Source organism: Triticum aestivum, chromosome 3A, assembly GCF_018294505.1.
Source record: "Triticum aestivum cultivar Chinese Spring chromosome 3A, IWGSC CS RefSeq v2.1, whole genome shotgun sequence".
Taxonomy (NCBI): domain Eukaryota; kingdom Viridiplantae; phylum Streptophyta; class Magnoliopsida; order Poales; family Poaceae; genus Triticum; species Triticum aestivum.
The window spans coordinates 11943679-12014803 of record NC_057800.1 but is presented as its reverse complement, the minus strand read 5'-3'; the positions used below and the strand labels follow the sequence as shown (position 1 = coordinate 12014803).

Below are 71125 nucleotides of genomic sequence, written 5' to 3'. Positions count from 1 at the left end.
AATCCCACATCATTATTGACATGAAACATGCCTGGATACTCATGTCGCCGGGCAGTTGATCATCAACCACACCAAGCCGGCCTGCATCCTCCCCAGAAATCAGAAATCAGCCTGTCTCCCATATGCAACTACCGTACGTACGTAGCTCCGTCCAACAGGTATAACGGCTTTGACTTTGATCGGATCTGCTGCCCAAAAAATAAAATAAAATATAGGTAGTAGCTTTTTCTGATCACATGCATGACAGATTCCGTTAAGAATCTTTTACAACTTCTCCTAACGATATATGTATACCTTGTCACATGCCATCTCCCCTCCCTGTCCCCAATCTCCACCACCACTTGCACAACAAAACTAACATTAAATCTTACTACTACAAGACTGTGATTTTTTAGGCCGCAAATTCCAGGTCATGTCACCATTTTTTTTTTGGCATTGGTCTTAAGCAATCTATACATGGGCATATGGTGGGTGTGATGATTTCTTTTTCCCATTCAGAAAAGGTACTCGATCTATATATCTGCAACATGCAACCTTGCTGCATGCCACAGACACACACACACAGCTAGGCACACCTCGTCGTATCCCGATAATTAACCTGGCCCCGTTGACCTGTCTGTCTGGTGATTATTTCTTGGTCCTCCATGGAGGAACACTCACACATGCAAGAGGAAGAAACCCATACCATGCCACCACCTCCTCCTTCCCTCTTTGCTGTCAATCTCACTCATTCATCAGACCACTCATGAACCATCATGTCCACACCATCTCAAGTTGATCCCAAGTTGAAAAACTCTCACCGCACAACACGCATGAATCATGATGATCTCTTGCCTTGCCGTCCATGTCACTAGGATCAGACTGCTCATGAATCATCATGATCGTCTCAAGGGAATCATGGATGGATCACAAGACGATCAAGAGGATAAACTAAAACAGATCACTCCGAGAAGGATGCAGGAAGCATCGCATTGAAGTGGACAGGGATAGAACAGGGGTGCAGGGGGAGCCCTCCTGTTCACTGATTGCGGGCTTGAAAACCCAGCAGCCTGACCTGTCACGTACCCACTGCCCATCTACGAAACCATTTCATCAAGTGGCAACGGCATGCATCCAAAACCCCTCCATGCCCACCAAGAACATGGAGTCAAAACCGCGCTCATGGTCGATCGTACAGTGCGTCGCCGGCACGCCGACAGCGGGAAAAAGAGAGATCGATTGAAGGGGATGTGGCATGAGCATGACTGATGAACATTCAGAATGCAAAACTGAACCAGTTAACTAGGGTGGTCTGGATCTGAACTTGTGACGTCGCTGCTGTTGCATCTCAGTGCTAATTAGCTGTTGGCATTTTTATAATCTCCTGTAGGCCACAGCACATCTCAGTCAGTACTCTCTATTGAAAATGGTCCTAGAGAATCAAAGTAGAGTATCAGCTGGTGAAGGAATAAAAGGCAAACAGTATGTATATATGTACCATGTCTGTGTGGATGCTGAGTGATGAACGGGTGTACTAATTAACTAGACTGAATTAGAATGTCTGTACATAACTACATATGGCAATGACTGAATTAGAATGTATGTACACATCATGTACTAATTAGCAAATAGTAGTATCTATTTATACGTCTGTGAGGATTCTGATTCAGAATGTAGACCGGATTTACAAGGATGTTCGTGCCATAAATGTGCACCCTGCCTGCCTACATGGACAGGTGTACCATTTAACTGTTGGTATTTATTTATGGTCTCCTGTAGATCACAGCGCATTTCTGTTAAAACGTCCCAGAGAATCAACACATCACGTATCCGGTCAAGGAATAAAAGGCAAATAGTATATGTGCATGTCTGTGTGGATGCTGGGCGATAGAACATGGCACCAATGCATTGCATCCCCTAAACATTTCTGCTGCTGAGAATCAAATTAAGGCGATGCATCATGGGCTGCCCGCCGCAATTAGTTGAGGTGTTGATCGATCGCTGCTGGTAATCCGGCGTGCACGTGACGGGTAATGAATGGGGTAAAGCGATTGCATCGCAATTATGCGAGGCATTAGGCCATGGATCAATTCAGTTACCAGGACCATGTATGTCTGTCCTGTGTCCGTCTACTGCTCAAGGACAGGACAACCACACCGGGATAGGCAGGAGAGGCCACCGGAGGATGATGCGCCAGTGGCAGCAACAATGGCGGCCACTATATATACCCCTGCACCCTCCAATTCCTCTCAACACAACCACAAGCAGTTAGTAATCTGTATTATTTCTCTGTACGTAGATCGCTGACAAATTGTAGAGAGGGAGAGATGGGGAGGGATCTGCAGGCCGGTTTGGGTGCAGGCGCGGCGGCGGCGCACCGGGAGAAGGTGAAGCTGTTCATGGGGGTGCTGGCGCTGCAGTTCCTGCTCGCCGGCTTCCACATCGTCAGCCGGGCGGCGCTCAACATGGGCATCAGCAAGCTCGTCTTCATCGTCTACCGCAACGTCATCTCCCTCGCCCTCCTCGCCCCCTTCGCCTACTTCCTCGAGAAGTACGTCCGCGCCTCCACCATTCTTCTTCTCCGCTTCTTCTTCCAGCAATGGTGGTGGACGGTTTTCTGAATCCTGGTAGTGTCTCTGTTTTTCTTCTTCTTCTTCTTCAGGAAGGACAGGCCGCCGCTCACCTTCTCGCTGCTGGCCGAGTTCTTCGTGCTGGCGCTCATCGGGATCACGGCGAACCAGGGGTTCTACCTGCTGGGGCTGTACCACCTGTCGCCGACGTACGCGTCGGCGATCCAGAACATGGTGCCCGCCATCACCTTCGTGCTGGCCGCGGTCCTCCGGCTGGAGCAGGTGGACCTGGGCCGGCGGCACGGGGTGGCCAAGGTGGTGGGCACGGTGGTGAGCATCGGGGGCGCCACGGTGATCACGCTCTACAAGGGCCTGCCGCTCTTCAGCCACAACCTGCACGTGCAGGCCGTCCTCTCCTGGACCTCCGGCAGCCCCATCTTCAACTGGACGCTCGGCTGCGTCTTCATCCTCGGCCACTGCCTCTCCTGGTCGGGATGGATGGTGCTCCAGGTGCCGGTCCTCAAGCGGTACCCGGCGCGCCTCTCGGTGATCTCCCTCACCTGCGTCTTCGGGCTACTCCAGTTCCTCGTCATCGCCGCCTTCACGGAGGAGGACCTGAGCCGGTGGAAGGTGCGGTCCGGCGGGGAGCTCTTCACCATCCTCTACGCGGGGCTGGTGGCCTCCGGCGTGGCGTTCGCGCTGCAGATCTGGTGCATCGACCGCGGGGGCCCGCTCTTCACCGCCGTCTTCCAGCCCGTGCAGACCGTCGCGGTCGCCGTCATGGCCGCCATCATCCTCGGCGACCAGCTCTACACCGGAGGGTAAGCACGGAGATACAATCCACATACACGAGCATTTTGACAGCACCATTGCACTTGTCTGACTGACATGATCCATGGCTGCTTGTGCGCAGGATCATCGGCGCGGTGCTGATCGTCATCGGGCTCTACTTCGTGCTGTGGGGCAAGAGCGAGGAGAAGAAGACGAGGAGCCAGGACCCGGAGATGGCGAGGCACCTGCTCGGGGAAGACGGCGGCGCGGCTGACAAAGATCAGCAAGTGCTGGCGTGACAGCTGCTGCTTGATATTCCTTGGAGATGTGTGTACTGATGTGGGTGTTTGTACCTACGTTTTTAACTAGTGTTTCAAGCGTGCGTTACGACCAAGAAGAAGAAGACTCGTACTAGTTGACGATGTGAACTGCCAAACACACTCAGTCATATTTGGTACCTACTGTGTATAGCCCCTGTCTTCGAGTTGTGTGTGTGTGTCTATAAATACACTATGCTCCCTAATTTTGAAGCTCTCCCATTCTATTGGGGTGTTCAATTTAGAATTTAGAATTTGGTTTATGGTTTTTGTGGGGTCAACTATTTTGATGAAGTTATTTTGAATTTGGTTCATAGTTTTTATTCGGTTTTGTGTGTGGGTGGGGAGGGGGGAGTGATATCTGACCGTTGGCACTATTTTTAATTGTTTGGATTGCTTACCACATGTGTCATGTGCTGTCTCACTGTTGGCACTTAGTCTTCCTATGAAGTATCCATTGGATGATGGATGATGACCTCTTGGGTTGTAACCCTGATGGGCTTGGGCCTTTGACTAGGACATATGTATCAGGCCCTACTCCGTAGCTATTCCCCCGTAAAGTTTTATACTGGTGAATGCAGAAGAAAGACGTTGATGTTTCCTTCAAGGACTTGCGTGTTATTGCCATAAAGAAGTTCTTGCAAGGATTGGTTTCATCTAATACGTGACTTTGGCGTTTCCGGAAAAGGGACGCGGGCTGAGAATTTTGACTTTTGAGGACCTTGTTTGATCATGTAGTCACAGTCCTAACTCCTAAGTCGTGTCAAAAGTTTCCCTATTAATGGGACGGAAATGCATAGGGGAGTGCGAGTGCGGCTCGTTTTGTCTCGTGATTTGCGCAGTAAGTCAATCCCGAACTAGAGCACAGTAAAAATAAAAAACCTCAAAAAAGTTATCAGTTTCAACAACGAAACTTACAATTTTTTCCTTTAAAACTGTCAAGTTTCAACCAGTTTCAGATATATAATTTCAAACATATTTTTTCTGTAGATCATAGGCACAAAATAATTGATTTTATCAGTCACTCGTACTAAGTTTCAACATTGAAACTTCACATATTTTTTTAAAGTTGTCAAAATATATACAAAATGGATCTTGTTTGAAAGAGCTGATCATGAGAAACATGAATATGAAAACAAAACTTAATTTAGAATTTTCATTTAGAAGATATAAAACTTTGAAAATCGGAAGCCAAAATAAAAAGCAGGCACCAGAGACATGCATGCCCCCGCACTTAGGTGCCACACATCCTCTCCCGGGAGGCAGTTTAACATCAATCAAGCCTTGTGTGACAAAATGCTCTTACCTACGATATGTTCATGCATAGATTCACTGCCAAAGACTAATGTTGTGGTGAGATGACCTGGAATTTCTAGGCCTAAAGAAAGGGTGGTCTTGGGATTCACACTCTAGAAAGATATAGTATTAGCTTGTTGTTTATGTTGTGGTGGAGATTGTTTAGAGAGGGGATGGCAGGTGACAATGTATCGTTAGGGAAGAATATAAGTCACAGAATGGAATATGTCGTGTGAGCAGAAAGGCTGATTATTCCGCTTACTCAGCAGATCTGATCAAAGTCAAAGCCATTAGAGATGTATGGTAGTTGCATATGGGAGACAGACTGATTTCTTGGAGGATGCTTGGTGTCGTTTAACTGCCCTGCGACATGAGTATCTGGGCATGTTGGATGTCAATAATGAAGTGGGATGCACTTGTTAAGAAAATGGCTGATAATGCGAGTTGGCACTGCAATTTCAGAAGATGGTTGGGGACTCTTGGGGTTAGGATTGGCAACGGCTGCTGGTCTCTTTGAGAAGTAAGCTGGTGAGAGTGGCAGATCATACCATGTATCAGACCACCGACCAATTATTATTTATCCTTTCGATCGTATTGTGACGATTCTCTTGGGATCAACATGTGAGGGTGTGATGATTATTCATGAGTAGACTGATGACACTGCATAAAAAAATACTCCCCCTATATCAAAATATAATACACTTTTGACTAAAAAACCATCCTATATTTTGCCTAAAATTATCTTATATTTTGATATGGAGGGAGTATGAAGTAGTCTGATGACATGGACGGCAAAGTGGATCATGAATCATGTGCGGTTACGAATTTACTCTTCCATGTTTGAAAGAGTCACATGATTAATGAAATGACCCCGTTTGGAAGGATCTGCGAGGTCAAACCGTGGCAGATTATAAGGAACGCGCGGTAGCACACAAGTTTAGATTGAACTCCCCTCAGGAAAAGTGAGTTCAGTTTAGCTCATATAGAGCATTCGATTTCATCGGGATCGGAATGAATGGTGGTATTACATGCATGGACCGTACTAGGACAAATGCCACTACGTTAACAATGTAGTGCACCAAACCTATGAAACGTGGAAAAAAAACTGGCGTTATCCTTCCAAGGCGATCTAATCTGATCTTGTGTCGCTGCTCTTCCTTATCATACCGTTCAATGCCCTCATGCTCCTCGCACGCCAGCGACCCTCCGGGCCGCGGCCCCTCTTTCTACGATAGATTGTGGCCACCTGGGACCAGATCCATGGACAGACTGCCCCTCTTCTGGTGGGTCCCTTTTCGATGGGGCGACACCGCCCATCTTGGATGTGTCGGGGTCCACTCCCAGCTAGGTGGCTCTTCTCGAAAGCCTTGACCGGTGGCTGCAGTGTTTCCTTCAGCGGTGGTGTTAGATGGTTGGGGCCGGGGCCTTGGGAGCTGTTGCCAAGCGAGTTGCAACCTCAATGTTCGATGGCCGCCAGCCAGATCTGACTCACGTGTGTGTCTGGATGTCGTCGTCGGGGGGAATGCTTCTCTTGGCTTTGTCCAGTGGCAGCTCCCACGCTTGGATCTGGAGGCTCGAGCTGGAAGTGGCGACTCTCTTCTTGGGTTGGGTTGGCAACCTTGGTACCACGGGTGGCACAAATAGGCTCCAAGCGAAAACTCCACATTTCGGTGTTAGTGATGGTGATGCCTGCATGTGTGGTTTCCCTCTTAGTGAATTCGTTTTGGGCCCTCTCTCTATGTCAGGGCTCCGAGTGAAACCCTTGTCCATCTTAGGTTCAGCGGTGGCGGTGTCTTGCATCGTCACCCTTTTGTGGGTGGCGTCATGGGGCCCCGGTACCTTCTGGTTGAAGCTCATCCGTGGCTTCGGGCGTGCTTTCATACCAATGTGTACGTAGCTTCCTCGACTCTGCGTGGGGTGGTCTCGGTTGCCTCTTATCTATTACATGTGTCCCCATTGCCTGGGTCATCGTGGTCTCATGGCACGGTTGGCACTCCACATTCCGGAGCGAGAGGGCAGGTGGCCCTCCCTAAAGATAGCTTGGTGTAGTGGGTGCAATGTAGTCCGGTGGTTTTTTCAAGGCGGCACGCTTCAATTGCTGCTCAGTAACTTGGGATACTCATGTTAAGTGGAGGGTCTCCTGCATTCTGTCTCGACTGTGAGTTTGTGGCCACTGCTAGTCTTCCGGATGTTGTTCATCACGAACTTTGTATGATTGTATGGGCGCATGGGCATTGGGCAGGGGAAATAGGGAACCAGGCACACGTACGTGTGGGACGCCACAGGACAGATCTGCATGCTGTCCCGTCGATGGACCTATCTAGCTACTGTAGGGCGACAGCGCCCATGCATCCATGATCCATCTAGTGCGACTTCTCTCCTCCTTGTCCCTTTGCGTTTTGCATCCTGATTAGCAAGCTAGCTAAGGTCTGTGCTGCATGCATGCGTGCTTGCTCGCAGTGGCCGTTCATGTATGGCTGTTATACCGACAGAAATCATCAAATGAGAAGGGTCCATGGCTCCATGCATGCAGGCAGTGCACCCACACACGCGCTGTCGTCTTGGCCGTACGTGCGTCTACCAGTCTGGTGCACATGGCGAGTGATCCAACATCTCACGTACCAACCAGTACTACTACCATACTCCCCAGACCAAACTTCTCTAGGTTAGAGCTCTTGTTGCACTTCACAGGGCCTGGTCCATTCCACATAATTAAGGCGGGATTAGTTGTACCTAGTTCGTTAAACAGGGGATCCATCAGTCCATAGTCCATGGAGCATATCGTGCTGTATGTATCCCGGGCCGTTCCACCTAGGAAAGATGTACTCTCTCCATCCCAGTGTAAAAAACGCTCTTATATTATGAGACGGAGCGTGTATCTATTTTAGAATATCCTTGTGATAGTCTTGCGATTCATGCATGATTCTCTTGGATCAGCTCCAGATGGATGTATGGTGTGATCATGACAATACGTGAGCGGTACGGTCTGCCTGTCGACATGGACGATCATGCATGATTCATGTCCGTGTGGTATGATTTTTTCCCAACTTGATGGGCCTGGATCTTTGACTCAGCCATATGGGCCTGCCCCGTAGGTATTCCCCCGTCTAGTTTTAATCACGGCACTTTGCCAGGTGAATGAGGAAGAAAGACGGCGTTGTTGTCAAGGACTTGCATGCAATTTATTATTCCTGTAAATAAGTTCTTGTAAGGGCTGGTTTCATCTAAGGGTGTGGCTTCGGCCTTTCCGAAAAAAGGATGTGTGTGTGAGTGTTTTGACTTTTGAGGACCCTGTTTGATCATGTACTTAGTAGTGTCAGTAGTTTCCCTCTCAACGGGACAGAAATGCGCAGGGGCACGCAAGTGCAGCTTGTTGTGTCTCGTGATTCCTGCAGTAATTCAATCCTGCACCAGGGCACAGTAAAAAAGAGAATCCCTCAAAAAGTTTCAAGTTTCAACAATGAAACTTACGAATTTTGCATCTAAAACTGCCAAGTTTCAACAAGTTTCAGATATATAATTTAAAGCATTTTTTCCTGTCGGTCATAGACACAAAATAATTGACTTTACCGGTCGCTCGTACTAAGTTTCAACATTAAAACTTAACTTTTTAAAAGTTGTCAGAAAATATATATAATGCATCTTATTTGAAAAACAGAACTTAGTTTAGAATATGAAAACATAACTTAAATTAGAATTTCCATTTAAAAGATGTTAAACTTAGAAAATCGGAAGCCAAAATAAAGAGCAGGCACCAGGGACGTGCATGTCCCCGCAACTAGCGTGCCACAAATCCTCTCCCGTCAACGGGAGGCTGTTTAACATCAATCAAGCCTTGTGTGACAAAATGCTCTTACCTACCATATGTCCATGTATAGATTCACTGCCAAAGACTAATGTTGTCCTGAGATGACCTGGAATTTGTAGGCCTAAAAAGAGGGTGGTCTTGGGATTCACACTCTGGAAAAATATAGTATTAGCTTGTTGTTTAAGTTGTGGTGGAGATTGTTTAGACAGGAGATGGCAGGTGACAATGTATCGTTAGGAAAGAATATAAGTTCCAGAACGGAATCTGTCATGTGAGCAGAAAGGCTACTTATTATTTTGCTTCCCTCGCATATCTGATCAAAGTCAAGGCCGTTATAGATGTGTGGCAGTTGCATATGGCAGACAGGCTGATCTCTAGGAGGATGCTTAGTGTGGTTCAACTGCCCTGCGACATGAGTATCCAGGCATGTTTGATGTCAATAATGATGTGGGATGCACCATACGTTAAGAAAAGGGCTGATAATACGAGTTGGCGCTACAACTTCAGGAGATGGTTGGGGACTTGGGGTCAGGATTTGCAGCAGCCGCTAGTCTCTTTGAGAAGTAACCTGGATAACACCATGTACTCCCTTCATCCAAAATTAAGTGTCTCAACTTTATACTTATTTTAGTATAAAGTTATACTAGAATTGAGACCCTTATTTTGGGACAGAGGAAGTATAACCATCTACCAGATCACTGACCAGCCTTTTATATTTATCTATCCTTTTGATCGTATTATGTTGATTCTCTTGGGATTAACCTGTGAGGGTGTGATGATGATTATTCATGAGTGTCCTGATGACACCGGCTGCATAAAAAATATCGAGTAGCCTCATGACATGGACGGCAAAGTGGGTCATGATTCATGAATCATGTGCGGTATACGAATTTCGTCATCCGTGTTTGAAAGAGTCACAACAAGATTAGTGAAATAACCACGTTAGGAAGCAGAATATAAGGACCGTGGCAATGGCGGCTCCAGGAATTTGCAACCGGGTATTCATGTGCATTCATTTTGCCAAAACTATTGTTGTTTTTCGAAAGTTGTCATTGTTTTGCCAAAATCAACACTGTTTTGTAAAAATCATGGATATTCACATGAAGACCCAAAAATACCCCTAGCGCCTCACCGTGGCAGATAATACGGAACGGTAGCACACAAGTTCAGTTGAAGCTCCCCGCAGGAAAAGACAGCTCGGTTTAGCAATCTTCACCGGGATGGGGATGAATGGTCTTACGCGCATGGACTGGTACGTAGGTAGGACGTAGGCCTGTTTAAGCCCATTTATGATTCTTTTTAATAATGTTTAAGCCCATTTATGATTTTCTAATAAAGTTTTTTCAGAAAACTGAACTATCAAGCTAGTTAAAGCTAACTAAACCATACTTGCGGGCACCATATATTTGCCTTTTACTCTCACCAGTCCTTTTTACTTCGCATATAAAATTTATGTCAACTCAAAGTTTATAAAGTTTAACCAAATTTATACTAAAAATATCAACATCTACAATATTGAATATATATGTTGTGAAACTACATTTCATGATGAATCTAACAACATTGATTTGATATCATAAACATTGACATTTTTTAATATAATTTAGTCAAAGTAGAGATATTTTGACTTCGCATAAGACTTATACAGGAGTACATCCCTACTGGTAGCACGATGTCATCACGTTAGCAATGCAGTGCATGGGCATGGGCAGGGCAAACAGGGAAGCAGGGACACGTACATGTGGACGCCAGACGACAAATCTGCTGTCCATGCCCAGGGCCGGTCCTGACAATTCGGGGGCCCAGGGCGAAAGTAAAACCCGGGACCCCTTTAATATAAACATAAAAAATGTATGTATTGTCCTTGGCACTTGAACATCCTAATTACCTAATAGTGTATGTATAAATATCTCCTAGAGCTAGCCCATTAATTATTATTAGGTAAATATACAAGCATAGCTCGGAATCTCCCTTTAATTCGAACTCCAAAGCACGTCATATACGAATTTCTAGGCTACAAATCATGATCCATTTTACAAAATAAAGAAAACAAGCAAATCAGGATATTCAACATGAAGTTATCTACGTCTTTCATGTTGTAATAAGAAACTTGTCATATCTGAATATAGACTAGTTCTTACGAAATAGAAATTTGCTAAAAGTCGCAAAAACAATATCTGCTCAACTTTGAAAATACTTGTACAGCAACACCATTCTGATGATACCTCAGCAACCATTAATCCAAACTGAGCAAATTGGGTTCGATTGGAATGCAATCCACAACAACTACAAAGTTGATTTTTCCGTCATCTTGAAAGCTAGTAAGCACAATAGTGCAGTTTTCACCACATTAATCCTATCCAATGATTGGATTATGAAAAACAATTCTCGGCATCACCACATAAAGCTAGTAAGCTGTATATGCAAAAGGCCTGATGCCGTGCTACAACCCAGTCCCAGTCGCTTTTTTTTTGGGACAATCCCTGGGCTACTTGCATACCTGAGAGGGGCCCCTCGATCTTGGTGGGCCCCCTAGGGCCGGCCCTGTCGACGGCCCTAGCTATCTACTGTAGGACGACAGCGCAACTTCTCTCATCCTGATTAGCAAGCTAGCTCTTTCTCAAAAAAAAAAAGATTAGCAAGCTAGCTAAGGTGGTTCGACTAATCAAGTTTTGTGCTGCATGCGTGCGTGCCCACACAGTGATTGATTAGCGGTCATGCATGGCTGTTGTTATACGGTCCATGGCCGTGCAGGCTGTGCACCCACAAAGCAGGTCATCTTGGCCGTACGTGCGTCCATCGAATCTGGTGCATGCAACATTGCACATGGCGTGTGGACCTGCGGCATGAGACACTTAACCGAGTGATCCAACATCCCACGTACCAGTGCTACTACCATATACTCCCCAGACCAAACTACTCTAGGTTAGAGCTCTTGTTGCACTTCATAGAGCCGGGTCCATTCTATGAGGCGTGATTAGTTGTACCTAGTTAATTAAACAGGGATCCATCAGTCCATGGTCCATGGAGCACACCCTCCTGCATGTATTCCTCTTTCATCTTTGTCGACTTTGAGGATGGGGCGTCTGATTCGTTGGCTGGGCAGCTGCCAGCCCACCCGGGTTCGAGTCTTGCCTCTAACACGCGGTGCTCGCGGAATTTCTTCTATAAATAAAAACCAGCGAGGGTTAGCCCTTGGGTTTGTCTCATATTTTTTATCTTTGTCGACTTAGACTGCGATGCTACCTGGCCTGCATCTTTACTCAGAAAGATTTCGTCGTCCCGATGCACGTCGATGAAGAGACCAGGGCTCAGGCGGTGGGGATCCTCGGCTGCGACACCGGGGCGTTCCCTCAGACGTACCTCAGCCTCCCCCTGTCTTGGGAGAAGCTTCGCTACGCAAATTTCCTGCCCATGATCGCCAAGGTGGACAAATACCTCGCTGGGTGGACTGCCCGCCTCCTGTCTCCGGCTGGGCGCCTAGTTCTTATCACTGCGGTCCTGGACGCTCTCCCCACCTACGCCATGGCGGCCATGTTCCTGCCGCCCCCCGTGCTCAGTGCGCTGGACGGCCTTCGCCGCTCCTTTCTTTGGAATGTCGCCGAGCGTGCCTCCGGCGCGCAATGCCTTGTGGCGTGGGAGCGCGTGTGCAGGGCGAAGCCGAAGGAGGACTGGGGGTGCGAGACCTAGCAACCCAGAACACAAGCCTTATGCTGAAAATGGTGCACCGGCTTCACACGATGCCCGGGTCGCGCTGGGCGGCCTGGATATGGCAGGGGGCCGGCGGTCACTCGCTCCTGTCTCGGGGCGAACTCGCTCTAGGAGAACACAAAAACACGGTGGCGAGGCTGCTCCCGCTCTATCACTCCATCTCCTCGATGGAGGTCGGAGACGGGCGGGCATGCTCGTTCTGGTGGGACTGCTGGCTCCCCTGCGGCGCGGTGGGCACCGCCTTCCCCGCTCTCCTCTCCCACACGACAGATGAGGAGGTCACTGCCTGGCAGGCGAGGCGGCGCGGGATCGCCAGTTTCCTGGTCCCTCGACTAACGAGAGTCGGTCGTCAGGAGCTCCAAGCGGTGCAGGCTCTGGTGGATGCCTCGCCAAGCCGGGCTGGGCCGGATGTGCGGCGGCTGAACCGCGCGCGCACACCCAAAGGGGCTCTGTCGTCTGCTGCTGTGTACGGGTTCCTGCGCTTTGGGGGCGTGCGTGCCGGCTACGCCGACCTGATCTGGGACGCGCGCGTTCCTCCCAGAGTGAAGTTCTTCAGCTGGCTTCTGGTTCAGAAGCGCATTCACACGTGTGACATGCTTCTCAGGAAACACATCATCGCTGTGGATGAAGTCGGCTGCCCGCTGTGCCTGGCCGCTCTTGAGTGCGCCGACCACATGCTCTTTGGCTGCCCGTTTGCGGAAGCTTTCTGGCACAGGGTGGGCGCGGGGGCGGCCGGAGCCACGGCGTGTGACCTGGGTGCACTCGCGGTGCGCGCGGCCCCAGTGGTGAGCTTGCAGTTGGAGTTCGTCATGCTTTGCTGCTGGCAACTCTGGAAGCATCGCAATTCGGTCGTCTTCCAACATCAACAACCATCGATGGATCGGGTGCTCGCCTGCTGCAGAGACGACGCAGTGTTGTGACGTTGCAAACTGCCTGCTGACCGTAGAATTCACATCGACTCATGGCTTCAGGCCTTCCTTCCCTCGACCCGTTGATTGGTAGGGTGTTGTGATCTCTGGCCTCTATGGAGTTGCCCCCAAACCTCTCGCTGTAATGAACTGGGGGCTTTGCCCGTTTCGATGATCAATATATTCAGGTGGGGGAAACTCCCCCCCCCCCCCCTGAAAATTCAAAAAAAAAAGAATATAAGATCATTTCTTACACTATCATTGTATCAATAAATGGTCTTCCACTTTGGACGACAGCGGGTATTTTAGATTATCCTTATAATCTTCTTGTGATCCATGCATGATTCTCTTGGATCAGCTCCAGATTCACATATGGTGTGATCATGACAATACGTGAGCAGTCTATCTGTCGACATGGACGATCATGCATGATTCATGTCCGTGTGGTATGATTTTTTTTTCCAACTTGAGATGGTGGGATCATGATGATTATTGAGTGGTCTGATGAGATTGACAGCAAGAGGGGAAGAGGAGGGGGTATGGGTTTTTCCTCTTGCATGCATGTGTTGGTGTTCCTCCATGAAAGACCAAGAAAGAACCACTAGGCAGACAAGTCAACGTATCCAGTTTGCATGCTGATTTTTTTCAGGATAATTATCATGATACGCAAGGGGTGTGCTTGGCTGTGTGTGGCGGTAGGTTACATGTTGCAAATTGACAGAGTGTAGATGTCCGGGAAGTAACATTGATGAAGGCTTGTATGATAAAATGCTCCGACCTATCATATGCACGTGTATAGATTGGCAAAGACTAACGTTGAAAATCTGGAAAAGATTACAAGGACACTCTTTCTGGCAGGGGAATACAAAAAAGTATTATTATTTTGTATGGTGAGATGGCTTAGAATATATATTTAGGGCTAGAAAATAAAGGGTGGTCTTGGAATTCACAACCTAGAAAGACTTCAATGTTAGTTTTGTTGTGCAAGTGGTGGCGGAGATTGGAGACAGGGGAGATGGCATGTGATAAGGTATCGTTAGGAACGAATATAAGTTTCAGAATGGAATCTCTCATGCGAGCACAAGGGCTGCTTATTTTGCAGATCTGATCAAAGTCAAAGCCGTTATATCTGTTGGACAGAACTAAGGGAGTTGCATATGTGAGACAGACTGATTTCTGGGACGACGTTTTGTGTGGTTCAACTGCCAGTCTACCATCCATGCGATATCAGTATCCAGTCATATTTGATGCCAATAATGAAATGGGGTGCACCGAACGATAAGAAAATGGCTGATAACAACAGTTTTGGCACTGTTAATTTCAGAAGATGGTTGGGTGAAAATCTGCAACAGCTTGTGTTCTGTTTGAGAAGAAAGGTGATGAGACCATTTTTCTTATTTCATTTTGATCACAGTGTCATGGTTCTCTCGGGTGGGATCAACCTGTGATGGTGTGATGATTATTACTCCCTCCACCCCGTAATGTAAGACATGTTTGCAAGCTAACATAGCTTGCGAAAACATCTTATATTGTAAGACCGAGGAAGAGGTTCCATGTAGCCTGAGCTACAAAGGAACTTTGTGGAGGGAGTATTTATTAGTAGCCTGATGATGACATGGGCGGCAAAGTGGATCACGGTTGACGTGTGCAGCATATGAATCTCCTCTTCTGTGCTTGAAAGAATCACAGGGTCAGTGAAATGGCCTCGTTTGGAAGCAGAATCTGTCAGGTTAAATCGTGTCAGAATCGGTAGACGGTAGTACGCAAGTTCAGTTTAAGCTCTCCACAGACAGAAAAAAGATACTATCTCTCAACTAAAGCTTGAGCATGCAATCCTGACCCGCTGATTGGAATGAGTCAATGCTAGATCAAAAGCTTTTGCTACGTTGAGACGAACCCAACACCTGAAACTCTGAACTTGACAACGCAACCTTGAGGACGGGAATGTATCCGGTGCACCGGATGCCATAGTATATTTTAAAAACCAGAAAAAAATCTAGCACATTGACACAACATCAATGTATGTTGTGACAAAATTCATATAAAAAATTAGAACATTTCTTAAGATACAAAAATGATAAATTTGACATCAATGCGATAATGGGGCAAATCTAAAGCCCAAATCTAAAGTACCATTTGGTGTTGAATTTGTCTTATTTGTTTTCCGAGCTATGTTTTGAATTTTGCTCAATTTTCATGTCAACCTACATTGATGTTGTGTGAATGTGCTAATTTTTTTCTTCAGATTTTTAAATATTTTAAAATGTGCAACATGAGTTTGGTGCATCGGTGTAGCAGATATTCTCCCTCTTGAGGACGCGCGTTAGATGAATGGACCAATGGTCTTATGGTCATCGCTTTAACAGTGTAATGCACAGATGAGGGCTTGAGTAATAATCGATCCAAAGTACGCTTGAATGCATGATGCATCGATCCCGGCCAGAGAAACCAACAAGCATGGGCAGGGTAGACTAAGCACACAGCAGCAGGCACAGGCACAGCACACGTGTGGACGGGGACACTGGGACAAATTGTATCCGCTGCCGATCGCGATCGCAACACTGTAGGACGACAGCGCCCATGCATGCATGATGCATAAGAATGGCTCCTCAGCGATTTGGGCTTCCTGGCTGTTGGATCTGGCTGCTTGATGCGAATCTGGCCGTCCGATCTAGAGGTGGAAGGAGTTGGGCCGTCGGATCGAAGCCGCGACACTGTAGGAATGAACAGTTTCACCCCCGCTGTAAAGATCTCGTGCCACCGCCGATATTCTGGTGCCCCCACGAGGGTATTTTCGTCATTTCACGTCTTAGGTCAACACGTGCCCTTCTCTGATTCGCTGCCTCCTCCCCAATCGGTGCTAGGGTTCGATCTCCTCGTTCTGATTCGCTGCCTCTCTCTCCCCCTCCCGCGCTGCCCTCCCTGCCCCGCCGCTGCCATTGCCGCTCGCTCGGGCACCCGCCGCGCCTGCTCGTGGTGCAGCCACGCCTCCGCCGTGCCGTCCTCCACCTAACCCTAGACTGGCCACACGCGCAGCGGCGAGGACATCCTGGGCGGTAGCGGCCCTGGCTCGTGGCAGCGAGGCCATCCCCGACTTGCAGAAACGGCTCCAGGCAAACGACGGCAGGGCGAGGCCATCCTGGGCGGGAGCGGCCCTGGGCGCAACGGAGGATCACGTCTCTCCCTCCTTTATCCCTATATCAACATGCTTTGATTTTCCTATCTCTTCTTGATTTATTTTCTCTCTGAACTGCAGCATGAAGAGGCCAGATTCGACTTCAGGTCGGGAGTAGGCCCAACATCAGTGTGACAAGCAGCAGATCCATCTTTCTTCGTTGGTGATTTTGCCCTCAGGCATAACTCTAATTCACCATGTCATGTTTCTGTCATGTGCTTCTCCGTTTAGAGATATCTATTTTTTTGATCAATATTTTGCCTCAGGCAGCTATATGAAAGCTGAATAAAATATACTATAGCAAAGCATGTTTTGAGACGTGACAGAAGAACAGATAGCTGGAATGAATACAAAGTATTTTTACAGCTACTGCTAATGTGTGATTAGTAGTAGGACTTCCTGCGCTTTTTCTGCCTGTTGATCGTCTCATTTATTCATCCAAATAGTTAATGAGAACAGATAGATTCAGTTATTTTTGGTTTTCCAGGTTCATATTAATTTACATAATGGCAAATGAGATGGCATTCCGCCGCAGATAGTTAGCATGGCCGCATCAGGCGTGGGCGCTGCCGCAGGCGGAGCAGCAGCAGCAGGTGGGGTTGTACACGGCGGAAGGGGAACCGACGGGGTACACGACCAAGTGGGAGGAGCTCCATCCGGTTTTGCAACACCTTCTCCTGCAAATCGAGTAGGTTCCTGGCCATATCGCATCTCGTGTGTGTCTTTCTTGTCGAATTTGGTAGCCGTGGTTTATTATTGGCTTCCGCCGCTGTGACGTTCTGGGGTTTCGAAAACATCTCATGGTGGTGGATTCTGCAAGTATTGTGGGGATCAGGGGAATTATCTCTTGCCTTGTTTTCGGAATGATTTGCCTCATTGCTCTCTGACCATCACCTGGTTCATCTGTGATTTGGCAGGGACACGATAAGGGATGAGAGGCATGCTGTGAGCAGGTGGAAAATGCAGGCGCCTCAGTGACCCATCAGTCTCCAACAAGGGTTTTGAACTGAATGCTCGTCAGATAACCCAGGTTTGGTTTTATTCTGTGGGTGCTTTGTACTTTAATTTGCAGAAGATGTTTGAACAACGTTTCAGCCTTCACGGATTAGTGTAGTACCCTAACCATTGCAGAAAAGAGGAAGAAATTAAATGCAGTATCATCTTATATTAAGCATTGTCAAGTTTTGTTTGGTTATTGCTTTGAGAGAGTCATTCTTCACGGATTGCATGGTACCAGCCAATATTAAGCGCCCTTGTGTATCTGAATTGCCGCACGGTTGTGCTAGATAGTACTGCATTAGATGTTTATGTTTGATAATTGAGTTGTACTTTGCATACAAATTGGTAGAGCCATTCTTACTTCATTCAAAGGCTTGAAATGCTACCATTGCAATGTTCTCCACAAGATATAGATATTCTTTCTGAGGTCAAGTAGGCACAGGGAAGTATTATCATCAAATAGCTGGTGTGGCATGCTGTATGCATGGAAGGTACACCATCAAGATGTCTATATGTTGCAAAAGCAAATATACATATCTTACTTGTATAGTTATCTCTTCAGCTATACTTTAAATTGGCGGGTTTCTGGGACTTAAACCTCAAATTGAAAAGACTCTCGGGACTACCAGGGCAACCTTTTGATATAATGCATGAACCCAACTTGCCAAAAAGCACCTTTAACTTGAACACATGTTTTTGACAGGAGCAACCTTTTTCTTCCTGTAACAGGAGATTGGGTTAATCTCCACCATCATCGATAGGGAGAAATCAATGGAATTAGTTGTTTTGTGACTGATTCCATCACATCTCTGGTGTACACGATTCTGATTTCTGAACACTGTCATTGTGTAGGTACTATCCAATTAAACAAAGTGTATAACTCCAGCCGACAACTGCGACATTAGGAATTAGTATTATGCATTAGTTGCTGATGATTTTGGTTAAGCTGATCAATCCTGTTGCATGTTGGTTTTAGAGGTCAGGTCAGCCGTCAGCGGTGGTTGTTTTCCTGGGTTATGAGCTGATTGCTAGGGAGGTGTACACTAGAGGACAGGCTCATCACTGATAATTCAATGGAGTGTGTAGACTGATATGGTACCTACTACCTACTCAAAGGAGGAAAGGTATAAGTCCGAGGTGAATTTGTTCTCCTTTTGAACCTTCTCTTTCTAGCATATCCCCTTACCACGATCCATATTTTGCGGCCTCAATTTCGTTTCTACAAGTGATAAATTATCTCTGTACCACATTTATACCCCAGGTTGGGTGGCCTTTTTGTGCTTGCTCTATTTTACATTATAAATTGATTATAAATGCCAGGCTTTGTCATGTTCATGTATTTTTATTTCTCATTGTATTATGCAGCAAGTGGTAAATGATACTGTGCTTTCATGCCTACAGACCACATAAATAGTTTGTGCTTTTGTATTATAAATGCCAGGCTTTTGTCTGACCTTAGGCTCGTGACTATCGTAAACAATGTTCAGATTCCACGACCGCATCTCTCCTTGAACCAGGTGGCCAGAGGAGGACGCCATCAATGGGGTGGTGAGGACCATTCATAGCTTGATGCGCTCGGCGGGGGAGAGCAGTGGACGGCCCACGGTCGCCGGTTGCGGGAGAAGGCGAGGAAGACGACCCGAGGTGAGCCGCCTCTGGTCCGACGTGCGAGGCACCTACCGAGTGCCTCCCCAGCTTAACGGTCCCAAACCCAAGGTGAGTCCCTCTTCCACCCATCCATCCTTGCATGTTGTCGCCGTCGGATACGGGAGGCCGCTGATTTCGTCGCTAGGCCAGATTAGAAGTGAAGCTCGCCTTTGAGTTTTAGGTTGGATGGTGAACTCGGTAGCTTATAGATTGTGGTTGTCCTTTTTGGATCAGTGTATTGATGCAGTTGCGCCACTATATATTGTTTTCCTGCAAGTGGTCTTTGGGTCAGTGAACATTAAAACATTGTCAGAAGGATGGAATCAGTAATAATGTTGATCCTTGCTTGGTGTCAGATTACTTCAGGTGACAACGGGTGTAGCTTGCTAACTATTTTATTGTCAGTACCTCACTCACGAATGTCTCGGGCTGTTGATTTTTTAGGCTTATTCTGGACATAGATTTATCCTGTTCATATGTTTAAATAAAATAGTTAAAGTTCATGTCTATGCTTCGTATGAAATAAAATATGGGATGTGCTTTTGAATCTGCAATATTTTCAGCCTATAGGATTTACTTCTTTCAGCTCTTGGTTGTATGCCTAAACAGAATAACCGAAGTTCGAATTTATGTGTGGTAACAAACTAAATATGATAAGCATTTGTCATGTTCTAAGAAATAGTATATTGTAAACAATCGGGTGAATTTTGCACTTCCATTTCTGGGTGTGTTGTTTCAGGATTTTGCAGGTTCCTGTTTATATTTCTGTATGCCTTGTGGTTTCAAATAGTGATGCTTCTCAAGTTGTTTTGTTTGCAGGTCTGGCAATATTTATTTGCGCCTAGCTCCTAACATGCATGGATCCATCATTTTATTATTTTGTCATCTCATGTAGTTTCACATGATGTTAGAGTTCATCGTCCGAATTATTAATTAGGTGGTGGCTTTGTCAAAATAATAATTATTAGAAGCTCAGAACCGTGAGAGATCGATGGTATTTTCAAACTGGAATGACAATGCTAAGACTAAATTTGACATTCAAGTGGAAATCATGTTGGTATTTGGTGCATGACAAGGTGCAGATTTCCTAACTTCTGCAATATGGTTTGTTTGGTTTGTGCTGATCTGCTGAAGCCTTTGTTCAGCGATTAGATACAAAGTCTACTCAGCAGGAGGAGCATGAACAATTGTGAAGGAGGACCCCACTGCCTTGGACAAGGTGGGAGGGGCACTGTTCAGGTACATGAATATTCCTTAGAGCTCCAATCAGCTCTTTCATTTGTGATGAGCTTACTTATGATGGTTACCTGTTGCTGTCAAGTATCATAGCAGCTACTTTTTGTTTTCTTATATTGAATGTGACTGGAATGCATTCCTTAATCGCCCTCATTGTGTGCACAAGCAGTTGCTATTACATGTATTAAGGAGACTGATATATATTTGTTCTATGAAAATATGTTCCTTTTTTGGTTAAGAACACCACTTCATCATTTCTGATGTATAGCTTTCCTAGGTTCGTTAGCCAATTATAATAATTTTTGTAGATCTTTCACAGTATCTTTAGGAATGAAGCCATGAGGATGCTACCTATTCTTTCCTTTCAAGTATCCGGCACTACGAGCTGCATTAATTAGCTTCACCTCAGAATGTTGAAAGAGGAAGTAGGAGTTCTCAGAAATGATAATCTACAAGCGCAGTACATGTTCGTTGATTAACGAAGACAAAGGCCCTACAACTCAACTGCTGTAACACCTATTTTTACAATGTAGGGTATGAACTACTTGGCTTTATTTTTAACTTATGTACTGATGTAGAATGATGGCTCCTGTTTCTTACTCGCTGGTATGAGCTTTTTTGTTGTATTTTCTAAAGCTCATGTATTTACTCATCTATGCTAACTAGCATTGCTACAACATTTGTATACTCTAATAATTATCCTTTCCTTGCCGTTGGCAGGGCCTTTTTTGTACAATTGCTCATACTTATCAATGTGGAAACTACATATATTAGAGGCACTTATTACATTGCGTTGGATGCAAGCTGCTGTTCTGCTAGCTGGTACCTCTTATGAAATACCAAGTGTTTGATCAGCACCTGAGGCATGTAGCTGGCGCGTTTTTTTTTGATTAGTTTGAATTGCTTACAAATATGTCATGTGGTAGCCAAGGTGTGCTTCCTATCACAATTTGAATGTTTCTTCTTCGCTATATTGTTATCCTGTATGAATGCATATGCTATACCTGGATTTCTATTAACTTAGCGTTATCTCGTTGACCAAAACGTTGTGACCGGCACCCTCGCGCCAGGGCGCGATCCTGATCTAGTGATGCATTAGTGATCCATCCGGTGCAGCACCACAACTAGCTGCAACCTGTCTCCTTCCTCACCTTTGTCCCTTGGCGTTTAGCTTTAGCATCATATCAGTAGCAATTATCAATCTCTGTACTTGCTGCATGCGTGGGGGCGTCCATGGCATAACTAGTGCTAGTATTGATGCATGCATGTCTGGAGAGAGATGAGAGAACAGAAAAGGCCCGTGCTCAGGTCATCTCCAGTGAACGTACGTCGATCGGTCTGGTGAATGCGACACTGCAGCAGACGGCGTCTGGAGCTCGATCGAATATCATCGTACTCAACATCGATCTCACCTACTATCATACTCCTCAGACCAAACTACTTTTGGTTAGAGCTACTCTTTGGTGTATGCTCACAGGGCCTGGTCCACTGGAAAAAGAGTCATTAGAGCATCTACAGCCCGGCACCTTAAACCCGTCCCAAATGCCCGGGCGGACGGCCCGGTCAATGACTGTTTACGAAAATGTGACTCCTGAAACGGGCCTCAAACGCCACGGCTGACCGGCACCCCTTATATCCAACAGAAATATGAGGCGGATATGGAAGCGCACTGGCGTGCCCGCCACATCGAACTGACGATGGGGTCTCACAGGAAAGCACTCCAAAACCCGGTGGTCCAAAGGTCGTCTACTCCGTCAGACCAATGGGGTCGTGTGACGCCGCTCCGGCGGGCCATGTAATGCCTAGCCCGTCTATCCAAAGGAGGACTTGGAGAAGGAGGAGGAGGAGGAGGAGGAGGAGGAGCCGGAGGAAGATGTGGGGGACGCTAGCGATGCGGATCTGCGGGTGATCCTCGATTCCGAATTGGAGGAGGAGGCCGAACACGCCGCGGGTAAGTACGACGAGCCGGAGCCCTCCCACGCGCCCATCTATTCGCCGCCCAGCACCGACGTCGTGGACATCTCCAACAACGAAGCTTAGCTAGGGTAGTACGTAGTATATAGTATGTAAGATTTATTTTGCATACTTTGTATGGATGCAGAGGATCATATTTGAGGCTCGACCGGTCACTGTCCGCGAACGCGCTTGGTCGCGTCCGCGGGCGTTTGAGAGGTTGGATTTGCTGTCTGCGTCTGTAGATGCTCTTATATTTGGTAGGTGTACTATGTAGTTACACAGGGGTCCATCAGTCCATGGTCCATGGAGACAACACCCCCCCCCCCCCTCCCAGTACCGCTGTACGTACTCCTATTTCACCTCTGTCAACTTAGAATGCGATCTTTCTCGACCACAATGATATATTTTAGATTATCTTGTGAACGTCTTGCAGTTTAGCTAAATGCCAATCGACTGATTTTGAAATAGGGTCAATCGGTTTTCAAGAGTTGGCCGGAGTGAGCCGCAGGTAAGGAAGGAGAAGGAAGAGGCTTGCTGGAGGGCTACCCCAGTATCTATCTTAGGGTTCAGGGTGGGGGCGGTGGTGGACTGCGATGGTGGGGCGGTGGTGCACTTCGCCGGAGAAAAAACTTAAACACGAGCGGGCCCAGAAGGATGGCCCGGGGCGGCGGCTAGACCGGCGGTGGGGGACGGTTCCGGGAAGGGCGAGGCGGTGAGGGTATGCAGGAGTGCCGCCGGCCGCGGGTGGTGGTCGTAGGCCGTTCCGCCGGCGGCCGGCGACGGTCTGGAGAAGAAGGAGAAGAGATGGAGGTAGAAGAAAGGTTGGGCGCTATTGGATGTCGATCGGACGTTCAAAAATGATTGACTAACCCAATTCAAAAAAGTCAGTTGATTGATGTGTAGCCTCACCCAACGTCTTGTGATCCATGCATGATTCTCTTGGGATCATGACCATTCATAAGCGCTCTGTCTAATGAGATGGACGGTATGCGACATGATTGATTCATGTGTGGTAGTACAAGTTTTTCAAGTTCAGACGTTGTGCGTTTTTTTAGAAAAGGAGGACGACCCCCGGCCTCTGCATCTGGACGATTCATACAACCACTTTATTAATTATTGACACAAGACCGTACAGAGTCATACAACAATAAGTCTAAAGCCACCAAACTAAGCAACAACTGTCGCTATCACTATCCAGTTGATGTAGGGCGCTAAAAGTCTGGGCCTAATACCAAACAGACCACGCAGCCAAACCTAAACATCTAAAGACTTGAGGTCCCACCCAGGACGCCTGCCGGGTATGGGCACCCACCAGTCCGGCGTGCTTCTCAACCAGGACCCCTGCCGGGTGTGAGGCCGCCGCAGCCACCTGCCACGAATTCATCTTCAAAACTGTACTGCTGCATCAACCTTGGCCGGTCCAACTGCCGCCGACGCCACCATGACGCTAGGCAGCGTCACCCTCCTACGCGAGTCCATCTCCGCTCATCAGGCGCCGAGTCTCCACTGCGCCACGCCGCTGAGATCCGCCGTCATCAATGGAGCAGATGAAACACCGCTCCTCCTCTTGTCCCCTCTAACCAGCACTCGCTCCAAAATGATGCCCCCATGAGGAAGAACGATACCGATAGCACCATCATCGTCCGATCCGGTTGACCCAGATCTAGGGTTTCCCCCGGAACTTCCCGATCAGGTTGATGAGACCTGCAACGACGATGCCTCCAGAAGGAAACGACGTCTGAGACACCGCCATCGTCCGCCAAGACCACAGTCTGGCGCGATTTTCATCGGAAGCCACGTCTTCCCGACCTCGTGGCTGGCTGGAACCGAGCGGAATCTCGCCACGAAGACGTATGTTGCCGTCGGTACTCCGGCAGAGATCCGGCATCTCCTCACCGGTCCCTCCATGCGCCGCCGGTCGGTGAAAGGCCTCCCCGCGACGGATCCAAACGGGGTGTTGGATCTGCAGTAGCCGTCGTCACCATCACGAGCAGGACAGCCCACCTCGCAGGATGGGGCGCTGCCACCGCCGCCGTCCATGCAGGGCCGCCGCTCCGTCGGCGATGGTGCTCGGGCCCCCGCCGCACAGCCCGGATACTCCGTCCTAGCCGCCGCCGTTGGATCTCATGAGAAAGGCCGCCCCGCCGCCTCAAATGGGATCCGCCGCCTCCCCCCGCCCAGGACCTTTGGCACAGGGCCCGCCGCCACCGCGGCCCACGCCGGCGGCAGCAGCGGCAGGAGGGGATGGAGGGGGAGGTGCTGGCGGCGCTAGGGTTGGGGCCCCTGGCGTCGCCCGGGGGGAGGCGACGCGAGGGGTGCGAGGGGATACAAATGATCTTGAGTTTTCAAGAGTGGTCTGACCGGTGACACCGGCGGCAAGGGATGACTCGAATAGGCATCTGTGTGAACTTTCTCCTGCGTGTTTATATGGTGTTTACTCCAGTTGAGATGAAGAAAGAATCACGAGCTTAGTGGAATTGCCCCGTTTGTAAGCATGCAAAAACTTTCGGGCTCACTGTGGCAGATACTTTCAGGATTGACACTGCACACAAACTCAAAATCAGCCATGGATATTAATCATATTTAATATTTTTTTCCTATATAGTATGTACATAACTAATCCTTTTATATACTAGGACATAAAATATACAAGCATGCATTCTGGAATCCTCGGTCAATTTTATATCTCTATCTATTATAATATTTCACGAAACTATAATAGACATGGATGCCAACATAGGCTTTTAATCCATCGAAGTGGCGCAAGTTAATCATTGATGATATACGCTTTTTTTTCTTTTCTACTGTTCTCCGATCTGCACAAGCTACGCATTGAAGATATATGCCATTTTCTTTTCTTTTCTACGGTTCTCTGATCTAAAAAAATTGGTTAAACCAAAAAAATAGTAATGCCTCGAGTAGGAAATAACTCAGTCAAACTCATGTGATATATGATTCAAATTTAGTTAAATTTTATTTCCAAACCCAATATTATATATATATATATAATAAATACATTTTATCTTAATACTTAGCTGTACCATTATTACGTATAATTGTACTAGTTAATATCACATGTTGAAAAGTTAAAAAGTTTAGTCTAAACAAATAAGAGAGTGCCCACATATGCGACCAATTGGGGTATTGGCCATGGACTTAAAATATTTTGGAGGCTCACAAGGGCCCATTTACAGGACAAGGCCATAAAGGTCTTTATGAAATCTTAACAACGTCATCGCATGCTCAATTATCTCTACGGTATTTTTGGATGGAATATTTGGCGTCAGCCTATAGGTTTTTTGGTTTTTTTAGTTTCTTCTTTGGCAAAATGTGAAAGATTACCCTTTGATTTACCAGAAGCGGAGGAAGAATTAGTAGCAGGTTAACAAACTGAATATTCCGGCATCAAATATGGTTTATTTTATCTTGTTTCTTACCTAAATTTATTAGTTTCTTCTTTATTTGTAACAGTTCTCTACTTGGGCGGGTGGAATTTATCTATTCCCTATATATCCTTTTTTTATTTTTTTCCAAAGAGTAGACACGATATCAATTCCCCTGACTCACGGTTAGGGTCTTTTTCCTCCGATTTCGTCGCCTGCACGTCCTTATCCTAATCGAGTCATCTGCCCTAATTTCCTCTTGCGATCGAATCTTTGTTCTGATCGACTCATCAACCTGATTGAGTGTGTCCTCATACGAGCGTGTTCTCTTTCCCCAACGAGACCTTAACAAATTAATTGACTCCCGCGATCAAGTATTCCTCTCGCCCTCGTCATTTCTAAGAGTGATGACATCCGTAGCTGATGCCCAATCGGAAAATAGCACTGGCACGACTGTAGAAAAAATAATCTGGGTGATTTTTTTCGAGCAGCTGGATCTGAATGAGAAGCTTTTGATGACTTGGTGATACATGAGGATGATCCGGAGATAAAGAAGAGCGTGCAATGGATTGCCCAAGTTAGGGGTTCATCTGAAAAACCTTTTAGTCAGGCCGCGTTCTACATGGAATCCGACGCAGCAGGTACGCTTCCGCCCTATCAGACCAAATCTTTTCATGGTGTAGCCGTCTTGGTTGGGCGATTAGGAACGAATGATGAATCAAGGCCCTTGGTTGTTGGGTAGTTTTTATGTGTCCGCACGACGGAGTCAGTAAGACCGATGACATGAGCATTGTGTTTATGCCAATCCGGCTTCAAATTCAGAAGTTGTGCGATGGCTATTGTAAAAGAGGGATTGTGGATAATTTTGTGTAGGATGCTGGTGAGATTCTTGATATGAGGTTTAATGGGAATACACAGGGTGATTATATTCGTGTCCGTGTGCGGCTTGATGTTCAGAAGCCTCTTAAAAAATTGTTAGTGTAGTATGTGCAACGGAACGCCATGTCTACTTTGCATGATATGAGAAGTTAGCAAGGTTCTGTAGTGTATGTGGTTTGGTTGGTCATGAATTTAAAGAGTGTGGTAATGGTGTGCATGATGAAAAGAGCAAAAAAAATTGGTCCCTGGCTATATGCAGATGCGCTAAACAGACCACGTGAGCATCAGTTCGCAAGGGCTCCGGGAGGATCATTGGTGGGCCGTGGTAAACCTGTTGATGTGATGAATCAGGCTGGGATGTGCACTATGAAGGAGCATATTGATGCAGTTACTAGCCGGAACAAAAATGAGGCAGGACTCATAAACGTTGGCTCAACGGTGAGGAAGAGGCTGCATATGGATGGTGATGGTACCAATGTTGCTAGTACGGCTGAGGTGGCACCAGGTGAAATTCTGGCGCTCATTGAAGAGAAGGGGGAGCCGTTTATCTTTGGTTTTTCTTGTTGTGCTTGCAGCGCCGTAAAGTCAAGGGCGGGGGCAATTTTTCTTTTGGTTTTTGGAACATTTTTTTGTGCGGGTTTTAAGGAGCCGTTTTGATCAGTTTTATGTGTCTTTTCCCGCTTATTTTACTTTTTTTCCCTTTTCCATTATAAAAAGTGGAGTGTTAAGAAGACACTCGACAAGGCTTGGAAATAATTGATTTCTAAGGAGGCGGAACTATTTTATCTGTTCAGATCAAATGTTAATTACCGAGTGCACTTTCAAGTGATAGTAGTCAGTATAGTTATCGGCACAATAAGGTGCAATGCAAGTACATGCAATGTCCGAATCAATAAAGTGAAGATGAGCGCACATGCATCATCTCTAGCTAACGCGCGTGTGGGCTTCGAATATAACGTAACACGCAAAGCCACTCCCCAGGCTGCAGCCTTGTTTCTACAGCGTATCTACAGTATCACATGTATCGTGGCCGTAGAATATGACCGTGGACACGCAAAGGGGCCGGGAGTATCATGGCACAGTATCACACTCTGTATCCACAGTATCACATGTATCATGGCACCTGGGTCGACTTTATGTTTTACTCTACGTAGCATTCCCTTTAACCTTTTTCTTTTGGCTTTGACAAGATGCATGCATGTATGCGCGACGCAAATAAGATGGAATGCCAACCCTTGAAACTAGCTACACTCTTGTTTCAGTGCCCTGAATCCAGTACGTACCTCAAGTGATTGGAGTGGTAAAACACACACACACACACACACACAGAGATATGTCTGATATCTGGAGCGTTGTGGGATGGTGGGACGATTGGCAGCTGCGCATCCTGGTGCTAGGCAGCCTGGGCCTCCAGTGGTTCCTCCTGTTGGCTGCGCCCATGCGCAAGTACACCATCCCGCGCGTCTTCAGGACGTGCATCTGGCTGGCCTACATCTCCAGCGACGCGCTGGCCATCTACGCACTCGCCACCCTCTTCAACCGCCACGCCAGGGGCAGCAACTGCGGCGGCGTCGAGCAGTCGGGCGTCCTGGAGGTCCTGTGGGCTCCCATCCTCCTCATCCATCTCGGCGGCCAGCAGGAGATGACCGGCTACGAGATCGAGGACAACGAGCTGTGGACGAGGCACACCGTGACCTTGGTGTCCCAGGTCGCAGTCGCCCTCTACGCCTTCTGCAAGTCATGGCGAAGCTCCAGTGACTGGAAGCTGTTGGCGGCCGCAGTCCTTCTCTTCGTCGTCGGCGTCCTCAGCTTCAGCGAGAAGCCGTTGGCCCTCAACAGGGCCAAGAAGCCTTCCAAGTGGAGGAAGCGCGTCAACAAGTTCTTCTTGTTCGAGGAGAGCAATTGCTTCACCGGGATGCCCACACAAAGCAGTGTCGGCGGCGGGGAAGAAGGGGCCGGCGGGAAGAAGGAGCAAAAACCACCGGTGGTGGCCCTGACGGAGGCAGACAAAGTCTTGATGGTACTTTCGGACATGTCACTGCTAGCTGCTGCCAAGGATCTGGTGTCACGAAACAAAGCCGGCAAGGTGGAGGATGTTCTGCCGCCTCTACCCGTCGCCGAGAAGGCCTTGCCGCGCTGGTTGCGCAGTGCATTCGCCTTCATCTACACCAGAGCTACCGTGGTTGTCACTCCTCTCTACCTGCTCTATCATCTGTTGGTGGTCCCTGTCCTGCACATGGCCGCCCTGGCGCTGTTTGCAGCGAGCGACAAGCAACCGTATCGGCGCGCCGACGTGAAGATAACCTACATCATCCTGTGCCTCACCGCGGCGCTGGATGTCCTGGCGGTGTTCATCCGGCAGCTGCTGTACCGGCTCATGTCCATGACAAAGGTCCCAGCCTTGTGCGAGACGGTACCCGGCTATAACCTCGTCGACGCGGCGCTTCGGGAGGGCGACAAGAGCATCGGGTGGATATACAAGTGTGCCAGGCGCATGGGCTTCAACTGCAAGGGTGGATGTCTTTCTTGCAGGCCTCAACTTGGTCAACTGTACAAGAAGGTGGCACAGACAGTGATCGCAGATCTGGTGGATGCACAGGACCGTGACCTTGCCAGTTACAGGATCTTGGATTCCCACAACTGGGCTCTCAGTAAGGAGCTGCAAGGGCACTGTGGCGAGGAGATAAAAGAAAGCTTGAGCGTCTCGTTCGACCGAAGTGTCCTCCTATGGCACATGGCCTCCGATCTTTGCTTCCGCTGCATTGACGGTGCCGCATTGGTCGATGATGGTGGTAAACAAGAAGGAGAAGGAGGAGGAGGAGCAGAAGAAAAAGTCGAAGGACTAGAAGCAGAAGCAGCAGCAGCAGAAGAAGAAGCAGTAGAAGAACAAGAAGAAGAAGGAGGAGGAGGAGGAGGAGGAGGCAGAGGGGAAATAGAACAAGAAGAAGAAGAAGAACGGAAGAGTAGGGACCCGGCATTACGGCTTCATATCAAGTGCACGGTGGCAATATCCAACTACATGGCGCACCTGCTCAACTTCAACCCAGAGATGCTTCTCACCGGCAGCAGGCACCATCTCATCTCCGAAGCCGTTGAGGAGCTGAAATCCTCCTCTTTGTCCAAGAACAAGGACGAGCTAAGCCAGAAGGACGTCAATGAGCTCATTACCGGCATACTGGACCGTGACACTAGTAGTAGTACGTCCCAAGAAGTTTTCCACATCCTGGAGGCATGCAAGCTCGCCAAGGAGCTGCTGGAGATACGGGACCCGACGGCGCGGTGGATGCTCATGTACCGGGTGTGGCTGGGCATGCTCTGCTACTCGGCCAGCATGTGCAGGGGTTACCTCCACGCCAAGAGCTTGGGTGAAGGTGGGGAGTTCCTCTCCTTCGTCTGGCTCGTGCTCTCGCTCAAGGGGGCCAAGAGCTTGGCCGACAAGCTTCAGATGCCGCCGGAGGCTTCTGACACGGCCAAATCGAACGCGCCGCCGCCGGTTACTTGATTCTATTTCTGCGTGTGCTGCCGTTGATTGATTTCCTTGCTTGTTTTCTTTACCCTATTTGCTTGTTTGTGTGACGCCGCGCTGCATCTGCCCTTGCTTCTGTTTTGTGTGCTGCTTGCTAGTCGATCTGGTATGCGGCTACCTGACCGGCTTGTTTAATTTGTTGTCGTACGTGTGCCACCAAAGATAGACTTCTCCGGCTACAATGGATGTGCCTTAATATTCTTCTGTAATAATTGTGCCGACTATCAACCCTTAAATTTGCCTGCCTCAATGCTATTTGTTAAACCTTTATCATTACTATCACAAATTCCGGCGCGTTGCAAAGGGTTATAAATATTCCATTACATTATTTACCTGCCAATATTAATGTGATTGTGTAAATAAATATTATCAAATTCTGCCCATCATATACTTACCTAAATACAATTTTAATATTTTATTTTGTAGTCACTTATTGGCTTGCCAAAGAAAACAAAATTTGTGTGGTAAGTCAATAAAAGGTGCGACAAGTAGATTGACTTGTCCGGCTCTTGTTCCCGCTTCGATGAAATTCGACTAATATGGCTTCAAAGGAACATATACTATCTAGGTGGCAATTACAAAGTAAGTCCTTCCAATACTGCTCACCAAAAATCTTTTTCAGATGAAAGGTGAAAACCTAAAAATAACAACATTAGCTATTAGGTTTTTCTTTTTTAAAAGAAGAAGATTAAGACCTCAACCTCTGTATCATTATTATACACACAACTATTTTATTAATTCTTAAGCCGAGTACAAATCAAAGGTAGTGACGGAAAGGGTGATCGATGATCTTGGTGTGTTATCGTGGCTTCGGCGGCGGCAGCGCCAGCCCTCTTCTCTGGTTGGGTCGGCAACCTTGGTACCATGGGTAACACGGGTGCGGCTCTGAGTGAAAACTTGACACTACGGCACCGCCGACGGCGATGCATGCGGGTGTCGCTTCCCTCTTGGTGGTGTCGTTATGGGTCCCCTCCTTGCGCTAGGGTTCCGATTGAAAACTCTAGTCTCACTTTTTGTGCTCGGTGGTTACACACTTGGGGGCGGAGTCGTGGAGCTTCGGTACCTTCTGGTTGCAGCTCACTAGCGACTTCGATCATGCTTTGATCCTGGCATGTAGCTTTCTCGGCTCTGGTGTGAGGTGGTCTCGATTGTCTCTTATCTATTACATCTTGTTGCCATCATTCTCGGTCGCCATGATCTCCTGGCAGTAACGGCACTCCGTAGCCCGAAGCACAAGGGCAGACGACCCTCTCTGCAATTGCTTGGTGTGTTCGGTGACTAATGTTTTCCTAAGACTGTGCGATTCCTTTCGGAGCCAGTAGTCTTCATAGCTTCTTGTTATGTGTAGCATCTCCTGTATTATTGTGTAGCATCTCCTGTATTATTGTGTAGCATCTCCTGTATTACTGCTTAGCTTTGAATTGTTGGCGTTGCTACTCCTAAGAATTTCATTTCACTTTCGATCTTTTCATATGAGAATTTTCTCATCACTTTGTATCGGTTCGTCCGTTTGAGCTTCAATTATAATGTGGAGCGAAAGGCTACTTCGAGAGTAAATGCGACGCTAGGAAAAGGAATCCCAAAATACATGGCTGTAAGAGTTGGCAAGAATCTTCACGGCGTAAATGGAACCGCAAGTGGAGGTGGAATCCCTTCCCTTTTTTTAAAGGACAGGGTTTGGAATAATCTTTAGGTGACTCTTTGATCCTATTTTCACAGCGCTAAGTTTCATTTGGTTCTCTTTTACGATGCCGACCCCTTGCCAAATATTCGCCGACTTTTGTTACTGATCTAGCCAAGTTCAAATTTGCAGCCGTGCTTATGAAGGATCAAATGAAAAATCAACGTGTTGCAAATGAGCATCTAGCTAACTAGGTTCGATAATAGGATTCTGACGTATATTAAAGTATAGCGCCTTATTTATTTATTTATTTATTTTGGTTTGTGAGATTACTAAAAAAAATTAAACAAAGAAGGGCTTCACCCCTTCAGATTTCCATTCAGGAAAACCAAACACCTCAGTTATCCCTACTAACTACTCCCTCCGTAAAGAAATATAAGAGCATTTTAAATCACTATTTATAGAGGGAGTATAACTACTAAAGAGGCTAAATAATAGCTACGAGCTGCTTTAGGCTGTAGTAGTGAGAATACTCCCTCCATTCTAAAATATAGTGCGCCCACGCTTTTCGAGGTCCAACTTTGACCATAAATTTAACCAACGAGACCAACTGCGGCGGGAGAAAAAAAATATAATTGAAAACTTCTTTCGAATACGAATTCACTGATATAATTTTTGCTCCCGCCGCAATCGGTCTTGATAGTTAAATTTACGGTCAAAGTTGAAGCACGGGAATAGAGGAAGCACTACATTGTGGAATGGAGAGAGTACCAAGGAAGGAGAGACAGGCGCACCGTGATTGCATGTGTGAACATCCATCTCAACTTTACTTTAATCGGTTCTAAAAAAAAATAACTTTACTTTAATCGCCGTGACTGGCCGGCCAGCATCTATTCCGTCCCATCCAAACACTGAAATGTCGCTCTCATATCATACGCATACCCTACCAGCTTGATGCCTAAGCTACGTACAACCATCTATATATTGGCATCGATCACGCCGTGGGAGCAAAGGCGGCATCATGTCATTGACCACCAATGTCGATGGTACGTACGTATGGCTACTTTCCTATGCTTGGGGATGATGGCTAGCTTGCCGACGGAATATTTTAACTCTTGTTGTGTTGTGCAGTGTTTAAGCCCCCCCGCAGAGGGTATTACTGGAGCTATTACATCATCACAAGTTCTCAAGAGCTAGAGTCCGCCCTGGCGCACCCTCTAGCGCAAACTTATCCGGTACGTACGCAATCATTTTAACCGTTGTGTTTCTCATTGGATTTAATGAATTTCTGAACCTCTGATTTTCTGTTTGAAATTAAGGTGGTGCTCATGTTCTGGGCGAGCTGGAACGAGCCATGCAGGGTGATGATGAGACCCTTCAGGGCCATGGCCGTGGCTAAGAGGAGGGCCGCCATATTCTGCCAGGTGGACGTCGACAAGTTCAAAGTATGACAACATACGCTCGCACTCCCTTTGTAAAGAAATATATTGACACGCTTATACTTCTTTACAAAGCGAGTACTAACTCATTTCGGATCGGATAACCAAACTGTGCATATATAACTCGATCACTGCGTACTGCACTGATATATATAACTACTTACACAGGATATCGTGGAGCGGTACCGAGTGGAGGCGCTGCCGACATTCCTGTTGCTCAAGCAAGGCATGGAGAAGGGCAGGGTCGTCGGCGCCAAGGTCGGGGACCTCAGCACCATCATCATGGCCAACATATAAATGATACAGTAACTGGTACTAGCTAGATACGATCTGTCGACTGATGGATGTTCCATCAGCCGGCCTTTCCGTCAGGTATATTATTGATGAATGAACAATTGAGATATGTATCGATTCATCTCGTCGGGAATCTCTTAAACAGCCCTGCGGCACTCCGTCGGTCTGGGAAACTACTGTGCACAGGACATATAGGGTGAACTACCATTGCACGATGCTCCATCTTAGCGGTTTGCAAACAGCTTGTTGCCATGCATGGATGGCTTCACTGGATTGTGGTTCAAAAATCGGATACGCACTGTCGCCTCCATAGGAGACCCGGTATAAATAGCATATTGTGCTTGAGTTGTGCACTTGCTAATACAAAGTGTTTAATATTACTTTTTTGAATGTGTCTATTTTTATGAAGCATTAAAGTTTATCTATTTATAAACATACTATACCATCTGAAAATCATTTATTTCTAATTTCAAGTTTTGTTGTCCAATTATTTCATTATATCTGGCATTGAATTGCTCCAGACAGGTAAACCAAGCAACCACCAAATCCAAACAATACCAAAGAGAGACAATCACACATCTATCTATAGAAATACCTGAATTGAAGGTGCTTTCACGGCTGTGGGGGTCGCCGGGGACCCCACGCGTAAGTGTGTGGTGTTTAGTTTAATTTCTTTTTTTTCATGTGTTAATTCATGAGCGCTTATTTAAATTGGTGTACTTGAAAAAAATAAACATATTTTAAAATTCCCGTTTTTCAGATTCATTAATGTTGATTAAATTGCAGACAATTCATGATCACTTAAACTTTGTGAATACTTATTATATTTGAAAAAAATAAATCTTTGAACAATATTTGAAATCTATGCATATATTTAAAATTCAAGAATGTTTTCTAAAATTCATAATATTTTCAAAGTTCCTTAAAAAAGATAGGTGTTTTTTCTTCTTCTGAGCTAGCAGTGGGGCGAGCGAAAAAGAAATAAACGAGCGAGAAGACTAGGGAGCCAAGCTGAGTGAATGATCCGTGTGAGCGTTGAAGTAGCAATTCCATGGTTTTAGCGTGAAATAGGAGAAAACAATCACCACAGGCTGACACCAAGGCCGAAACGTGCAAAGGTTTCACAACCATGCATTAAACAACTCACCTTTCCTCTTAGAAAAAATACTGCAACAGCAACTCAACACGATATATGAATAAAAAAACACCACCAATAAAAATTAAAATATGAAGCCAACTCAGATAAAATAATAACAAAACAACTGATTGCAATAATCTATAGATATAAAATAGTTAATTTCACTAGTGAAGAGCGGTGCGGCGAAGCGCGCATTAGCCTCTAGTATCTAGTAGACCATGAAGGCGCACATTGTCACGCCCGCCCATTTATATGAAAAATAGACGGGAATTCCCATTAGTAAATGCTTCCTCCATAAAGAAATATAAAATTGTTTAGATCATTAACAGGGAGATTGGAATTTCCATTAACAAATGAAGACGCATAACATAATAATTAAACTTGAAACTTACTGGTGTAAAATTTTCAGCAATAAAATCAGGAATTCTCTAATCATTTCTTGAAACCGAAGATACACATGTGTAGAACACAGCTCTATCAACAAATTTCGGGATGATTGACACAAAATCGAAACTCAAGGGGAAAGTTTGGGACCTTATTCTGGTGATCAGATCCACTTCGAAATGAAAAGTATGTACTTTGATAGTTTTCATAGATATAGACAACAATGTAATAACAATGAAAGCAATAGTATATATTATACTGATTATTAACACGGTGCTATTATCCCATACAACATCTAACTACACCAGCTTCAATCAACACAATCCACCACCCCCCCCCCCCCCCGGGCGCCAATCCTAGGCGATACGGGGGGCGATCTGCCGCCGCCGGCCCTAGGCCTCCTCCCCTGTCTCCTCCCTCCTGCCGCCGCCTGAGGCCATGCCGGCGAAGCCCTTGCCCGTGACGGCGGTGGCAGGCCCATCCCCCTCGCACGATGGTGGCGACATCAACTGGCAGCGGCGGCGCATGGTTCGGCAGTCAACCGACGACATGGGGCGGCGGGTTCCCGGTGGCGTCCGTGGTGCGGCGACATTGGAGGCGCGACCTTCCCGCGGAAGAGGAGCCCCTATGGTGGGGCACGAGATCTCGGGTCTCGCCTTGCCCAGATGGGCTTGGGCGGGCCGGTGATCTTGGTGGACGTCTATAGGCAGGCATGGTGGGCCTGACGGCGTCGGCTTAGGCACCATAGTGGTGTTGTGGCCGGTTAGCCAGCGGCGGCTTGGACCCTTCGTCTGACCCCCGGCAGTGATGGCAGCGATCCATGCACGAGATGCTTTATGGAGGCTATTCAAACAGATCCAGGTGAAAACCTGCCTTTGGTTCGCTTACAAGGCCGGTGGTGGCGGTGCTGTTTTGCGGCGCTCCCTTCTTGAAGGCATCGTCAAGGAGAAGTTCAAAGCCACTATCTGCTACCTCCCGGGGAAACCCTAGATCAGTAGATCGGATGACGGCGGCGCGGTTGTGTCGTCTCCCCCTTGGGGGCATCATTCTTAGAGGTGTACACAGGTTCGAGGGACCAGAGAACGGCTTGTTTGGTGGAGCGGTGCTTCATCATTCGCATTGACGGGGCAGATCTCGGCGGCGTGGCGCTGTGGAGATTCTGCGCCCGATGCGCCGAGATGGACTCGCGCGGGAGGAGGATGTCGTCAGGCGTCATGGTGGCGTCGATGACAGAGAGGGCTTGCAAGGTCGGTGCATTGGGTTCTGCTCTGAAGATTGATTGCTGTAAGAGGGCGGTGACGACACATGAGAGTGTATCAGACCACTTTGTGCCCCAAACCAGGTATGTGGCTTGGTTGGGGCCTCTGGCTTTAAATGTTTGGCATTTGTGCGATGTCTATTTGTATTAAGCTTAGATTACCGGCACCCCTTCATCAGGTGGATAGGAGTAGCGACAGATGTTGCTAAGATGGTGCCATTTTTATAAATAATTAATAAAATTGTTGCATGCATCGTCCAGATGCAGAGACCGGAGGTAATCCTCCTTTTCAAAAAAAATCTAACTACACCTGCTCAATAAAAAATATAAGTTCATAAGCTTTTTTGTTGATAAAGTACATTCTTGAACAGATAAATTAGTTATACCATATTTTCGGCCCATTCCACACGTTCGGATTCAAAACAAAAGTTACAGAACTTTAAGATCTGAAGGTAGTCTCGCTGTGCTGCTGTCTATTAAGTCGCGACTAGAATAATCATGTCATCCTCAAGCAACCAGGCAGGAAGGAGGGTGAGAAGTGTCAGAACCCGTCTGCAGGAGCTCACCAGCTATAGCTGCTGTATTTGCCTACAAACAAAGGTCCTCACTAGGACACATAAATGATTTACAAAGTGCGAAAACATAATCACGTTTGGAAGAAGGCAAGTCCCAAAATGGCAGATCCTGTCAATAAGCAATTATAGCTTTCAACATCAGATGATTTATGGCTGAAAGTGTATAATGATTTTCCGATGATGGCAAGTGTAACTTGGTGTAGAAGAAAGCACATGATTTTTGTGAGAAGAAAGAGATGTGATAGGAAAGTATACCTGGCGACCTTGTTTCAGCCTTTGCAGATTTGTACGTTATCATTTTTATGTTCGACATGGAATTTAGAAACCGCATTGGAAACTTGCCATCACAATCTATATGCTACATAAATCAACAACTAAATACATGGTCAACTATAGAGCACATGGACATCATTAACACTACCTAATATCTATGGAGAATGCTGCTGCCGGCGGTGTCCACAATTCTACAGTGCTTCCTAAAAGGAAAGTTTATAACTTGATGTGATGCCACATGGTGCATTGTGTGATCTTTCCTTGCACCTTTGATTTTTTGTGATATGCAGATTAACTCGCAACCCAGCTCAAATCCACGCCAACTTACCCACTTGATGATGCATAAACATTAGGAAAAATTAGGTTTTTTAGAAGAGGTGGAGTAACCTCAAATCTGAACTATTATCAACTCCTAATCAAACACATAGACCATCTATAGCAACTCTTAATCAAATTAATGGACCAACCAGTTAGTTAGAAGATGGTGTGTTTGTGTATCAATTAATTCAACGAGGATGCATATGCTATCCACGATGGCATGGGAAAGAATCTCCCACGAGGAGGGAGAGTCGCACGAAGGATGGGGAAGATAGTAGTTTGTGGCGGGGGAGATGGTACCACTGTACCAGGAGGGAGAGGTCGAGGAGGAGCTCCATGCGCGGGAGTTTCGTTGAAGCCTCAAGCCGCGAAGAGAGCGAACGGACTCACGCCTCTCCTTGTGCCCCCACCAGCCTGGTTTCCTTCTCCGGCATACAGCGACGGCGACGGTGGCGGAGAGGAACACAGTTTCGTGAGCAATGGAGAGAGGCAGGGAATCCACGCTTTGATGGTTCTCCTTTTGGGACCTTCTGCGGATATCGCTAAGGAAGTCCGTAGCTAGCAGCAAATCACTATTTTAGTGATCTAAACACTCTTATATTTGTTTACAGAAGGAGTAATATATTAAAAGTACATTAAGGGCTAACTAGAAAAAAGGTCCCACAAAAAATCAGATACGTCTATCCACTAGTTTCGTGGACCTTTATTTGACTTGCTATTACAATGTTAGGTCTTTGTAATAGACCCACTTAATCTAATGTGTAAACAAAATTCTCACGGTAATCCATTGACTATATATATATATAATATATATATATATATATATATATATATATATATATATATATATATATATATATATACACGTGCAATCTATGAACACATAGATGTGATGTGCAAGGAAACTCCATCCAAATAGAACATGTACGCTATGATGGAAATTCTCATATACCCGAAATCAGAAACATCTGACCATTAGATTACACTAATAGAGAAAAGCCTAGCAGCAGCGCAGGTTTTAGCCTATCAGTAGCGCTAGGCGATGCGCTACTGATACGGCGCTATAGCTAACGTATAGCAGTAGCGTGCCTCCGACCACGCTACTGCTAAATCGACTTAGTAGTAGCGACTTCCCGGAGGAGCGCTACTGGTAATTAGTAGTAGCGCTTCTCCCTGCCCGCGCTGCTACTATTATTTCATATATTTTTTTTATTTCATGTTGTATTCGTACACCTTTACACAAGTTTTCATATAACAGGAATTTAGAAATTGTTTTCACATCATAATGAGTTATTACATCACGGGGTGAAAGAATCGTGGACTAGTTTCAAGTGGATGGACATCCACTTGAAGTCCATCCACTTGAAACTAATCCGCGGTTTTTTCACCCAATGATATAATAAATGTCATCATCATCATCATATCATTAACAACTTATCATCATAATACATCATTGTCATATAACACCTTCTCAAGATCATCGTTTTCATCAATGAGACATCACATAGCAAATTGGTGACTATTCATAATCACAAGTACTCCTCATCATCAACTCTAACACATTGTATCACATAATAAACATATTGTACCTCATAGGACCTACTACATTCTCTTAGGACCTACTATATTCTCTAAGGTAAAATAGCAAAAAACAAGATAGCCCCTGACTCTCCATTATGGAGAATGGAGATTATCCTGTCTCCAATTCTTGCTTTTTTCTTAATGTTACTTTCAAGAAGCTCCTTGCGAATGTCCAATTTTCTTTCCATTCTTTGATTAGCATGTGTTCACCAGTTTTAGAAATCTGATATGCACAGGTGAGCTTCTTAGATTGACCTGGCTGTATGTTCAGAACTGCAAGGCGACCATTCTGATATATCAGATGAGGCACACAATCCATCGGGATTTTCTGTTGAAAAACATAGTAATAACTTCGTAGTTAGCAAAGATGTACTAGTTTTAGAAGTATGCAAAAGATGCACGGATGTCGTAATAGTAAAAAATCTTACCAGGGTGTCTCCATAGAAGTTATCGTGGTTCAACACGGGCACTAGTGGCACGTATTCACTATAATTTGGATGAGTTCGATAATAGGTATTGTAATTCTCAAGATAAGTACAATAAGTAATCAGATGACTTTTCTCCTTATAAGTTAACTCAGAGCCATCAGTGTAGTGGGTTTTGTCTACCATCTTCTGCACATTCTTTGAGGATTCAAAATAAGCTGTCAATGAAAATAAATTGTCAACTATTTTGAAATAAACAATATAAATTAGTTAATAACTATGTTTGAGAAACTCACATTGCAATAGAATCGGAAGCGTATCAACAAGGACCCAAATGTCCATATTGTCTTGCTCGATGTCAGGATCACCAAGATCCATGGTGACAATCATACCCTCATAAAATCCATACATTTTGCAAAGTGCTTCCTAATTTTGGCAATCAAAATGGGTTACGCTCTGAGAATTGTACATATTTACTTCAAAATCGATATCATGATGGGTCCTTAGGTGTATTTTCTTTGTTTGAAAATTTTCATGGTCTTCAAAAGCCATCCTCTCTAAAACATAGCGTCTTGCATGGCATGGGATAAGCTAGTAGAATTATAAAAGTGTTTAAGCTGCCCCGCAGAGGCTATTACTGGAGTTATTACATCATCACAAGTTCTCAAGAGCTAGAGTCCGCCCTGGCGCACCCTCTAGCGCAAACTTATCCGGTATGTACGCAATCATTTTAACCGTTGTGTTTCTCATTGGATTTAATGAATTTCTGAAGCTCTGATTTTCTGTTTGAAATTAAGGTGGTGCTCATGTTCTGGGCGAGCTGGAACGAGCCATGCAGGGTGATGATGAGACCCTTCAGGGCCATGGCCGTGGCTAAGAGGAGGGCCGCCATATTCTGCCAGGTGGACGTCGACAAGTTCAAAGTATGACAACGTACGCGCGCGTGCATATTACTCCCCGTGTAAAGAAATATATTAACACTCTTATATTTCTTTACAGAGAAAGTAACTAATTTGGATCGGATAACCAAACTGTGCATATATAACTCGATCATTGCGTACTGCACTCATATATATAACTACTTACACAGGATATCGTGGAGCGATACCGAGTGGAGGCGCTGCCGACGTTCCTGCTGCTCAAGCAAGGCATGGAGAAGGGCAGGGTCGTCGGCGCCAAGGTCGGGGACCTCAGCACCATCATCATGGCCAACATATAAATGATACAGTAACTGGTACTAGCTAGATACGATCTGTCGACTGATGGATGTTCCATCAGCCGGCCTTTCCGTCAGGTATATTATTGATGAATCAATCAATTGAGATATCCATCGATTCGTCTCGTCGGAAATCTCAATCACTTACCTTAAACAGCCCTGCGGCACTCTGTCAGTCTAGGAAACTACTGTGCACACGACATATAGGGTGAAGGACCATTGCACGATGGTCCATCTAGCGGTTTGCAAACAGTTGTTGCCATGCATGGACGGCTTCACTGGATTGTGGTTCAAAATTGGATACGCACTGTCGCCTCCATAGCAGACCCGGTATAAATAGCATATTGTGCTTGAGTTGCGCACTTACTAATACAAAGTGTTTAATATTATTTTTTTGAATGTGTCTATTTTTATGAAGCATTAAAGTTTATCAATTTATAAACATACTATACCATCTGAATATCATTTATTTCTAATTTCAAGTTTTGTTGTCCAATTATTTCATTATATCTGGCATTAAATTGCTCCAGACGGGTAAACCAAGCAACCATTAAATCCAAACAACACCAAAGAGAAACGATCACACATCTATCTATAGAGATACCAGCCTTGGCTCCCTTGAATTGAAGATACTAAGCTCCCTTGAATTGAAGCGTTATGGTGCTTCGACGGTTGTGGGGGTTGCTGAGGACCCCACGCGCATGTGTGTGGTGTTTAGTTTCATTTCTTCTTATTTTTTCATCTTTTATTTCATGAGCATTTATTTAAATTTGTGTACTTGAAAAACATAAACATATTTTAAAATTCACCTTTTTTCAGGTTCATTAGCATTGATTAAATTGTGGATATTGTTAAATTCACAATCATTTAAAGTTTTTGAACATTTTTAAATTTTGAAAACTTTAAATTTGCGAGCAATTTTTTGTATCCATGAATATATTTAAAATTCATGAATGTTTTCTAAAATTCATGATTTTAAAATCATAATAATTTTAAAGTTCCTTAAACATCATTTAATTTAAGTAACATTTTGAAATAAAAAAGATAGGTCGTTTTTGTTGTTGAGCTAGCAGTGTGGCGAGCAACAAAGAGCTAAACGATCAAGAGGACCAGGAAGCCAACTGAGCAAGCAACTGGCCCATCCAAGTATTATATAGCAATTTCATGGCTTTAGCGTGAAAAAGGAGCAAGCAATCACCACACCAAGGCCGAAATGTGCAAAGATTTCACAACCACGCATCAAGTAACTCATCTTTCTTCTTGGAAAAACATACCGCAACAACAACCCAACACAATATTTGAATAAAAAACACCACCGATAAACAATTAAAACACAAAAGCCAACACAGATAAAATAAAAAACAACTGATTGTAATAATATGTAGATATAAAATAGTTCATTTCACTCGTGAAGAATGGCTTGACGAAGTACACGTTAGCCTCTAGTATCCCTCCCTTCCTAAACATAAGTCTTTTTACATATTCTAATGTCTATATACATCAGTATGTAGCAGAGGGGGTATTATATATTAAAAGAACTTATATTTAAAAACAGAGGGGTATTATATATTAAAAGTACATTACGGGCTAACCCAAAAAAAGATCCCACAAAAAATCAGAAACGCCTATCCATTAGATTCATGGACCTTTATTTAACTTGCTGTTACAACCGTTAGGTCTTCGTAATATATCCACTTAATCTGATCTGTAAACAAAATTCTTACGGCAATCCATTGATTATACATATATACGTGCAATCTATCAACACATACATGTGATGTGCAAGGAAACTTCGGACAAATAGAACATGTATGCTATGATGAAAATTCTCATATACCCAAAATCAGAAACATCTGACCATCAGATTAGTGGACCTTTATTAAACTTGCTATTACAACCATTAGATCTTCGTAATTGATCCTGTTAATCCAATGTGTAAAGAAAACCCTCACGGCTATCCATTGACTAATGATATGTGAAATCTATCAACACATAGTGACGTGCAAGGAAACTCCATCAAAATAGAACATGTACACTGTGATATAAACTCTCATATACCCATCTGCATTTAGGAAATCGATCCTTTTTTTAAAACCGGAATTCAATCCTCAATTGCATCTGCTGATCCATGTATGCATACCAGTAATAATTTTCTCACATCCTCCTCAAGCGGCCGCCAATCTTGCCAAGCGCGGCTCAGTGCTTTTCCACAATCTCCTGTTGTTAGAGCATCTCCAGCCATTGGCCCCCCAGGAGGCGCTAAAAATCGCCGCCTGGGGGAGTACCGGCGCTAAACCGCGTGTTGGGGGCGTGATGCTTCCCAGTCGCCGCCCCCACGTCACATTTTGGTTTCTTTTTTTGAAAAACAAAATCCGGCCCCACATTCGCACAAACAAGGCGCAAATTTTACCAAACTTTGGTGAGTTCATCAAATATTTTACAAAAAAAGAAAAGAAAAAGACACTACTAGACCCAGAAATGTGTTCACCAGGTCTCTACCAACTTCTATGTTCCAGAAATGTGTTCATGAAATTGGTATATGATGACTTCTGAATATGCAAGAATCAGAAGGAGTATGTTCCTGAATTGTTCCTGTTAAAAGCATCATATTATACTCTTTTTTCCTTCATAAGTTTACTTTATAGTCTCTCATAAAAAAATTTAATGAGGTAATATCAACACAAGACCATATGTCATGTTTTCTGTTTTCCCATCGGTTTTTTTTAAGAAAGTATACGTGACATATTTATTGTCCTCTAAACTCTATGATTTTTCTCGTATTGAGTTAAAAAAGACAATAACCATTATGTGTTGCATTATTTTTGTCTTATTTTTTCACTGGGTTTGAAGGAGTTTTAGCAACATATTAAACACCTATCTCCTCATATTTTTCTCACAGGGTTTTTGGAGGAGCTTTTTCAAGATGATGATACTTACACTAACAAGTATGGATTATGGGGAGTGTTAGAATTTAATTAATCTTATTAATCCCTACTTTTCCTAACCGAGGCCGTTGCCTCATGTCCATTCGGACGCACCACTTCGAGGGCTATATATATATGTGTGTGTAATCTCATCATTAATGAAGACAACTATCCACTTTTACCTCTTTGTCTCCCTCTCTCTCGTTTCTTTTCAACAATCTCCACACCGAACGCACTTCGTCGATCGGTCTGGTGAATGCGACACTGCAGCATGCGGCCGGGTTAGGTGGGCCGTGTACGTACCCCTGGTTCACCTCTGTCGTCTTATAACGCGACCTTTCTCGGCCGGAATGATCTATTTTAGATTATCCTGTGAACGTCTTGTGATCCATGCATGATTCTCTTGGGATCAGCTCGACATAGTATGTGTGCGATCATGACGATACGTGAGCGCTCTGTCTAATGACATGGACGGCAAGCGGCATGATTGATTCATGTGTGCTCGTACGAGTTTTTCAACTTGAGACGTTGTGCATGATCTTGAGTTTTCACGAGTGGTCTTACCGGTGACACGGGCGGCAAGGGATGGCTCGAATAGGCCTCTGTGGACTTTCTCCTGCGTGTTTGTGTGGTGTTTACTCCAGTTGAGATGAAGAAAGAATCACGAGCTTAGTGGAATGGCCCCGTTTGTAAGCATGCATAAACTTTCAGGCTAACTGTGGCAGATACTTTCAGGATTGACACTGCACACAAACTCAAAAATATACAACAAGCATGTGCCGGTGCAAACCAGTCATGGATATTAATCATATTTAAAATTTTCCTATATAGTATATATGTACATAACTAATCCTTTTATTTACCAGCACACAAAATATACAAGCATGCATTCTGGAATCCTCGGTCAACTTTATATCTCTATATATTATGATATTTCATGAAATTATAATAGAAATGGATGCCAACATAAGGTTTTAATCCATCTAAGTGGCGCAAGTTAGTCATTGATGATATACAATATATTTTTTCTACTGTTCTCCGATCTACACAAGTTAAGCATGGAAGATACATGCCATTTTCTTTTCTTTTCTATGGTTCTCTGATATAAAAAAGTTGGTTAAACCAAAAAAAATAGTGATGCATCGAGTAGGAAATAACTCAGTCAAACTCATGTGATATATGATTCAAATTTAGTTAAATTTTATTTACAAACCCAATATTATATATATAATAAATACATTGTATCTTAATACTTAGTTGTACCATTATTACATATAATTGTACTAGTTATACCACATGTTGAAAAGTTAAAAAGTTTAGTCTAAACAAATAAGAGAGTGCCCATAGATGCAAGAGTAGACACGATATCAATTCCCCTGACTCACGTTTAGGGTCTGTTTCCTCCGATTCCGCCGCCTGCACGTCCTTATCCCGATCGAGTCATCTGCCCTAATCTCCTGTTATGTCATGCGTCGGCACTTACCGTGGTGGCTCGGCTGCCTATCTCTATACGACAGGTTGTTTATTGAACACCACTGACCATCTGGTCCCAGCAGTCAGCCACAGTGGCTTTGATCTCCAGTTTGGCTAGGATGGCTCTTCTCTGGATGGGCTGAATTGGTTCTCGTCATTTACAAACCGGGACTAATGAGCTGAAAATTAGGCCTCTTTTCTACTAGTGTTTGGGCTTGCTAACGTGGGTTCACATTTTGCTCTGGCCCAAGTCGATCACTATTTATACGTGTTCCGGCCTGGTAAATAAACCCTAACCCTATTTTCTCTTTGGCGGCGGCGGTGGGAATTAAAACGCGAAGCAACCGTCTGTGTACTGGATCTCATCTCTAATCGTCTATTCGGACTGTTCTTCCCATTGCTGGCCCTCTTTCGTTATGTGAAGATCTTCACAGTTCTCGTTTGATTTGGACCCACAGGCGAACGAGATGGCCCTCTCTCTCGGACGAACTGGATCTCGGATCCGCGGAGTCACTGCAAGGGCTTTCATGGCCGGACCCCATGATGCCAAGGGCGGCGCTGGCCTCCAGATCCCCACCGTCGGTGTCTGCACGCACCTCCCCAACCCCTCTGCTCCCCTGCGTCCCAAGTGCGGCAGCCTCCAAGCCTATTTCGACCACGAAATCACATGAACCAGACGCGGGACCGAATATACTTCCATGGAGATCTAGAATTCATACCAAGTACCTAACCTAACCACCGAGGCTGCCCAAAACCTAGTAAAGTAGCAGGGACTAGCACACGTGAAAAAGCTGACCAGGTCGACAAACGAGCACCGCTGCGAGCCCTAGCCAGCTATTAAAGTGTGACTTTGTATAGCTAACATCGCGTATTCCCGTTTGCATACGGTTGTACATATACGCGTATAGGTTCTTTCTTGGTCTCCAAGACTTGTAATCTTGCTATAAATATATGAGCCGATCGCCCTTTGAGAGGCGTCTTCCCTCAAACCAATTCTCGTTTATATGGTATCGGCCCTCCTTTCCTAACACCTTAGCTTCCGCCGCTCCAACCCCATCTGCCGCCGCCCTAAACCCTAGGCACCGCCGCGGTTCCGCCTCCCCTCCCAGATCGCCGCCATGTCCACCTCCGCATCCTCATCGTCCATGCTCGGGGCGCAGACGTCCGGAGCCCTCACCACCTCCACCGCCGCCGCCGCATCGCCCGCCCTCACGTCGTCGGCATCTCAGGCCGTCCACGTGGCTAGCGTCAAGACGCACGTCCCCGTCGTCCTCGACCTGCAGCAGTCCAACTACACCAAGTGGCGCATGCTCATCACCGTCCTCCTCGACAAGTACGAGCTCATGGATCACATCTCCGCCGTCACGCTCGCACGGCCGAGTGGCAGCGCCAGGACTACGTCGTCCGTTCGTGGCTCTACGGCTCCATCAGCGACGACATCCTGGACACCATCATGGCCCAAGATCAGGGCCGTCTACCTCGAGGCACAGTTCCGAGCCCTCGTCCAGGGCGACCTCACCATCACCGCCTACTGCCACCGCCTGAAGGCCCTCTCCGACGCGCTAGCGGATGTGGGGCAGCCCGTGACTGACCAGACCTTGGTCCTCACCTGCCTTCGGGGCCTGAACCCACGCTTCTTCAACATCACGACCCTCGTCACTATGCAGGTTCCGGCTCCCACCTTCCTGCAGACGCGCTCCATCCTCCTTCTGCGCGAGAACTAGCTCGCCAACGCCTCTCCCAGTGGCTCCCTCTCTTCCCAAGTCGCTCTCTATGGCAACACCGCCGGGTCCTCCACCGGCGGCCACTCGGGCGGCAACGGTGGCCGCTGGTCGAAGAAGAAGAAGAACGCCGACAGGGGTGCAGCCAACTCCACCACCACTCAACCTGCCGTGGCACCCAGCCCGTGGATCTGCTTCAACCCGTACACCGGCCAGACTCAGCAGATGCAGCCCGCCTGGTGCCCCCATGCCGCGCCGGTTCCTCCTGCCGGGGGCGCTGCTCTACTCGGGCCGGCCCCGCGGTCTGCTTCTTCAGCGCCGCCGCCCCGTCAGTCTACCTGGGTGCCCCCAGGTCAGGTCGCCTACACGAACCAACTGGCACCATTGCACGGCCAGGCCTGGGGCACTAACCCGCCCCCACCCACGGTGCCCTACACCCCCGGCCCGGCATGGGACTGCTCCGCCCTCGTCGCCGCCCTCAACGCCACTGTCGGCGCTCCAGCCGCCGGCCCTTCCACACCGGGCGCATGGGTCATGGACTCCGGCGCAACCTCGCACATGGTCTCCGAGACCCTGGTATACTCTCCACTCCCTCCAATCCTCCTCCTTCCCTTCGTGTCACCGTTGGCAATGGCGATCCACTTCCCATCACCGCCACCGGCCACGTCACTCTCCGCACACCTGGCCACACTTTCCACCTTAACAATGTTCTAGTTGTTCCAGATATCATCAAAAATCTTCTTTCTACTCGTCAGTTCACCATTGATAATTCAGTTTCTGTTGAATATGACCCGTGTGGCTTTTCTATTAAGGATCTTCACACTCGCCGCGAGATTATTCGCTGCAGTAGCCCCGGTCCACTGTACGAGTTCTTCGCCAACACCAACACCACCACCCCGCCGTTTGGACTCGTCGCCACCACCACCGCATCGGAGCTATGGCATCGTCGCTTAGGACATCCGGGTCGTGACTCTATAGATCATCTACAGTTTTGCTATTCCATGTAATAAAAGCACTCAAGTGTGTCATGCATGCCAACTTGGCAAGCACGTACGTCTACCGTTTTCTAGATCATCCACAGTTTGTGTCGTTTCGTTCCAATTGCTTCATTGTGATTTGTGGACATCACCTGTTGCTAGTAACTCTGGCTTCAAATACTACTTGGTTATTGTCGATGATTTTTCTCATTTTATGTGGACCTTCCCACTACGTCAGAAATCTGACACATGTGATATCCTCGTTAACTTTGTAGCATACGCACATACACAATTCAATCTCCCGGTCATGTCCTTCCAAACCGACAATGGCACTGAGTTCGTTAACTCCACCTTTGTTGAGTTCCTTGCCCGCCACGGTATCCACCTACGTATGTCTTGCCCGTACACTTCTCCTCAAAACGGCAAGGCTGAGCGTGCTCTTCGCACACTTAACGACATCACTCGCACCCTCCTCTTCCAGGCTTACATGCCTCCTCCCTACTGGGCCGAGGCTCTCGCTGTCGCCACCTTCTTACTAAATCGCCGCCCAGCCAAGCCTTGCACTTCCGTATCCCATATACCCTTCTCTACCAACAAAAACCCTCCTTCTCCGACCTTCGTGTCTTCGGGTGCTTGTGCTACCCGAATCAATCCGCCACGGCACCTCACGAACTCGCTCCGCGTTCCACCGCGTGCGTGTTCCTCGGCTACCCCACCTCGCATCGCGGCTATAGATGCCTCGACTTATCCACCCGTCGTGTCATCATCTCTCGCCATGTCATATTTGACGAACACACCTTTCCCTTTGCCACGAATCGCACCGATTCTTCTCCGGATGACCTCGACTTTCTCCTCGACCTGGCCGCCACGCACCCGGCTCCCGCGATCATCACACCCTTGGCGGGCCAGCCCAGCATGGCGCCGGCCTCATCGGCTTAGCCCGCTATGCATGGCACTGCCTCCGCGCCGCCCACGCCCACCCATGACGCACCCGCCTCGCCTGCGCCGACTCCACCCGCATCTCCCGGCCGGTCCCCTTCCCCTTCACCACCACCACCGCCACCCCTCCCCCTCCTGTCGCTCTCGTAGCAACACCGCTCCCGCCACCAACACCCACACCATGCTCACGCGCGCCAAGCGTGGCATCGTCCAGCCGACTGACAGACTTAATCTCTCGGCCGAACACTCCCACATCTCTCCCATTCCCAAAACCTATCGCTCCGCTCTTCAGGACCCTCTTTGGCGTGCCGCCATGTCCGAGGAGTACGGTGCCATCATTCAGAACCGCACCTGGTCTCTGGTTCCTCGCCCGGTTGGTGCTAATGTTGTTTCAGGCAAGTGGATCTTCAAGCACAAGTTTGGCGCTGATGGCGGTCTTGCTCGGTACAAGGCCAGGTGGGTCGTACATGGATTCTCCCAGCAGCCTGGTATTGACTACGACGAGACTTTTAGTCCTGTTGTCAAACCGGCTACGATCCGCGTTGTACTCAGCATCGCAGTCTCCCACGCTTGGCCGGTTCATCAGCTCGATGTCAAGAACGCCTTTCTTCATGGTGACCTTGATGAGGTGGTTCATTGTGAGCAGCCACCCGGCTTCATCGACCCTACGCGCCCCCAACACGTCTGCCTGCTTCACAAGTCCCTTTATGGACTTAAACAGGCGCCCCGCGCATGGTACCAGCGGTTCGCTCATCATGCTCATCGCCTTGGGTTCGTGGCATCCCAGAGTGACGTGTCTCTCTTCGTGCTTCGGCGCGGTACCGAGATGGCCTACATGCTCCTCTATGTTGACGACATCATCCTCACCGCCTCCAGCACCGGGCTTCTTCAACACATCACCGACCAGCTCCACCGTGAGTTCTCCATGACCGATCTCGGGGACTTGTCCTACTTCCTCGGGATCTCGGTTTCCCGCTCTACTTCGGGGATGCTTCTCTCGCAGCGCCAGTACGCTATCGACCTTCTTCAGCGCGCCGGTATGATGGACTGCAACCCGTGTGTGACGCCCATCGACACACGTTGCAAGCTCTCTGCCGATGAGGGACCACTCGTCACCGATGCTACTGAGTACCGGAGCTTTGCCGGGGCACTTCAGTACCTGACGCTCACCCGCCCCGACATTGCTCATGCCGTCCAGCAGGCGTGCTTCTACATGCACGCCCCTCGGGGGCCTCATCTCAACCTCGTCAAGCGGATCCTCCGCTACATTCGTGGCACCCTCGACCTCGGCCTTCAGCTCCACTCCACGCCGGCCACCTCGCTCACTGCCTACTCCGATGCGGATTGGGCCGGCTGCCCCGACACACGCCGCTCAACATCTGGATACTGTGTCTATCTCGGCGACAACCTGGTATCTTGGTCCTCCAAACGCCAGGCCACAGTGTCTCGCTCCAGTGCCGAGGCGGAGTACAGAGCGGTGGCGCATGCCGTGCCCGAGTGCTGTTGGCTTCGCCAGCTTCTTCTTGAGCTTCATCGTCCCCTTCCGTCAGCGATCGTTGTTTTCTGTGATAACGTCAGTGCTGTTTACATGGCTTGTAACCCGGCCTAGCATCGCCGCACGAAGCACATCGAGATCGACATCCACTTCGTTCGTGAGAAGGTGTCTCTCGGTCAGATTCGGGTTCTTCACGTGCCATCTTCACAGCAGTTTGCCGATGTCATGACGAAGGGGTTGCCGTCGCACCTCTTCGAGGATTTTCGGTACAGTTTATGCGTTCGACCGACGCCCAAACTGCGGGGGGATGTTAAAGTGTGACTTTGTATAGCTAACATCGCATATTCCCATTTGCATACGGTTGTACATATACGCGTATAGGTTCTTTCTTGGTCTCTAAGACTTGTAATCTTGCTATAAATATATGAGCTGATCGCGCCTTGAGAGGCGTCTTCCCTCAAACCAATTCTCGTTTATACCAGCGCAGGACGAACCAAGTAAAAACTCCACCACCAGCAATGGAGAGATCCGAGCGGGGTTTACCTTCACGCCGATGAACCGCCTCCTTCCTTCGACATCGCCCGCCCAGAACGGCTCCTGCCTCACTTCGCCTCCTCCGCCGTAATTGCCACTCTGCGTGGTCGCCGAGCTCGCTTGCAAGAGCAGCTCCCCACGGCCGACGAGCCGCGCGGGAGAGCAACTCGAAGCACCAACCACCCGCGATGCTGAACCCCTCCCAAGAGCACCGATTTGGACTTCAGCGAGGCAGATTTGGGCAGGCGCGTCGTCGATTTGGGATGTCGATTTGGGCGAGGAGGAAGGAGAAACCGCCCACACCGCCGAATGGAGAGAGTGTCGTTGCGGGAGGTGGAGAAGACACCGATAATGGCGGGCCCCACCACGCACGAGACGTTTCCCCCCGACCAGATCAACGCGCGCCGTTTCGCCCCGACCAGTTTCCACCTGGTCGCGATCGCGATGCATCCGACGACTATCGAAGGGTGTGCTCGGGAATGTTAAAAAGTGCAGCTGCACTTATTAGAATTTGCGTATATTAAAAGTACATTACGGGCTAACTAGAAAAAAGATCCCACAAAAAATCAGATACGTCTATCCATTAGTCTCGTGGACCTTTATTTAACTTGCCATTACGACGTTAGTCTTTGTAATAGATCCGCTTAATCTAATGTGTAAATAAAATTCTCACGGTAATCCATTGACTATACATATATGCGTGCAATCTATCAACACATAGATGTGATGTGCAAGGAAAGTCCATCCGAATAGAACATGTAAGCTATGATGGAAATTCTCATATACCCAAAATCAGAAACATCTGACCATTAGATTAGTGGACCTTCGGCTCGCTTCAGTGTTGGTAGTCGTTGCTAGGTGGTCTACGGATCTGGATGTAATTTCTATTATTTTTGGTATTCGTTGTACTGCCATGATTGAAGATGTATAGATCGAAAATTTTCTTGCAAAAAAAGATTAGTGGACCTTTATTAAACTTGATGTTGCAAGCATTAGATCTTCGTAATAGATCCTCTTAATCCAATGTGTAAACAAAATCCTCACGGCTATCCATGGACTATAGGTATGTGAAATCTATCAACACATAGTGACGTGCAAGGCCCCATCCAAATAGAGCATGTACGCTAGCTGTGATATAAATTCTCACTAGACCATGAAGGCGCGCTTTGCCGCGCCCTGTCCATTTTAGGAAATGAAAATATCAAATGTTGAATAAAAGTTGGACAATAGCTATTTTCATAATTTCTGAATATTTGAATTACAATGGGTCGATATAGATGGTAGCACCTCTCATAAAATAGTCAGAACTAATGTACTCACATAATTGCTTTAGCTTTTTGCATTTTCTCTACATCGCATTCACGAAGAAATTGTCGAAAAAGTACCGAGTGAATAATTATAACACTATATTCTATAATGTCTACCATCCTCTAGTTTTGGCAAAATTCAACCATAATAGGAATGTCAAGTTCTCAAGTAATTCGACACTTTGCATCTATAGACTTGGCTATCTCATCAAGTTTGTACAAATTAAACCTTCATATTTTTAAACCATCTGTGTTTGATATACTATGATCATGGTAAAAAAGAAAAAAAATACAACACTGCATTTAATCAAGCTGAGAGCAGACAAATCAACTATTAAACCAACCATATGAATGCCTCGCCACCAAAGAAGTGAATTTCCTTTCTGCAAGGGAAAACACATTTTATGGAAAAAGAAATCAATGCAAACCGTTTGTAACTAAACAAAGGAACTGCTAAAATTTCAGAAAAACTATGGACAAAAATAAGATGAGCAACAATCTTGACAAAAAGATGAACAATTATCTCTTGCAGGATAACGGTTGATATCTAGATGAACTTATCAATGTCATGCCCTAGCATGCTGAATCATATGAATGTTCTTAAGAAGGTGATAAACAACGAACACTTTTATATCCTCAGTTTCAGAAGGAAATGCAATAGAAAATTAGTTTCTTGTAAAAAAGATACGTGGATGGTATTAGCATAGCTGCACACGAGAGGAACAATGTGCAAATTTAGTACCGACCCAAACAAAGTAGAAATAACAAATCAGTAACTGTTAGCAAACTAAGAATGAGAATAAACAGAGGACTTGTCTTCCTGCCGAAGTGGATTCTCTACGTGCAAGGGCATGGGTGGCGATAAGAGGATCATGGTGGCGGAGATTGCCGCCAAGAGGGGAGGAGAGCCAGAGGGAGTTGAACCCCTGCTGCCTGATATAAGTTTCCTCACCTAGGGTATGAAGCGGTTGCGGGCTGCAACACACACCATGTCCTCTTCGACCTTGGATGCTTGCCCCAGCCCACAACAGAAAAAATGCAAACAGGGAATAACGAACCTCCACCAGAGGATGGGAATCGTTGCAGGACTGCCTCGCCATTCTGCCGCCGTCGCCAGAGGATGAGCACACGCAGCGTCGGGGGAAATCGATCGATCGAGAAAGAGAGACCATGGGGCAGGCCTCGTTTACCATTCACGATTGGTCGACCCAATCAAGGAGAGAGTACCCAGGTCAACCTGCGGAGTAGCGGCCCGATTACAGGGTGAAAACGTGGAGACCGGAGTGGTGGGATGGACGAATAGATCTGGGCCATTCTTAACTATAATTTGACGGTTAAATGCGTCAAATCGCTGTGGAGGCTCGTAGCTAGCTGTGTTATACTGTTTTTTAAAATACCCATCTGTATTTAGGAAATTGACCCTTTCATTATTATTTTTGAAACGAAATTCAGTCCTCAACTGCATCTGCTGACCCCATGCATGCATAACTTGGTACCTTGTACCTGATCAACATATCATTGATTGTAGATGAGTGTATAGAGTCAAGAAAAAGGCAGATGACTCGATTGATAGGTATAAAGCATGTCTCATTACAAAAGGTTTTGAACAACATTATGGTTTAGAACTTTAGATTATGAAGATACCTTTAGCCGTGTTGTTAAAGCTGCAACCCATTAGGCTTGTGCTATTTATTGTTGTGTCTAGGGGTGAAGTTTGGAACAGCTAGATGTTTATAACGTATTTTTGCATGGCGTTCTAAAAGAGGATGTTTACATGAGACAACCACCTGGCCACCTGGGTATATATATATGCAGACCAGAAAACACCCCACTGTGTGTGCAAGCTCGACAAGGCTCTTTATGGTTTGGAACAAGCACCGATAGTATGGTACTTGAGGCCGAGTTCTCAGCTAAGGCATCCTGGTTGATATCATTTTATTTGTAACAACAAACAAACCACACGAGCTTTTTATAGTGCGTGAATCTCATACGTCCACGGTTCCAAATTAACCGCAGTTGGAAGTTTGTCTCAAGTCTACGAAAGTGTGTGTTTGGTTCGCTGGTTTCATCCTATAGTCGTGTTACAACGCGACTCGATAACGTTAATTATAGCTGCATGGTTCGCATTGGCTTGTAGCCAGTTGCCGCGTAATCAAAGTACGACTCTGTTCATTGTCGACACGATCAAAATCTATGGTAATGGGAGCAAAAATCCGGCTTGACACTTGTTTTGAAACGGTGGGGTTACGTTTTACTCCCTCTGTTCCGAATTACTTGTTTTGGATTTGTCTAGATACGGATGTATCTAGACTGATTTTAGTGCTAGATACCTGATACGTATTTTAATGCTAGACTAGATACGTATGTATCTAGACTCATTTTAGTGCTAGATACCTCCGTATCTAGACAAATTCAAGACAAGTAATTCGAAACGGAGGGAGTAGATTTGGGCAAGCATGAATATAATTTGATTTGATGAAACAGACGGCCGCTCCAAAAAAAAACTTGAAACAGACCGAGTGGCTGAAAAACGAAAGAAAAACACGGACCTATCTTCCTCGGTAAGGCACCGCCTCTGCCGCGGGCACCACCAGAGCACGCCACCCCGTCTGACATGTGGCCCCGCCGCACGCCTGCAACGGCACGCCGCACCGCCCCGCTGACACTGCCAGTGGGCCACCCATCCAGCGTCCCTCCCCCACTCTCTTCCCCCGTCCTCGCCGCTCCGCCTGGCGCCACTCCAGAAGCCCCGACCAAAAACCCACCCACCGCCGGGCAAAACCCTACCCCCCACCGCCCCCGCCACCGCGCGATGGTCGTCTCCTTCAAGCTCTCCCGCCGCGGCCGCCGCTTCTACCCGCCGCCCCCCTCCTCCGCCCCCGCCGCCGACGCCTCCGACGGGTCGCCCAAGCCGCCGCCGTGGGAGGTGAGCACCCTCGCCTCGCCACGCCTCCACCCTCCCCATCTCCCCATCTCCTTCGTATTATGGGATTTCGTACGGCACGAGCGCTCACCATCTGACTCAAACCCGTGCGTGCAGGCCGCCGCGGCGGGGCCGGGGCTCGGCGGCGACGCCATCGCCGCCCGATCGTCCGTGCGCGGCGCCGATCCTGCCGATTTAGGTGAGGCCCCGAGCCATCCGCCCGATTTCGCGGCGACACGTTTCGTTGCTCTGTTGTTCCGGACCCAAATGTTGGTGAAAGCTCTCGTGCTGCAGGTCTCGAGCCGTCGTTCGCGCTGAACCTGTTCCCGGATGGGTACTCGGTCGGCGGGATCGACAAGGTCTGTGTGCGACGACCGCTGCTACATGTTTGTTTGTGTTGTTTGTTATACTTGATGATGCTCTGTTGCTCATGGCCGAATCTGTTGGTTTCGGTGCTCTGTTGCAGGGGATGCTTGTGTTTCTGATTGGTGATGATCCGGAGAGGAAGCCCTACAACAGGGCATCCAGATCTCTGCTCTCTGTACGTATGGTGCCCATCTCGTTTTTCTCTGAACTGTCAAGGGGAGAGGGGGTGACCTGGGGCCTGGGGGTAATTAATCATGAATCGATTTTCAAGTTACAGAAACAAGGTAAAAAGTGGGTGAGTAATTGCACTACGGAGTGGGTGCTAGACTTCGCATTCCATTCCTGTGCAACAAATTTATGGGCGCGCCGGAGGCGAACACACAGACCATGGCAGGGCATTGTGACTGTGGCAAAATTTGTTGTCCACACTATTCTCTTGTGCTGATGAGATCAGAGTAAAGTGTTACTGTGCATACATTTCATAGAGCCACTGAACATTTCATATTTTTGGGATTGCACATTTTATTTCTTTTATGGTATATTCTTTCTGTGGGGGAACCACCAGATAGCTTTGGTTGCATATTTATTCCCAGAAATTCAGAGCACCCTTAACAAGTTATGCTGTCCTGACTCCAGATGGTCTTCTTATTTCTGTGACAGTTTCTTGTAGTGCATCATTTGTGGATTTTATACTTTTATAAATGTGTTCTTACAGGATATTGAGTATGGCTGCTTGCCTAAAGATATATTGCATGGCATCCCTTGCAAATTCCAAAATGGAATTGTTGTTTGTGAGGTTAGCTCAAGTCGTATCTTCCAACTTCAGTGTCTGTATTATCTCTGCTTATGTGGGCTTTCTTTACATTGTAACACACCTAGGTGCGGGACTACAGGTCCTTCCTGTCGAATGGGGATGATTCTTCAGAAGACGACTTCCCCATAATGAACAGAATTGCTCTTAGATTGGGGACTGAATGTGTTGTCAATGATCTATCTTTGATTGCGGATGCTTCATGGACTTATCACGAGCAATTGGTCAGCACCTCTGTAAACCTGGAAAGGCAATGTTTAACTGTCATCTACTATTTCCAAAATCCCACCTGATTTAATTTTCTTATGCATATTTCAGATTGCTGAGTCGACCATCATTAATTCCTTGCAACCCAGGCTTAATTTGGACCCCAAGCCATGCCTTGAAAAGCTATGCAACTCTGTTAAGAAGGTACCCCTGTTTTCAGTTCCTGGATCCTTACTCTATTCTTTTGTTAACTTTAGAAAGCACTGCAACTTAGCTTGTGCTTTTGTGCCAAATTGTATGCAAATAGATTGATTTAGGTCTACATAAGGGAAGACGACGAATGAAAGAGACGTCTCCTCTCAATACTTCTCCTGGCCCTCCTGACAAATGCAAGCCCAAGGAATGCAACTCCTGTGAAGGTGCAGCAGTATGCATTGAGAATTCAGCTCTAGAAGTGTTGCCAAGCGGAATACTGAGCTGCTCGCCAGTGAATTGTCCATCACCTCCCCAAGTTAACACAGCAGTATGCATTGAGAATTCAGCTCTAGAAGTCTTCCCAAGCGGAATACTGAGCTGCTCGCCAGTGAATTGTCCATCACCTCCCCAAGTTAACACAGAAGTATGCATTGAGAATTCAGCTCTAGAAGTCTTGCCAAGCGGAATACTGAGCTGCTCGCCAGTGAACTGTCCATCACCTCCCCAAGTTAACAGTGCCAAATCAACTGTAGTGTCTGATCCCGAAGATACTACGCAATGCTCTTCTACCATTATCAACAGCTCTGCTTTCTGTGATAGGGAACAAAGTGCATCAAGTACTCCTGCTTCTGATAATTTTCTTCAGAATCATGATCAGCAGGCGGACTTAGCTATCGTGAAGGTTGATCATAAAAAGGGGCCATTGCTAACAGAGACAGTTCTACCACAAAAGAGAAAGGAGTGCTCGAATCTTCTACATCAAAGGCTGTTTTCAGTGAAAAGTCCAAGGTTGAGTTCCCAAAGTTCCGATGACCAGTTTCAAAAGTCAGCGGGGGCTTCAAATAAAGAAGGTCTTATGCTAGGATCTCCAAAAGAACCGTCGGTTGAGGACAAGGTAGATCAGGCAATAGGCAACAAGGACATGGAAGTACATCAACAGAAGTCCTTCTCAACTCCTTCCTTGAACATAATAAAGGATCCATGTTCAGAAAAATTCGCCGAAAAGGTTAAGCAGGGATCTCGGAAAGAACTGCCAGTTGAGGTTATGGTAGATCAGACCATGGGCAAAAAGGACGTAAGATTACAGGAACAGAAGTCCTTCTCAGTTGTCCCAACAACTCACCCACTTCCTTCCTTCAACATAAATGATCCATGTTTAGAACAGTTCCCTGAAAAGGTTAAGCTGGGATCTCCAAAAGAGCTGCCGGTTGAGGTCAAGTTAGAACAGCCAATTGGCAGAGGAAAGGAAAATGAGCCCCTGTCAATACTCCCGACCACTCTTCCACAGTATTCCTTGAACAGAAACAGTCTGCATATAGAAAAAATCCCTGAAAAGGTTCACTCTTCCGATACAAGGATGAGAGAAAGTCATCTGGTCTCATGTGTAGATGTGGACAATCACGGAGGAGAGCTCAAAGACAGTTCAGTGACCTCTGTAACCTCCTGCAATGCAAGTTCAAGAAATGCAGACGACAAACCTCACGAGGATAAAGCTTCTACGGAGCCCCAACCTATTACTTCAAACATAAAAGTATCAGGAACTTCTACCATTTCTCTGAACGAGCAAGTCAATTTTGAAGGGAACGGGCAGAAACAAGCTGATATTCTGGTCAGGCGTTCGTTTGAGGACAGAAGCTCAAAAGAGCCAGGTGTTACTGATGGTACTAGTAGTCAATTTGGTATTTCTCCAGATATTGAGGTGTGCATTGGACACCCTTTATATAACATTGAACCTAACATAGAAAGGATTCTATCAGAGGTTATCCTGACCACCCAGAGGTGTTGTACAACTTCACTCTGTACTTCTCATTTTAAGTTGGATTTTTTCGGTAGAACTGGTGCCAGAATTATTGAAGTTCTTTACATTGTTCATTATTCTTTATCTAGGCATGCACCAGATGGGAATGCTGCTAAAATTGATGGTCTTGAAACATTGACGCCAGTGAATTCCTGCTCACCATCTTGTTTCATTCGGTATGAGGGTGCTGAGGGAAGTCCATACATGCGGGAAGAGACCATTTCATGCTGTCTATCTAGGAGAACGAAACATACTCGAAATATTAGAAGCTTTGTTTTTCACCGTGTACAGTATTTCTGTAGAGGTGGGTTTATTTCTGCTTGTGCACGCATATTCTTATTTTGCGCTTAGTTCCACTCTTGTTCTAAAGCATCACACATGGCAGGTATAGTTGATCAATCTCATTACATACTTTGCCTTCTTGAGTCTGAATCACCGGATGACCATCAAATAGCTGTTGAAATGATATCAGGAGATGAGCGTTTTCACATCGCTACTCTTCCCACTTCTGTGAGTACTATTTTAATTCAGTTTTACAATGCAAGAATAATACTGTAATGCCTCTTCATCTCTGTCTCCTCCATGGTATGCTTCAGGATCAAGCAAAGAAGTTTGTGGATCAATTCATTCTTCTGGTAAGTAAGCATTGTCTTCCAAGGCATTCATTCTTTTGACGGTGAAGAAATTGAACCTTTCTGTCTTTGTCTGGGTAAAAAGACATTCTGTCTGTGGCCACTTGCCACTAGTCACTGACAACAAACTATAGATATATGTTTAAATATCAGTATTTTTTATTGTTTACCTGTTGTGCATATTAAACTAGTTGCTGCACTGGATGATTTATTTTTTTAGGAACTGTCTTCCTCGTATACTGAAATAATATTTCAGGTCTATTTCTGAGTTTTGGGTTGTATATGCAGATGAAACGCGATGGCTACACACTATGCAATTCTACGGTCTGTAATGGATTCTCTGAACTCACACAGGTAAGATGAGGATTCCTTTTAGTACTCGCATTTTCAGTAGCACTCTCTTCTCGCACATTAAGATTTCCCAGATATTTTCCCATATCGACACGCCACCTTTTGCATCACTTACTCGAATGCGCCATCATTTTTCAGCAATCCACAGATGTATCTCAGCCCGGCTATCTGACTGGAGAACATCCACAGTACCAGGGGTTCTCGCCTTCTGTTGCGAAAAGCGTTGTGATTAATGAATGTAAGGATGCAGGTTTTGCATCGGAGAAGAGGCTCCCAGATGTACATGCCAATGCTCGGCAGCAAGGGAGCCAGCAGTGGGGACTGCCAGATGTACATGCCAATGTTCTGTATCAAGGGAGTCGGCAGTGGGGCCTGACAGACGGGCATGCAAATGCCCAGCACGAAGGGAGTCAGCAGTGGGGGATGCCAGATGCACACAGAAATGCCATGCAGCAAGGGAGTACTCGGCAGCGGGGGCAGTCATATGCGCACACAAATGTTCCACAGCAAGGTGGTAACCAGCAATGGGGGCAACCATATGCACGCAGAAATGTTCCGCAGCACAGGAGTAACCAGCAGTGGGGGCAACCATATGCACATGCAAGTGTTCCGCAGCAAGGGAGTTACCAGCAGTGGGGGCAGCCATACGCACACGCAAATGTTCAGCAGCAAGGGGGTAATCAGCAGTGGGGGCAAACACATGCACACGGAAATGTTGGGCGCCAAGGGAGCCAGAAGCAATGGGGGCAAGCATATGCGCACACAAAAGTTCGGCGCCAAGGGAGCCAGCAGCAATGGCGGATGTCAGATGCTCATGCAAATCCTCTGCGTCAAGGGAAACAGAAATGGTGGCTGCCAGATGATCATCATAGTTCAAAGGCTATGCACCAAGGGAGCCAGCAGCAATGGGTACAGCCAGAGCAGCAACACCCAACGCCGGCAAACGTCGACGCATCCCACTTCTCGAACCCCGGTTACCCAGTTGAGCAGCAGTACAACAGCAGAGTCTTCCAGGACCAGAGGCGGGCACCATTCTCAGGCGGGGCGTGCTCAACGGATCAGCACCAGCACCACTACTACCCCCAAAGCAGACAGGATACACTAGGAGGGTCCGGCGAGAGACACACTATGACCACAAGTATGGGTGCATGCAGCTATGGCCAGTGGCACCAGACTCCGACTCCACCCCCGCAGCAGCACGACGGCAGGACGTACCGGTGGGGTTTCCAGGATTTCGGCAGGCAGGTGCAGATCAACAACCTGCCTCCAATGCAGGCCGGGAGGAGCGTGCTGCTGTCGGGGCTGCACCCAACTGGAAGCCCGCAGACGACCTCTCCGACCACCGGCTCCGATGGCAGCGTCACAAGCACGTTCCTGGTCCCTCCCAGCAGCTACCACCAGTGCCCGCCGCCGCCGCCGCATGGGATATGCTGAAGGGCGATGTTATCAGGCATGGTTTCGTTGGCGCGGCGTGCTTTTGGTGCAGGTTAAAAGCACAGGAAGTACTTGCAACACATACTTTGCGGATACTTTGTTTCGATGAAGTTCCTTCTTTTGTCTCGCGCTTCGCTGGTTGATATATAGCAGGTGCACAGTGGTTTGTCTATGCTCTGGTAGCTTTAGCCTGATGGCTACATTTTTTGCGGAGTACCAAGGGGTAGGACATGCTTAGGATGGGCTACTGATGTTTTTGCTTGCAGCATTCTGTCATTGGCAGCTTGGTTGCTTGAGGCTCCTCCTGGGCGGCTAATATTATACAGTATGGATTATGGAAACTTTGTTCAGGAATGGAGTTCTTTCCGTTCATACTTTTTTTTTTGAAACTAGGCAAAAGATTTGCCATTTTCATTGATTAAGAGAGAAGTTTTAGAGGTTAAGGCCAAAGGCCGAATTACAACAATCACTCTCGCGGCATTATGTTATTCAAATGCCTTGTTCCCGCAATGCTTCAAAGTGAGGTCTCTTCTTTAATCCTAGCAAGGACGACTCCCACTGGAACGGCATTATTATGAAAGACTCGTGCATTCCTCTCTTTCCATAACTCCCAGAAGATTAGCAGCATCAAGGAAGCAAGCGGCCTTCGCGATTGGGTCTTCTTGTTAGCATTGTGGCTCCACCACTCTTTAACAGAAGTCGCGTCACTCCAATCGGAAGGATGCACATCATGGAGACCAAGCCAATCTTTGATCATACGCCAAACTCTGATAGTGTATCGGCATTGAAATAGAAGGTGGGCCGCCGACTCTTGAACTTGCTTGCATAGTGGACAAAGGTTACAGTTTGGCCACCCATGACGCTGAAGCATGTCTGCCGTCCAAATTCTATTGTTGATTGTCAGCCATGCGAAGAACTTGCATTTAGGAGGCGCCCAAATCTTCCAAATGGTTGGAATCATGGCCGTGTCAGTATGGCCATAGAACTGCGCCTTATAGGCCGACGCCGCCGAGTAGTGGCCGTTAGTAGTGAACTTCCAAGTGATAGTGTCCGGCGTGTTGACGTCAAGGTGGACATGCGAGACCCTCTCCCAAAGGGAGACAAATCTCAGAGAGGTGTTGAACTGTAATGCCCTGAAGAATGTCCACCTGGGAAGTCCAGAAGTTATCGTGCAGAGCCAACCGAACCGAGCAATTCTTCTTCTTCTTCGACAAGTCATAGATTTTGGGAGCTATGTCCTTGGGCCTAATCCCATCAAGCCAAGGAGACTCCCAGAACTTGGCACGCATGCCATCCCCAACTTGGACCTTGGTAGCCCCGGCAAAGATATCTCGGTCATTGTCATCACAAGGGGTTCCCAAGCCAACCCATGGCTTATCTGGGTGAAGCCACTCGTCCCACAGCCACCGAAGGCGAAGGGCAATGGCAAATTTGTCAAGGTTTAGGATTCCAAGACCTCCATGCATCTTGGACTTGCACACTTGCTCTCAATTTATCTTGCATTTTCCACCAGTGACCTTATCACAACCTGCCCAGAGGAAAGCACGTCTGAGGGCATCAATTTTCTTCTTGACCTCCACTGGTAAATCTAACGCCGTCATGTAGTAGACCGCAATTGCTGTGAGGACCGACTTTACCAAGACAGCGCGACCCGCTGAGGCAACATGCCTCCCCACCCAAGGAGTGAGTTGGCCTGCAACCTTGTCCTCAAGGGGCTGGTAGTGAATTCTTTTCAGTCTCTTGACAGGCAAAGGCAACCCAAGGTATTTCATCGAAAAGGAGCATCGCATGGCCGGGAAGGATTGGAGGATATCCGGGAGATCCACATTTTCGCAATGGATTGCACTACTAGGAAAAACCTTATACACAGAAGTTTATCAGTAGCGCGGTTTAAAAGTGGGCGCTACTGCTAATTAGTAGTAGCGAGGGGTATAAAAACCGCGCTACTACTAAGTTGATAGTAGTAGCGAGAGGTATAAACCCACGCTTCTACTAAGTTGTCTCAAACAATGCCCCTGAAATAGACCATGGTAGTAGCGAGGGGTGTAAAACCGGCGCTACTACTAAGTAAGTAGTAGTAGCGCAGGTAGACTCCCATGCTACTACTAAGCGTGTCCACCCCGACCCGATCCACTGCCACCCCCACCACTCTTTCTCTCTCTCTCTCTCATCCCTAAAAAACTCTCTCACGAACTCACCTCCGTCCACCCCACCCTGGCTCGGCTCCTCTCCCCACGATCTCCTCGCCGCCGCCGCCACCCAGTGGCAGAGGCACCGCCCAGCGACCCTGGGCACTTGCCCGGGCTCGCTGGCTCCTCGATGGCAGCGATCCTAGCGATAATAAAGGGCTAAATTTGTTGGGTAGTTGGATTTACCCGGGCAAAATAAATCTGGGCAATCGTTTCTCACATGTTCACAACCCAATAGTACAACAGTCTGCAGCCCAGGCCCAAACAACTTCTGTTTCACGAGTGCAGGACGCGAGCGAATTTGTACGATCCACGGATCGATCGCGCCAACTCCTTGTCCCTTCGTTTCTCATAGGCAGCCAGCGCACGGACTGGCGACAGAGGCCGACGGCTGCCCTGGAGACGGCTAGAAGCAGGGCCGGCGGCGAGCGGACTCCAAACACCGATGAACTCTACCTCGTTCCTCAACCCCTCCTTCCTCTCATCTTTGAATAATTGATCTTGTCTGGCCGGCCAGGGATTGATTCATTGATAGACCTAGGGTTTAAGTTTGGGGTTTTTTTGTTGGGGACAAGAGAAAATTGTATTTGTGGGTGATGGATACTGTAAAATCGCAGTATTTCGGTGAGATCCTCCACCAAACTATCCCGTACTTGCATCATAGTTCATACTTAGATGCCATCTGCAGTTCTGCATATAGATTCTGATAGAATCTACACGTATTTTTCCTTATGATGCATTGATCTTCATAATCAGTGCATATGTACAAACCCTTGTATATGGACTTTTTGTCACTACTTTAGATCTAAATGATCTTATATTTCTTTCAGGAGGGAATAATACAATACAAGTAGTTGCTGCAATGTTCCGTGCTATGAACTTGTTACTTGTTGTAGCTCATTTTCTTTTTTATCATGATGACTTTTCTAATGATGACCGTGGAACAATAGGAGAGCAACTTCTCACTTATATAAGTCAAGTGAAAAGGCATGCTTCTTTTACTAGTTGTGGTGATGTTCAAGGTTTGTCCGTGAAGATGGTTCAAAATGAGAAACATTTGGTATTTCCATTGGTATACAAACTTATTGAGCTGGCTTTGATATTGCCGGTGTCATCGGCATCTGCTATGAGAGCTTTTTCAGCCATGAAGATTATTAAGAATAAACTGTGCAGCAAGATCAATAATATGATATGTTACACCGAGCGGGAGCTATTCAAGTCAGTTGATGATAACGATATTATTTGAACATTTGCTGAAATGAGTTCTAGGAAAGGGCATTTGCCTCGTGATTTTCCTTAGTGCAATGTCGATATGTTCCATTCCATTTGACCATCTCTATTCTTGCTTTCGATTTTGAATATATTCAGATCTCACAACTAAATTTGTTTTAATACAAATCCATTTTTAATCTTGTAGTGCCTTGTAGGACTTTGGCAACATGGCGAGTTTGCCTCTATGCAATGCTGGTTGTATGTCTTTCTTTTGGAAAAAAATGAACAAGTGAAAGATGCTTTTGTCATGGTGAAAGAAATGGCACAGTCACATCTGGTGACATCTGATATGTATAGTTTTACTTTTGTTGCCAACATGACGAGTTTGTCTCTATGGAAGGCTGGTTATGTATCTTTTGTTGTCAAGTCTCAACTTTATTTACTATATGAAAATGATATTGATATTATATATTAGTTCATTTCAAAATTACATTTTGTGTGACTATTATATTTATGTTTTCACTTGGTGGTATATTATGATGCACATCCAAATAGCTGTTTTTTGAATTCTAGATTATACACTTAGGCTCAACTTGCCCAGGCTCCAAAAAAGTTCTGGCTCCGCCCCTGCCACCACCCACGCCGGCCGGTTCCGGCGAGCACCGGCCGCGCGCAACACTCCCCCAAGCTCCTGCCTTCCTCCGCTCCGATCCCCATGGAAGCCACCGCCGCCGCCTCCCTCGCGCGGACCCTCGCCTCCTCGCTGCTCCCCCGCAGCTCCCGCCGTAGCCGCGTGCGCGTGGCCGTGGCGCCGGAGCGGCGGATGAGGGGTAGGGCGGTGCTTGGTCAGTGATCCGTCGCCGCCGCTGGCTTTCCTCCTCCCCTCTCCTCTGCCGCCGCCGCTGGCTTTCTTTCCTGCGAGCGGGGATCGTCCGTGATCCGTCCGGAGCTCACTCCCCGCCTCCTACATGCGTACGTGCTCGACCCCCTCACCTCAATCGTCCGTGATCCGTCCGCGATTCATGCTCGGACATGGCCAGGCCCCCTGTTCTTGATATGGCCTAGTAGATATCTAGTTCCTGGTGTTCAGGTCGCGTGGCTTAACGGCCTCCCCCTGAGCCTAGTTGGATTTGTTTCAGGTGCTGCGTTGATTAGGTCCTGGATGATTGGGTTGGGTACTGACCTCTGTCTGTATGTAGCAACAGATACAGGAGAAGTTTTCTGTCGGATTAGTTTACAGTGAATTTTCAGATGACCGAGTTTAAGATTGAGAATTTGGTCAAAGCTAGGCTTTAATCCTAGGGGAAAATCTATTAAAAATAAAAGGAAGAACAAATGAAAGCAGGGAACCAGACAGTCCCTACGCAGACGTAAGGCCACTTCAGATTCACACCTCCTCCTTCAATTCAGAATTCAGAAATTATAATTCCTCTGTTTTTTATTTGCCCATAAAAATTGCAGCCAATTCAAAATGCACACACTATAATCTTAATGGAACTATTCAGTGCCTTCTTGACCTGGTTGACCATCTATCCTTTGCCCTCGTCATCGATATAACATCCAGTGTGTTCTGTTTACGCTCGTCTAACATGCCATTGCTCGCCAAACTGAATGTGGGTGGGAGCAGCATCAATAAACTAAGTCTAGCATGCCATTGCTCTTATCGTCATACCACTGAACTGTATTGTTGAATTGGATTGTGTAGATTCATTTATGGATGTTTATCCACCATGAACGAACAAACTCTAGGGGCAAATTTATCCCTTTTACCTTTTATTTCTTAATATATGCATTAAACCATGCCTCTTATGATTTTGGCTTCTCAAGTATATTTTTATTGTTTGTGCGTCGTGCATCTACGCTTGTGGAAATATTACAGCCCCACTATTAGGAGTACAAGTTTAGTCCTGACAGACTGGGCGTAAGTGGATTGGTTTGCCTTTTGATTAGTATAAGTAGATGGTAGCAGACCTGGAGAAGTAACATTGGATCTTAATATCTCATGACATTGAGTAGAGGACAAGAGATCGGATGAGTCTTGTTGCCACATATGGTTCGGATGGTCAAAGTAGATGGTAGTTGGATCCGAGCACCCAGTCAGTGATGCTCTGCCGCCCGATTTAAAATGGTGCTCTCTGGAGAGCCAACGTCGACCCCGGCGCTGGTGCAGGAGGTGTCCATGGGCAACGTCCTCAGCGCAAAGCTCGGCTAGGCCCCGGCCAGGCAGGCCTTTCTCCGCGTCGCCTGCCCAACGCCGTACCCTGCACCACTGTCAACAAAGTCTGCTCGTCGGGGACGAAGGGTATCCATATTTCATCTCTTCACCTGCAATGTCTCCGTAGTTACTTGTCGCCGCTGCTAAAAAACTTATGTTGTTGCCTGTTGGCCTGCTCTTTGCTATCTGAAGTATGTATTTTTTGTCTATCGCTCATTCGCTATCTGAAGAATTTTATGAAGGTAATTTTAGTGTGTGTTTAGCTTTCAGTTTTTGCTTCTACTTCACAGAGTCGAAGATCGTAAGAAAACATTGGATGATCTTTAACAATTATTCTTAGAAGTAAACCTGAGCAGTATTTGATGATATATTGTGAGTCACTGTAAATGTATACTGTTTTTTCTTCAGGATATGGATGACTATCTGAAGGGATGCAGGTTTCTTCCCAAACTTAAGAATGAGATACCCGGTGAAAGAAATGCTCCCTAGTCCCTACAGGGAAAGTTTGAGCAGCCTACAGAATTTAGTACTGATCATGGTAAGGCCGACAAAGCCTGAAATCTCATTTTGATCCACGTTCAAAGATTACATGCTAGCATATATACTTGAAGTCGGCATGGAATATCCAAATTAAAAATTGACTTCGCCTATTCCCTGTTTTGAAGAGCAGTGGGAATCAATTTTCTGATGTCCTTTGTTGGCGATTTCCCTATCCATGAAATGATAAATTTTGAACAGATGTTAACTGTCAAATATTTCAAGCATATGTAGCTCAAATACACTAGTATTTCTTGAATAAACCAAAACAAGAAGATAGCATGAACACGTATAGCTAGGGTATGCATTTAGTAGGTGTTTTTCCGTTTTGAAGATTCATAATAGACTAAAAGAGACAGATAATTGAAGAAAATACCCTATTGGATTTGCATGAGGGCGCGAACTAACAAGTTTTCACTTTCTCGACTGGGTGCAGGGTGATCGACGAGGACTATTGCGGCCCGATGGGAGTCGTGCTCTTCAACTACTCGGAGGCAGACTTCACCGTGAAGCCCCCAGACCGTGTCATACAGATTATCGTCCAGGTGATTGCGGCACAGGAGGTCCCCGGGGTGGAGGACGACGCCACCGTCCGTAGTTCCTCAAGGTGTAGGACATCGACGCTTTGTAGATACATCTAGAGAAGTGGTTTGGTTAGGTTGGTGGTGAAATGCTAGGGAAGGTATCAACCTTTTGATCTCTTCGAGTTGAGATGTTCAATGTTGCATCCATGAACACTGCAAGTGTTAAGATGGTTCTTTGAAATTTATTTTGCACTGGACGTGTCTCTGATCTCCATTCATGAATACTGCATCTATTTTTATTTTTTTAATTCCTAATTTGTTACTAGTAGCGTTGGGAAAAAAGTGCCCTACTAGTATTTAGGATATTAGTAGCACTGGTATTATAGGCACGCTACTATTACTTCATTAGTAGTAGCGCAGGTCTGTAATAGCAGTAGCGTGGGTGGCACACGCTACTACTAACAAAGTTAGTAGTAGCGCGGGTTTCACCCACGCTACTACTAACTATTAGCTGTAGCGCGATACTAGTAGCGCGGATACCCGCGCTGCTAGTAGCCATTTTACCCGCGCTGCTAGTAGCCTTTTTTCTAGTAGTGTTGGGGCAACAAAGCTTTTGGAACAGTTTGTGACCAGACCGGTGACTTCCCCAAAGTGCTTGAGAGTGTTGGCGAAAAACTGGACGTCCTCCTTAATAGGCGCAAGAAAAACAGCAGCGTCATCCGTGTAAAGCGAAGCACGGATAGGCATAGCATTTCCACCTAGCGGATGAAGATTTCCTTGAGTTGTGCTCTTCGCAAGGATATGGTGCAGCGGGTCGATGGCAAGCACAAATAACAAGGGTGATAGAGGGTTCCCTTGCCTTAACCCACGACCAAGCTTGATGGGGTCGCCGGGCACGCCATTGAGAAGAACACGCGACGAAGCCGAGGTCAATAGTGTGGAAACCCAACCTCTGAAGCGGGGCGGGAAACCAAGGTGTCGAAGCACGTCGAGGAGGAAGTCCCACCGCACCGAGTCGAAGGCTTTTTTGATGTCAAGTTTGAAGAGCAATGCCGGGGTTTTCCTACGGTGGAAGCGTCTCGCGAGGTTGTACACATACATGAAATTGTCGTGGATGCATCTTCTTTTAATGAACGCATTTGGGCGTGCGAGACAAGATCATTCATGTGTGGGGCAAGCCGGTTCCTTTCATACTTACCACTATACCAGCGGCTACATTTTGTTCATACTTTGTTCAGCAACCTGAACTCCAGTGTAGATTATGGAAACGGCTACATTTTTTCGGAGCGCAAGGGATAGTGGGATACACAAACTTGATGGGAGGGATAGACGGATAGTGATGTTTATGCTTGCAACTTCCTGTCAGGGCCAGGTTCCTTCAGGCTCCTGGGCTACTACCTCGTACGGTGTGTGTGTGTAAGTATCACAGAAATTTGTTGGTGTGACAAGACGAATGATCGTTTGTTGGTCCATCACGTCGATGAAAACTCGCTGTTTATCCGGGCAGAAACCTACAGCGAAACGTTTTGAACTTGAGTACACAAAACCTGTAGTACTATTTAACATCTCAGTAAAACTTCAGTTTCGCAAATTTGGCTTCTACATGTACATGAAAAGACAGCAACTTTCTATGACAGTTTGGGTGAAGATGAAACGAGCATTCTTGATACACCCAAAAGTCGTAAAATCAGCTGATGCAAATTAGCGTGACTTGCGACGACATAAATAAACAAGCAAATCCATTTATAGAAGTTTTTATTAGAACACTTTGCAAATGACCTGAAACTTTACATGGGCATGTTTCAACAGTTGCGTCCATCTAACTACAATTTGACAGCGCAGCGTGCAGTTTTCAGATTTTTTTTCTCTCCACCGAGCGAGCGGCGCACGAGTAGCCGAGAGCACGTCTACAGCATGAACCAATGCACGTTTGATTTGATCTAACACTGGCATGCAACAGATCATTTATATCTGCATAAATTCTGGAGCAACTCCCAAGCTTTTTAGTTAGGACCGTTCTTTTCAAACACTAGCAGCACAGCATTCAGTTAGGACCGTTCTTTTTCAAACCAAAGCTGAGGAGCGCACACAAGGATACAAATACAAGGGGCAGAAACTCCTGCAGATCACAAGATCTGCCAAGCACACGCGCTTAGAAAAGGCAAAGACAGGATCAAATCCGACTTGATATAATACTACGATAGTTAAGCTCAAATTCCCCAGATCAGGTATTCAAAATCATCTTGCTACATTGCATACTTGGCTAGACTAAGGCACGATAAGTTTTCGCAGATAACATACAAATGCCGCCGATCTATTGATGCGATGCGACAAACTCGGTGACAACTAACAACTCCTATTGATGCGATGCGACAAACTCAGTGGCAGCTAACAACGGCATCATCCCTTCTTCAGCTGGAGAAAACAAAAGCGTTAATATGTTAGTAAACCTCATGCAGATAATGACAAAACTTAATAGTAGCACCTAAGAGTATGTAACAGCGTATGAACAATGTGAGCCTAATAGTAGCATGTAATAGTGTATTATGAACAAGGCGAGTCTAACAGGAGTATGTAACTAATGATCAGCTCGGCAACATAAAGTTGAGCTATATCATATCTCCTCAAAAAAAGCAGACTAAAATCGTATTACTAGCTATATATGACAACAGAATAAATCCTTCAGCCTTCTCATACAAATTTTTAAGGTGATGGACGCAACACAAGTGAGTTACTGATATATTGCTTTTTCAACAAAAAAGATTGAGGTGACTGATGTTTGTAATAGCAAAATGGGCTACTAACATATTATGTGGATCATCTGCATATCATTTACGATCCGACACTCAGCCTCGGCACCATTATAATGGTTTCTCTGTGTTACTAGCATGTGTCAATCCAAATCTCTTCCACGTGGACAGTTGTTTGAGGGTGCATATTATCTTCCAAAGAAAAAATAAATAAATAAAGTCAAAATCTCACAAATTATATTCAGGAGATCTTCTTACCTGTTGAACCGGTTCAGCACATTAGCACATCAAATCATCCTAACATTTCAGCTCCATTAGTTCCACCAGCAATGGCTGTGTCTAGAAGCATAAGAACCACGACAATTAACAATAGTTCCACAATAAAAGAAAAATGGATAAGAGAAGGCAACATGAGACCTATAGGAAGATGAGATGGCAAACATAACTCAAGCAAAATAATTCACTTTTATAACTTATTTTTATAAATGTGTTAAAAGTCACTTGCCCGCTGCCCGGATGATCTGAAGTTTATCGTAATTATACGCACCGGGAGGCCCGTCAATCACGGTAAGGTTCTGTGTGTCCAAATCAAACCGAAATAAAGGGCATTAGCAACAAGGGCGCTAGAATGACCGCGAGAGCAATATGGAAGAAACTCTCGAGAGATCAGAGGACCCCATGCGGCGGTCTCTGAGTTGTAAACGGTAGTGAGGAGTTGGCTCTCATCAAAATGATGGCACATCAAGACCACTTTGAAGGGGCCGGAGTGGCAGGCGCCGTGCACATGGCCCTGTTGGCCGGCGGCACAGAGCACCGAGGATGCCCCGCCAGCGTCTGCAGATGGCGGAGGCGCGGGGAGCGAGCATAGGTCGAGAGGGAGGCAGAGGAGGATCTCCCAGAGCATGTCTTCACCGTCCAGGACGGAGGC

General features: G+C 46.5%; 5 protein-coding genes across 5 annotated transcripts; all 5 read left to right on the top strand.

Annotated features, from left to right (window-relative positions):
• Positions 1-2170: 2170 nt before the first annotated feature.
• Positions 2171-3850, top strand: LOC123059822 (WAT1-related protein At3g18200). Its single transcript, XM_044482336.1, has 3 exons — positions 2171-2530; positions 2642-3370; positions 3463-3850. Exons 1-3 carry the CDS (start codon positions 2307-2309, stop codon positions 3617-3619), a joined length of 1110 nt encoding a protein of 369 aa, XP_044338271.1. The 5' UTR covers positions 2171-2306; the 3' UTR covers positions 3620-3850.
• A 24118-nt stretch (positions 3851-27968) lies between these two features.
• On the top strand, positions 27969-30384 carry LOC123057530 (uncharacterized). The gene has a single exon (XM_044480481.1). It carries the CDS (start codon positions 27969-27971, stop codon positions 30135-30137), a length of 2169 nt encoding a protein of 722 aa, XP_044336416.1. The 3' UTR covers positions 30138-30384.
• A 2419-nt stretch (positions 30385-32803) lies between these two features.
• On the top strand, positions 32804-33901 carry LOC123057529 (thioredoxin H-type). The gene is made up of 4 exons (XM_044480480.1): positions 32804-32828; positions 32914-33017; positions 33102-33227; positions 33390-33901. The coding sequence occupies exons 1-4, from the start codon at positions 32804-32806 to the stop codon at positions 33516-33518; spliced, it is 384 nt and encodes a 127-aa protein (XP_044336415.1). The 3' UTR covers positions 33519-33901.
• A 2314-nt stretch (positions 33902-36215) lies between these two features.
• On the top strand, positions 36216-40859 carry LOC123056602 (thioredoxin-1-like). Its single transcript, XM_044479948.1, has 4 exons — positions 36216-36379; positions 40063-40180; positions 40265-40390; positions 40558-40859. Exons 1-4 carry the CDS (start codon positions 36216-36218, stop codon positions 40684-40686), a joined length of 537 nt encoding a protein of 178 aa, XP_044335883.1. The 3' UTR covers positions 40687-40859.
• Positions 40860-54865: 14006 nt separating this feature from the next.
• LOC123056601 (uncharacterized) lies at positions 54866-61120 on the top strand. Its single transcript, XM_044479947.1, has 12 exons — positions 54866-55175; positions 55271-55335; positions 55443-55517; positions 56058-56138; positions 56222-56377; positions 56472-56564; positions 56668-58334; positions 58443-58657; positions 58739-58863; positions 58950-58988; positions 59274-59339; positions 59475-61120. The coding sequence occupies exons 1-12, from the start codon at positions 54866-54868 to the stop codon at positions 60768-60770; spliced, it is 4188 nt and encodes a 1395-aa protein (XP_044335882.1). The 3' UTR covers positions 60771-61120.
• Positions 61121-71125: the final 10005 nt, after the last annotated feature.

Excerpts from the sequence above, each read along its gene's own strand:
- LOC123059822 (XM_044482336.1), top strand. The coding sequence starts at position 2,307 with ATGGGGAGGGATCTGCAGGCCGGTTTGGGTGCAGGCGCGGCGGCGGCG. Across the intron at positions 2,531-2,641 it reads TTCGCCTACTTCCTCGAGAA|GAAGGACAGGCCGCCGCTCA; the intron begins GTACGTCCGCGC and ends CTTCTTCTTCAG. Across the intron at positions 3,371-3,462 it reads GACCAGCTCTACACCGGAGG|GATCATCGGCGCGGTGCTGA; the intron begins GTAAGCACGGAG and ends GCTTGTGCGCAG.
- LOC123057530 (XM_044480481.1), top strand. The coding sequence starts at position 27,969 with ATGTCTGATATCTGGAGCGTTGTGGGATGGTGGGACGATTGGCAGCTG.
- LOC123057529 (XM_044480480.1), top strand. The coding sequence starts at position 32,804 with ATGTCATTGACCACCAATGTCGATG. Across the intron at positions 33,018-33,101 it reads CTCTAGCGCAAACTTATCCG|GTGGTGCTCATGTTCTGGGC; the intron begins GTACGTACGCAA and ends TTTGAAATTAAG. Across the intron at positions 33,228-33,389 it reads TGGACGTCGACAAGTTCAAA|GATATCGTGGAGCGGTACCG; the intron begins GTATGACAACAT and ends CTACTTACACAG.
- LOC123056602 (XM_044479948.1), top strand. The coding sequence starts at position 36,216 with ATGGACTCGCGCGGGAGGAGGATGTCGTCAGGCGTCATGGTGGCGTCG. Across the intron at positions 36,380-40,062 it reads CACTTTGTGCCCCAAACCAG|TAGAATTATAAAAGTGTTTA; the intron begins GTATGTGGCTTG and ends GGGATAAGCTAG. Across the intron at positions 40,391-40,557 it reads TGGACGTCGACAAGTTCAAA|GATATCGTGGAGCGATACCG; the intron begins GTATGACAACGT and ends CTACTTACACAG.
- LOC123056601 (XM_044479947.1), top strand. The coding sequence starts at position 54,866 with ATGGTCGTCTCCTTCAAGCTCTCCCGCCGCGGCCGCCGCTTCTACCCG. Across the intron at positions 56,378-56,471 it reads GGACTTATCACGAGCAATTG|ATTGCTGAGTCGACCATCAT; the intron begins GTCAGCACCTCT and ends TGCATATTTCAG. Across the intron at positions 58,335-58,442 it reads GTTATCCTGACCACCCAGAG|GCATGCACCAGATGGGAATG; the intron begins GTGTTGTACAAC and ends TTCTTTATCTAG.